This window comes from Adiantum capillus-veneris, chromosome 20, assembly GCF_014529385.1.
Source record: "Adiantum capillus-veneris isolate H3 chromosome 20, ASM1452938v2, whole genome shotgun sequence".
Classification (NCBI taxonomy): Eukaryota; Viridiplantae; Streptophyta; class Polypodiopsida; order Polypodiales; family Pteridaceae; genus Adiantum; species Adiantum capillus-veneris.
The window spans coordinates 123673375-123745463 of NC_140950.1; positions in this window are offsets into that span (position 1 = coordinate 123673375).

The window sequence follows — 72089 nt, forward strand, 5'->3', positions numbered from 1 at the left end:
CAATTTTCAAGTCATTTGGATAAGTAAAACTCAGTTTCGCAGCTAATATGGAAAAAACGCTAACTTTGGATTACTGAGTGCAACAGGATCTATGGCAGCCTCGAAGTCACCGAAAAAGAAGAAAAGAATGACAATCAAAGATTATCTGGACGAGGTGGAACCCTTTGTCATTCCAGAAGGAACATTAAAGCCCACCAGCACTTGGATACAAGAGGATCTGTTAGAGTCCAATGACCTAAAGATCTACCAGGGAGTGTTCAAAGACAATGAAGGCAATGTAATAGAGCTGTCAATGCTGCCAAGAGAGCTCAATGAATTTGTATGAAGCAAAATGGCTGGCTACTTGGAGAAAATTGACCTCCATAACTACTGCGAGGCAATACCAGCATGGGTGGACATCAAAAGAGTATGGGAGTTTGTAACAAGCATCAAAGAGGATGGAGTGGCCAAGGTGACAGATTTACGAGGCAAACCAGATACAGAGATCATAATCACGGATCGGGTTGTAGCCCATGCACTAGACCTCTCCAATCAAGGAGACAGTGTAACAAAAAGAAGGGACGAAGTCAAGGTGTACAAAGAGAAAAAGGCCAATTACACCTTTGAAGACATTGCCAACCCAAAAGTGGCAATTATGTGCCAGTTGTACAACCAGTACTTCCACATGTGCACTAAGAGGCCACAGAAGTACAGGATGCCACCAAGTGCAATTGCCACGACGTTTACTTGGGCAATGACAAAAGGCACCCCAGAGATAATCAACTATGCGGCATACATACATGACAGCTTGGTAAAGATGGGCAACAAAAAGCCAACCTACATAGTGCTATGAGAACTGATAACCAAGGTGGTTTATGCAGCACTACACGCTAAAGGAAGGTGACCTGACCCACCATCTCAGAATGATTGGCTAAGGGTAAAAGAAGACAAGGAAGATGAGCCACAAAGAGCACCAAGGGTGGCTATGAGATTGAAGAGACAGTTAGAGCCAGTTGAAGAGGAGCAACCCGAGAAGAAGAAAGGAAAGAAGGAGTCTGCTCAAGTGCCGGCCAAAGGAACCAGGTCTCAAAAAGCGGCAAGACTCTAGAGGCTGATGGAGAGTTTCCGAGCAGAAAGAGCCCTCAAGGGTGATTTAAACGAACTCTGGAAGCCATCTCTCGAGTCTATGTCCGGATCATCCAGAAGAGTGCAGAGGGACCGCTTTGAAGATTATATCAAGAATTTCGAGATTCTTGATGCTGCAGCGGAAAACATTCCCCATGTCCCTTTCACCGAGGAGGAAGTGGATCAGATAAGGCAGACATTGCTAGATGAACAAGAAAGCCAAGAATGGGAAAGAAATACGAAAGCAGACAGGGACTTAAAGGGCAAACCGGAAGCTTTACCAGATAGCCCTAAACCCAGTCCACAGCCATCTCCACCGCCCTCACCACCTCCTAGCAGCCCTCCACCAGAAGACAAGGAGGCTGAGGACAAACAAGAAGAAAGGCAAGCTAAGGATAAAGAGCAAAGGCAAGAACCTGAGCCAAAGGAAGAGGCCAAGCCCGAGTCTGAGCAAAAAGGATTAGACGAGGCCTATTATGCATTTTTGGACCTGCTAGTTGCAGGCTATACAAAGGAACAAGCCGCCACAGTCGCATTCGACTTGGCAAGAACAGGGCATAAAGATCAGATGCAAGGCATCCAGCTAGTGGAACTTAAATAAATTGCTACAGACACTGTAGACCTGCACCCGCCCTCCAATGACTGGGATGTAGTGATGACAAAGCTAGCCGGATTGCGAGCACAATCCATGGCTTCAGAGGAAGAAATGACGACTCTCAAAGCCACTAAAGAACAAATCAAAAAAGAAGTGGATTCTCTACAGGCACAAAGCCAAAGGCAAAAAGAGAGAGAAGATGACCTGCAGGACAGGACCCGCTGGCCAGCTTGGCAACGACTCTACAAAACTGCCAAGCAATGGAAGAAGCAAATGAGGCAGCAGCAAAAAGAATACAAGAAGCTGAAGAAGAGTGTCTGCAGCTCAGCAAGTCATTGCGAGATGCTGAAAAAGAACGAGATAATCTGACATTACAACTGGCAGAAGAAACAAAAGAAGTAGATGCCATGAGAAATGCCAAGGAAAAGATAGAGATAGAACAAGAAGCAAGCCTGGATGAAGTCCTTGAGCTCAAGGACCAATTAAAAGTCAAAGATCAAACCATCTAGAGGCTGCAAGCATCACCTCCTAGAGTTAGAGCTACGAGCTCGACTTAAATCATTTCCGAGAGTCAAATATATGAAGAGAAAATGCAGGAACTTCAGAAGGAGCTGACTCTCGAGAAAAATCAAAGGTTAATGATGGCTGAAGGTTCTATCGCAATGCAAACAAGAATGGAGGACAGCCAAAAAGCCCTACAAGAAGAAGTGGAGAGCATAAAGATAAAGCTCGAGGAGGCGGAAAGAATAAACGCTGAACTTAATGACCTCCTCGTAAATATGGGCGGAGAAGCTGAAGCGGAAAAGCAGACACTCCTCAGGAAAATTAAGGAGTTAAAAGGCCAGCAACAAGCAGAGGCAGAAAGCTCAGGGCCAGTCGCCAATGAGGGCATCGACCTGAAAAATGTGGCAGATCTTGTGGACACACCCATGCAAGAGGAAAGCATCCAACCCAAGAAGAGGAGGAAAAATTACGTAAGGCAATAGAGGCAGAGCTAAGAGAAAGCACAAAGGAAGCCTTGGAATGGGAGCAGAGGGTCTTCAAATCTATGACAATTCAGAAGATCGACGCCAGCAATCTCAGGCGCGAGTGGCTTCAACCCTCTCTCCCATATCCATTGAAGGAGTACGAGCGGAAGTGCGACGCGAGAGAGTGTGCGAGAAGAAGAGCACAACGATATGGTGAACTCCCTCTACTGTAATGTGTAGAGCATAGTGATTTCTTATTAGGTTTTTACAAAATAATATGTGTACATATCTGGAGGCCCGCCCACTTACCTAGGCGACCACATTGGTCTTTATACCCCAACAACCTCCCACTTAAAGTCCAATGTGGTACTTTAAGTGTGAGAGAAGCTACTATACAAGCTAATATACAAGAGATATAGAGAAGTGATGTACTACCCTACACCTAACTGCTTGCGAAAATGCGCAAAGATCTCTGAGGGAAGTCCTTTTGTAAGTAGATCAGCAGGATTTTCTGTGGTGTGAACTTTGACAAGCTGAAGTTGCTTATCCTCGAGCATTTCCTTGATGAAATGATACTTCACATCCACATGCTTTGTCTTTGAGTGATAAACTGGATTGCGAGCCAATTGTATAGCACTTTGACTATCACAATATAACACAGGCATCTCTTCTTTGATTCCCAAATCTGTTACTAGTCGATTAAGCCAAATTGATTCTTTGCATGCCTCTGATGCTGCAACATATTCAGCCTCTGTAGTAGACTGAGTAACACAATCTTGTAATCTAGAACGCCATGATACTGCTCCACCAGCCAATGTAAAGACATACCCTGACGTAGACCTTCGGCTGTCTAAGTCACCTACATAATCTGAGTCTGTAAAACCCTTTACACTTAGCTCCTGAATCCCATAGCATATACGCATACTCTTTGTAGCTTTCAGGTATCTCAATATTCCTTTCACTGCCTCCCAATGTTTCTTGCCTGGGTTTGACATGTATTGACTTACTACTCCCACTTCAAATGCAATGTCTAGGTGAGTAGCACTCATTGCATACATCAAACTACCCACTGCAGACGCATATGGAATCTTATCCATTTCAGCCTTTCCTTCCTCAAACATAGGACAATCTTGTTTGCTAAGTTTCACATATGGTGGCAATGGAACACTCAATGCCTTTCCCTTCTCCATATTGAAACGTTGCAAAACCTTGTCAATATACTCTATTTGAGATAACCAAATCAACTTCTTTGATCTGTCTCTCTCAATGCGCATACCAAGTATATGACTTGCCTCACCCATGTCTTTCATGTCAAACGATTTTGCCATCTTTGACTTCAAAGCTGAAATTTCTTCCAAGTGCTTGCCAGCAATCAACATGTCATCCACATACAAACTAAGGATCAGCCAACTGCCATCCTTAGCCTTCTTTGTATATAGACAGTGATCGAACTCACTACGTTTGTAGCCTTGAGAAAGCATAAACTTGTGGAATTTATGGTACCATGCCCTCGGTGATTGTTTTAAGCCATAAAGACTCTTTAACAATTGGCATACCCAAACTTCCTTTCCTTTCTCAACAAACCCTTCTGGCTGCTGCATGTAAATTTCCACATCTAAATCACCATGCAAGAACGCTGTCTTGACATCCATTTGGTGCAACACCAAATCTAATATGGCAACCAATGCAAGAAAGCATCTCAATGTAGTCATCTTGACCACCGGAGAGAAGACTTCATCAAAGTCAATGCCTTGTTCTTGCTTAAAGCCCTTGGCAACAAGCCTTGCTTTGTACTTTGGCTGACTATCATGAGCGGTGATCTTATACCTGTAAACCCATTTACAAGGTAGAGCCTTTTTGCCCTGTGGTAATTTAACTAGTTTCCATGTCTTGTTTTTATACAGAGCTGACATCTCTGACTGCATGGCCAATTGCCAATTCCCGGAGTCCTTCATTTGCACTGCTTCCTTGTAACATGAAGGCTCATTGCAATCAGTCAACATGACATAGTTCATAGATGGAACAAACCTATCAGGAGGTCGCGTGATACGTCCAGATCTACGCACAATAGGTGGCTCAGGCTCAGCCACAACCTATGGTTCCACTCTATCCTGTCCTTGCTCCTCTTGAGCCCTGACATTTTGTCTTGCACGTGCAGGTCCATCTTCTTGGAAGACAACTCTTCTAATCTCCTCAACCCTCTCTGGTTTAGAATGATATTTGGATTCATTAAAGTGAACATCATTGCTGCGGACAACCTTTCTGGATTCGGGATCCCAAAGTCTGTACCCCATCTCACCAGAATTACCATAGCCTAGAAAGATGCACTTTCTACTCTTTGGCTCAAGTTTGTTCCTAAATTCCTTTGGAACGTGAGTATATGCCTCACAGCCAAAGACTCTGAGATGCTTGTATGAGGGCATTTTGCCTGACCATACCATCTCTGGCACTGAATCCTTCTGCAAAACCTTGCTAGGAGATCTATTTACAAGATGAACAGATGTTGATACAGCTTCAGCCCAAAACCCATTTGGTAGCTGTGCATTAGACAACATACTTCTGACCTTCTCTTGTATGGTCCTATTCATCCTCTCAGCAACACCATTTTGAGGAGGATTTTAAGGAGCAGTAAGTTCACGTTTTATACCTTTTGACTCACAAAAGTCCTGAAAGGCCTTTGAAACATACTCTCCACCATTGTCAGTGCGTAAGCATTTAAGCTTCTTGCCACTATGATTCTCCACAAGTGTCACAAACGTTTTGAAAACACTAAACGCTTCATCCTTGTGCTTGAGAAATTAAATTCATACTTTCCTCAAGTAATCATCTATAAATTTCATAAAGTAAGAAGCTCCCCCTAGAGATAGGTTAGGCATAGGTCCACACAAATCACTATGAACAAGTGCCAACTGTGTATCTCTTCTACTGCTTCTATGCTTATGTGGCTGCTGTGTTTGCTTACCATACAGACAATGTTCACAGAATTCAAAATCATTAAATGAAAATCCAGGAAAATAACTAGAACGAGACAAGATTTCCATTCCCTTCTTGGACATATGTCCTAGCCGGCTATGCCACAAACAAACGTTCCGCTGCTCGGTTACATTGATTACATTTTTAGATACATTTGATACATAAATCATGTAAAGTCCTCCAGACTTTACTCCATGTGCTACTGTCATAGAACCCTTGGATATCTTCCACATGTTCTGTCCAAAAGTGGTGACGTAGCCAGCATCATCAAGTAAACCTGTGCTGATCAAGCTCTTTGTAATTGCGGGAACATGTCTCACATTCTTCAGCCTGAAAGAAGAGCCATTCTGAAACTTCAATTGAACATCTCCAACACCTAAGATCTCACATGTCTGCCCATTGCCTAGCCGAACATGATCTTTAGTGGTCACATAAGAAATAAACCATTCCTTGTTTGGAGACACATAAAGTGATGCTCTTGAGTTTATAATCCAGTCACTCAGTGCATTTCCATCATATGCTGTAAGAAGAACTGAGTCCATTGTATTCTTCAAGAAGTAGATGTCTCCTGACACTAGGCTGTCATCCTCTGCAACAGTGTTTGTCACATTTATTTCTTGAATCTTCACTGAGGACTTGTTCTTCTCACCATGGTCTTCAGCTTTCTCTTTGCCTTTTCCTGCTTTCCATTCTCTGCAGTCTCTTTTCATGTGACCCTTCTTGCCACAATGGTAGCATTCTATGTCACTCTTGCCTTTAGCACTATGGGACTTGCTACGAGACTGATTCCTCTTTCCACCTTTGTACTTTTCTTTGGTCCTTCCCCTAACAACTAAGGCTGTTCCTTTGCCTTTGTCCATTGTCTTTCTATTGGTTTCTTCAGTAAGCAGACTTCCTTCTACACCTGCTATGTTCAAACCATCTGGAGGTGCAGAATTACTCAAAGCTGTGCGAAAAGTGTCCCAACTTTCCGGCAATGTGATCAACAAGAACATAGCTTTAACAGGTTCATCAAACTTGACACCTTGAGCTGACAACTGACTGTAGATTGTGTTGAGTTCATTCAGATGATTGGACATAGGTGTCCCTTCTTTCATCTTCAAGTCAACAAGCTTCTTAAGCCAGTATACCTGTGAAGCTGCACTCTGCTTCTCATAAAGATCACTCAGCTTTAACCATGCTTGATAAGCCGACATCTCGTCTGCTACATTGAAGTAAACTCTTTCTGCCAAAGTCAGCATAATGGTAGAAAGTGCCAATTCATCCATTTCGCTCCATTCATCTTCGTCCATATCTTCTGGTTTTATCCCCTTGAGCTTTATAGGTTTTATTTGCTTCTTTTGTACCAACACGTGCCAAATCTGCTTCTTCCACAATGGTAAATTGGTTCCATCCAGCTTCTTGATATTGTAAAGAGCAGTGTCCTGTGATCCAGCCATAGCTACGCTTCACAGTGGTTTACTTTCCTGGGAAAAATTCGGCAGAGTTTCCCCTGTAAACTGACCTCTGAACCAATATCAACCTGTCCAATGAACCAAGAAAGCTTCAGATTCTCCATAAATTTTGGCAGAGTCTCCTTTGTAAAATGACTCTGGTGTACTCAAAAACAGACCAAAAAACAGCTCAAAGAACACTGTCTCTCTGACACTGTAAGCTGCGGGTAAACCTGTCCTGCACCTGTACTGTCTTTCACTGTCCTGTCACTGTCCTATAAGCATAGACTGCGACGATGCCTCAACGGCAGTAAAGCAAAGATGCAATCCCAACTGTCTAACTCACAGTCAATACATCCTAGCTGCCTATCTAAGGGTGCTCGAGGGATCGCTCCAAGACCTGTATCACCGAAAGGATCTCAACATTCGAGAATCCCCCAGCTCAATAAAACCTCACTCGACCCTCAACAAAGGCTGCAGTAAATCTGACAGTACATAGACTTCCCACAAAGTCATACATCCACAAATTTCCCACTGTATGCTGTAACCGCTGCGGCGGTTGTTTGCTGCGTGACTCACAGCCAGCAAACCCTCAACAGACATACATCATCTCTGACAATACATCCCATGTGGAAGTACCTACAATGTCAGGATGAAATGTGGAATATCAAGCAGCAAACACAAGCTACCTGATGAACTAGTGGATGTCGCCTACAGTCTGTGTGTAGATGCGCCCGTGTCGTATGTGACACGCCTCCAAGAACTGTGAGCCATCCTTCGATGTGTAGACAACCACAAATCAACACTCTGGGAGTGTCGATATCCTCAGCACCTGCAGTCGTAGGCCGAAAACCCCAAATTTGCAGAGTCGGATCTACACCTGTCGAGACCACGTAGTCGAAAATTGCCTGCGTAGACCTTTGTCGAAGCCGAACGGTGGCCCAGATGACCTCAGAATGAAATTCTAACAACACCGACCCCTTCGAGCTCACCCACGAGATTTGGGGCCGTGTCTTCGCCTGTCAAATTTCACTCCAATCTGAGATGGTGACTCTAGCCTCCTGCAGTCCTGCCCCGAGCCTTGATCTGAGCTCTGATACCAGTTGAAGGAGTACGAGCGGAAGTGCGACGAGAGAGAGAGAGTGCGAGAAGAAGAGCACAACGATATGGTGAACTCGCTCTATTGTAATGTGTAGAGCATAGTGAGTTCTTATTAAGTTTTTACAAAAGAATATGTGTACATACCTGGCGGCCCGCCCACTTACCTGGGCGACCACATTGGGCTTTATACCCCAACATCCATTGCTGAAATATGAGGCAGCAACAATCAACAAGCGGATCAGAGAAGAGCCAACGGTACCTCTCTACAATGCAGACACCTCGAGGCTAGAAGGAGTTAAGCTCATAGTGGATTCTCAGCCAAAGTGGAGGAAGGCTTGGCTTACCAAGTACCCACAATACCTAATCCACCTGGTAGAGGCACCTAAACATATCAGGGACAACCTCAGCTTCTGTCCTCTACCAAGGGTTCGGACATGGAAGACACAAGAAATTTTGCAAAGAAGCCAACCCACTTGGATGAATTACCCAAAGCTGTCGGGCATGAAGGCAGGTGAGAGAATAAGTGTCCAATACATGGTGAAAACCCTAACGGGCGCCATAAAATTGTTCACTGGATCACCTGACCTTACATGCATTATGATGAGAAAAATCTGCAGAACCATCCTAGCAGTGTTCGAGACCTTCAAGCCAGGCCAGGTGACCGACAACATATTCTTCTTCCAGGATACATACAGATGTGCTTATGATCTGTCAGGTCAACCTTCCAAGGAGGTGATACATGCGTTGTACCAAAGAATCATGTTTCTACCATCCTATCACCTCCAGTATTTTGAAGAAGCATTCTATACGGGGTTCTTCACCATGAATACAGATATCTTTGACCCGACAATGCTGAACCTACATGCAAGGTACGAATCACTGCTAAAGATGCGAGAAACGATAAGATGAAGCAGCTGAGCAAGGCCATGTCGGGGACAACATGAACAAGGAGGGGGGGGATGTTAGAAGTTGTACACACCCCACGACATCTAACTACTCGGCGGACTATTATTTTTGTAACTATTCATTCATTGAGGAAAACCCGATTTTTCACCTTGTAAATATTGGGACTTACAGAAGTTTCCAGATTGTATCCCAGTTTTGATAGTTAGATTGAGTAGATGGTTGATTTTGGAACTTTTAGGGTTTGAGAAGTTGTAAGGTATATATACCACTTTTTGACCTTAATGAAAGAAACCCTTTGTCATTTTAAAATAAGTTTGAAGTCTGTGAGTGAGCATACTGTGCACGAGAGAGAGAGTGTGAGCTTCATCTTGACGCTACGTGTGCTACGGTGGTCGGAATCGAGTGCGGAGAAGTGCAGCGTGTTGCCCCGGACTAGAGCTACACGATGATACCAACATTGCGCGCGTACGGTCTGGCTTTGTGAGCTCATTCTACGAGCTTCATCGGTTGTTTGGGTGAGCATACATTGTCCGATTTTGCATTGCAGCATATCCACGCGTTCACATTGAGTAGAACTACACATTAGGCACTTTAGATTTTGGAAACGAAGACCTACAAATTTCGGCCAAACATCCTACGTGTTTCTGCACTGGGTGTTTCGAGTCGTGATTTTGGTTCATAGACCTTAGAGAGAGCGGCCTATTGGTATCAGTAGGGTCTCCTTCAAGTTCTATGGTGTTTCGAGATTGTTTGATGGGTGTTCGGCTCTAGAAAGCATTGTAGGAAGTTTCCTCTTTTGCACTCGTGAAGGCTGTGACTTAGACAATTGGTAGAGACCTCTGTAGGAATTAGTTGGGAGTCGGTCGAGTGTAGATTGACACCTTATTCTTGCTTCCACGCGCCTACGGGTTGAGCTTCGTCCTTAGCTGACATTACATGTTAGGTGAGTTCTCGCTGTGCTGACGTCCGTCGCGGCGTATTCGTCCAACACTTTCTTATGCTTGTTTCGAGTGACATAGAAATATATCCAGTGTGGCTTGAAATGGCTTTATCTGACATTGATAATGAGCCTACATCACCAAACTACAAAAAATACTCTTGAGTCAATATTGGGCACCTTGTGCGAGAAAAAGTGGGATGATAGATACTCAAGCTTACAGTAATTGTTGGAAGGGTTATTGGGCTGTCAACTATAAGGACCCACATGTGTGGGAAACTGTAGATGCAATTGTTTGGTCTTGGAGACCCAACAAAGAAGGACCATTTTCTAGAATAAAGATTCCAGATAGGCATGCTCTAAAAGCCAAAGAAGGCCTCACTCGTGCACATCAACCACACTTGAATCAAAGTTTAGATATGGTATCAAATGTGCAGTAGAATTATGTGGAGCTTCTATTGTGACTATACTAGTCAATTTTGTAAACAAAATCTTTTTTGTATCTTCCTTTGTTTTATGTAATTCGTATTTTTTATTCAAATCCATGTGTTGTACATCCTCTTGACTTTTGGTGTTTATCAGCACCACCATCCTATGAGATTTTCACTTTATTTACTAACCAGACACCTCAATTTTTCCCACTTTAAGTGGAAAATTCCCAAATTACATGAATTTAGTTGATTTGGAGATTCCCATAATGTGAGATTTTTACCAAAATACCTAATATGGTTTTTTCTTATTTCTCCCAGCACAAAGCACCAATCAACCATCCAGGACCCGGGTGCTTAATTTGTCTCTCTGGCTTAGGACCCTAAACCTACCTAGTTTGAACTAAACTAAGAAGCTTGCACCTATAAAAGAGCATCGAGAGGTCACTATCGAGAGGAGTCAGCACTTGAAGGAGAAGTCATGTACATACACTGACTCCAAGGTCACTATGCACAAGAGTAGGATCTTTGTACACATGAAATTTCCCTAGAGAGTGCACTATACTCTCTCTCTCTCTCTCTCTCTCTCTCTCTCTCTCTCTCTCTCTCTCTCTCTCTCTCTCTCTCAAACCACGGTCTCCATCTCGCAGAAACGAGGGGTTTTGTAAATACCATCTAGAAACAAGTTTGCCAGCACATTCCGAAGGGTCTTCATTTCCATCGTCTACATCTCCATCTCTGTGTGTGTGTGTGTGTGTGTGTGTGGTGCACTGTGTTGTTTTCATTCAAATCGCTAATGTCCGCGTCCTAGCTGTTCAAAGCTAGGTGGTGCCCCCCCTGTTCACTCCCCGCATGACAAGTTCTACATGCATGGGCCTGGCGTAGAGGTCGCCGGGGTTCATTTTGGGCTTGTGCTTGTCAACGCGTTTTGCTAGATTATTCCCAACTGGATGGAAATACTTCCTAATTTGTACAACATATACTTAACAAGTATCTTTTTTATAGAGCTTTCAAATGTTGAGTTCATACATGTTTTTGTTTGAAGAACAAGTCTCTAACGTGTCATGGTACATGGTGACCTCTTACTATGCTAGTTGAGTGGTGGTGTTTGAAACAACTGTTAAGTATGGAGCCTGATTTGCCCTTGTAATTTTCTGTGGTAAAAGTGCACATTTGTAAGGCCCCCATTATGAGGAGAAGCCATCGTGCGTGAAGGAAAATCACTCACCGGAAACCAAATTTTCACGGACAAGAATCAGGGGCAACTTTAAAGGCCTCGAGGGCGGAGGCCCGCGAGACTTTTTTTTCGTCCGAATATTCTTTTTCGCCGGAGTATGATGGCTAGACGGCGGCCGAAAATAGGTCGGAAAACAACCGGTCGGTCGACCGGTGGCCGGTAGTCAATGGCCGATGGCCGGTGGTCGGAAGTCAATGGCCGGTGGCCGGTGGTCGGAAGTCAATGGCTGGTGGCCGGTGGCCGAATTCAAAAGCGGACTTGTCTTCTCAAGGGCGGCCACACATGGGCGGATTGGAGGGTCCGATTTGGACTTATTCGCACAAGGGCGGCTACACATGGCTGTCTCTCATAAGAGAGGGCAGCCCTTTTGGCCTATAAAAGGAGGCCATTTCTACACACATTTCATAGTGTGAAGTTGATGCAACAAGGTGAGTGTGAGGTGGTGAGAGTGAAGCAAGGCGGGAGCTCCATTAAGGGTATAATCCCTTTGTAAACTACTTCTTGTTTTGAAGTACTAAAGCCATTGAGTGGCTGCTTTCCCGTGGACGTTGCCCACATTGGGTGAACCACATATATCGTGTGTACTCTCTCTCTCTCTACTCTATAATCTCGTGTATATAAATCTGTCTCTCTCCATTAAGTAATCTACTCAATTATCTATTTAGCTACGTCTTATTTCATAACAACTTGTATCAGAGTAAGGTTTGCTCGTAGCTAAATTATCTCAAGGAAAGGATTCCTTGAATTGAGTGGGAGTTATGGCGGAGGAAGGGAAGCTCAAGATTGAGAAGTTCAACGGAAAAAACTACCAACATTGGAAGATGCAAATTGAAGACTATCTCTACCAGAAGGACCTCTATTTGCCACTAGGCGGTCTTGCGAAGAAGCCCGCAACAATGGCAGATGAAGCATGGATTGTCCTTGATCGAAAGGCACTGGGAACAATCCGGTTAAGCTTGGCGTCAACGGTGGCCTTCAATGTTTCGGAGATGAAGACCACGGAGGACTTGATGAAGTCACTTGACGACTTCTACGAGAAACCATCGGCATCCAATAAGGTATTTCTTATGAAGCGCATGTTCAATCTAAAGATGGCAGAGAATGGTTCAGTTGTAGAACACCTAAATGAATTTAACACAAACATAAGTCAACTTCGATCAGTGAAAATCAATTTCGATGACGAAGTGCGAGCTCTCCTTATACTATCATCTCTAACGGATAGTTGGGACAGCCTTGTGATGGCTGTAAATAATTCTATCGCTGGCACAAATACTCTTAAGTTTGATGATGTTGTGTGTGTTCTCCTAAGCGAGGAAATGCGAAGGAGAAGCACAGGAGAATCATCAAGTGCTGCACTATCAGTGGAAACAAGAGGAAGGCTTAAGGAGAGGTTCAAAAACCAAAAGGGTCGTGATCGCTCAAGGCGGAGAAAGTCACGCACAAAGTCAGTTCTTGAATGTTGGAACTGCGGCAAGAAGGGCCACGCCAAGAAGGATTGCTGGTCCAAGAAGAAGAAGGAGACAGAGTCTCAAGACAACAAGCCAACATCGGACGCCAATGTGGTAGGTAAAGTAAAGCAAGATGCTCTAATTCTCTCATTAGACAATGTGTCTAATTCCTGGATAGTAGATTCTGGGGCTTCATTCCATGCGACACCACACAAGCAACATTTCCAAGACTACACCAACGGTAATTTTGGGTATGTATACTTGGGAGATGATGAAGCTTGTGAGATTGTCGACAAAGGTACAGTTTCTGTCAAAACTGCTAACGGAAATGAATGGAAGCTTAAAGATGTTAGGCATGTTCCCTCTCTTCGCAAAAATTTGATCTCTACAGGACAATTGGACGATGAAGGTCACAACATTGCATTCGGAAATAAACGATGGAAGATCTCAAAGGGATCTTTGGTGGTTTCCAAGGGTGAAAAAGTTGGTACACTTTACTTGTGTACTGTTAGCACGCAACCTTCAGCTTGTGCAACAACTACAGAAGTTGACAGTGCGGTGTGGCACTACCAACTTGGGCATATGAGTGCCAAAGGAATGCAAATCCTTCAAACAAAGAAGCTTCTACCAGGTTTGAAAGAAGTGGACTTAGAGTTCTGTGAAGATTGTGTTTATGGTAAACAAAAGAGGGTAAAATTTCAAAAATCAAGAAATAAAAGAAAAAATAAAAAACTTGAGTTGGTTCATTCTGATGTTTGGGGTCCTGCAAGTACACCATCACTTGGTGGCTCATTGTACTTTGTAACATTCATAGACGATGGGACTAGAAAAACATGGGTTTATGTCATGAAGAATAAATCCGATGTATTTTCCATATTTCAAAGGTGGAAAGCCTTTGTGGAGAATGAAACAGGTACCAAGGTTAAATGCATTAGATCCGACAATGGAGGCGAATATTGCAGCCAAGCTTTTGAAAGCTTTTGTGCTAGCAATGGCGTTCGGAGGCAAAGGACAACCCCAAGGACACCTCAACAAAATGGGATTTCGGAAAGGATGAACAGGACAATCATGGAACGAGCACGAAGCATGCGGCTACATGCAGGCCTACCGCTTGAGCTTTGGGCGGAAGCTGTAAGTACGTATGTGTACTTAATCAATCGGTCACCCTCAACGGCATTGGATGGGGGAGTTCCAGAAGAGGCATGGACAGGTAAACCGGTGAATTATGCATTTCTCAAAGTGTTTGGGTGTGAGGCTTTCATGCACATAGATAGAAGCCTAAGATCAAAGTTAGATGCAAAGTCCAAAAAGTGTTTCTTCATTGGCTATGGAGAAGGATACTTTGGGTATCACCTATGGAATCCTGAAGATGGTAAAATCTTAAGGAGTAGGGATGTAATTTTTAACGAACAAAATATGTACAAAGATTACTTGGAAAGAAAACAAACAAAAGAAACAGGTGATGAGTACATGGAGCTTGAGGACGGTGAAGACTCAAGGACTGCAAACGGTGACAATGTGCAACAACGTCAACCAAATGAGGAGCCTCAACCTATTCCCCAAATATCTACAAGAGCAAGTATACCTCCAGAAAGGTTTGTTCCTTCCTTCAACCATCTCTTGATCTCAGATTCTGGAGAGCCGGAATCATATGAAGAAGCTATGCAACATGAATCCAAAGAAGAATGGACGAAGAGCATGCAAGTGGAGATGGACTCACTACATCGCAACCAAACATGGGAGTTGGTTGAGTTGCCTAAAGGTAAGCGGGCACTTCAAAACAAATGGGTGTACAAGCTAAAGGAAGAAGAAGGTGGGAAGAAAAGGTACAAGTCTAGGCTTGTGGTAAAAGGTTTTTCTCAAAAGAAAGGTATTGACTTCAATGAAATATTTTCTCATGTTGTAAAAATGAACTCAATTAGGCTTGTCTTAAGCCTTGTGGCTGCTCATGATCTAAATCTCGAGCAAATGGATGTAAATACGGCATTCCCTCACGGTGACTTAGAGGAGGAAATCTACATGCTTCAACCAAAGGGGTATGAAGTAAAAGGTAAGGAGAAAATGGTTTGCAGATTAAAGAAGAGCTTGTATGGTTTAAAGCAAGCATCAAGACAATGGTACTTGAAGTTTGATCAATGGATTTTGGATCATGGATTCACAAGATGCAACTCGGATCACTGCGTCTACACGGAGAATTTAGGAGATGGGAAATTCATCATCCTAATGTTGTATGTTGATGACATGTTGATTGCAAGTGCTAACATGCAGGACATCAAAGACCTAAAAGAGGAGCTGTCCAAATCTTTTTCAATGAAAGATTTAGGTGCTGCAAAGAGGATACTTGGTATGAAAATATCAAGGGACAGGACGAAGAAGACAATAAAGCTATCTCAAGAAGATTACATCAAGAAGGTACTAGAAAGGTTTGCAATGCAAAATGCAAAACTAGTTTCTACACCTTTGGCTGGTCATTTTAAACTAACGAAGGATATGTGTCCAAAGACACAAGAGGAGATAGCCTATATGTCTAAAGTTCCATATGCTGCAGCGGTAGGTTCTCTAATGTATGCTGTGGTCTGGACAAGGCCAGATATTGCACATGCAGCGGGAGTTGTGAGTAGGTTCATGGACAACCTAGGTAAAGAGCATTGGCAAGCTGTGAAGTGGATACTTAGGTATCTAAAAGGGACAGCAACAAATGCTTTGTATTTTGAAGGAACTGATATTTTTCTAGAAGGGTATGCTGATGCAGATATGGCAGGTGACAAAGATACTCGAAGGAGCACTACTGGCTATGTGTTCACGATTGGAGGCACAGCAGTAAGCTGGGCTTCAAAGCTGCAGAAAGTGGTTTCGCTTTCTACCGCAGAAGCAGAGTATGTAGCAATGACGGAGGCAAGCAAAGAAATTCTGTGGCTTCACAGATTCTTAGAAGAGTTTGGATTCAAACAAGACAATTGTGTCTTGTACAGTGATAGCCAAAGCGCTATCCATCTTGCGAAGAACTCAGCCTTTCATTCAAGGACAAAGCACATTGAGGTGAGATATCACTTCATACGCACTCTTTTGGAAGAGGGACAGCTAAAGCTAGGAAAGGTGCATACAAGTGAAAATCCTGCAGACATGTTTACAAAGGTGTTCAACAAAGAGAAGTTGAGCTTTTGCTCATCTTCAATCGGCATTCAAGGATAAGAAGCCAGAATGGAAAGCAGTCACAGGTTTGGTTTGGAGATCAGTCTCCAAGTGGGAGATTGTTAAGTATGTAGCCTGATTTACCCTTGTAATTTTCTGTGGTAAAAGCGCACATTTGTAAGGCCCCCATTATGAGGAGAAGCCATCGTGCGTGAAGGAAAATCACTCACCGGAAACCAAAATTTTCACGGACAAGAATCACGGGCAACTTTAAAGGCCTCGGGGGCACAGGGGGGCGGAGGCCCCAGAGACTTTTTTTTTTGCCGGAATATTCTTTTTCGCCGGAATATTATGGCCGGACGGTGGCCGAAAAGTGGTCGGAAAACAACCGGTCGGTTGGCCGGTGGTCGGTAGTCAATGGCCGATGGCCGGTGGTCGGAAGTCAATGGCCGGTAACCGGTGGTCGGAAGTCAATGGCCGGTGGCCGAATTCAAAAGCGGACTTGTCTTCTCAAGGGCGGCCACACATGGGTGGATTGGAGGGTCCGATTTGGACTTATTCGCACAAGGGCGGCTACACATGGCTGTCTCTCATAAGAGAGGGCAGCCCTTTTGGCCTATAAAAGGAGGCCATTTCTACACACATTTCATAGTGTGAAGTTGATGCAACAAGGTGAGTGTGAGGTGGTGAGAGTGAAGCAAGGCGGGAGCTCCATTAAGGGTATAATCCCTTTGTAAACTACTTCTTGTTTTGAAGTACTAAAGCCATTGAGTGGCTGCTTTCCCGTGGACGTAGCCCACATTGGGTGAACCACGTATATCGTGTGTACTCTCTCTCTCTCTACTCTATAATCTTGTGTATATAAATCTGTCTCTCTCCATTAAGTAATCTACTCAATTATCTATTTAGCTACGTCTTATTTCCTAACAACAACGGCTGAAGGAACTAGCATAATATGAATCTTTTTCTGTGGCACAAAGCTCTCCTAAAGCAATGTGGATCCCACTACACCAAGAACCATTATGCTAACATGGAGATATCCCTAGTAGGATAATACAATAGCATTCCATAAGTAACACACCCTTTTCTAGCATGAGGCCAACCCAACCCCACCAAACATATTCGTATGTGATACGTCACCCCATGTTAGCGGCTGGACACACCCAACGGAGGATGATTGTCTGGCGGGATATTAATTTCCTTTGTAATTATTCCTCAATTGAGAAGAAACTGTTATTTTCCCTTTGTAAATAGTGGGGCTTGCAGAAGCTTCCAGATTGTATCGCATTTTTGACATTTAGACTGAGTAAATGGTTAAATTGGAACATTAGGGTTTGAGATTGTAAGGTATTTATACCACTTTTGACCTTAATGCAAAGGACTTTTGTCATTTTTATAAGCTTTTGTTTGTGTGAGTTGAGCGTACTCTGTGTACAAGAGAGAGTGAGAGTTTTATCTTGACGCTACGCACGCACTGGTGGTCGGAATCGAGTGCGGAGAAGTGGAGCGTGTTGCCCCCGAAGAGAGCTACACACCAACACCTACATTGCAGGTGTACGGCCCGGCTTCGCGAGATCTACCCACGAGCTATATCTGGTGATTCATGAGCATACGTTGTCTGTTTTCACATTTCAGCGTATCCATGCATTCGCATTGAGTAGAGCTACACATTAGGCACTTTAGTTTTCGGAAATGACAACGTGCAAATTTCAACCAAACATCCTACGTGATTTTGCACCAAGTGTTTAGGGTTGGGATTTTGGTTCATGGACCTTAGGGAGAGCGATCTATTAATGTTAATAGGGTTTCCTTCAAGTTCCATAGCATTTCGAGAATGTTTGATGGGTATTTGTCTTTTGAAAGCATTGTAGGAAATCTCCTCTTGTGTACTTTCAAAGGTTGTAGCTTAGACATTGGGTAGAGACCTCTGTAGGAAGTAGTTAATAGTCGGTCGAGTGTAGGTTGACACCCGATGCTTGCTTCCACGCGCCCGCGGGTCGAGCTTCGTCCTTAGCTGACAAATCTTGTTAGGTGAGTTCTCGCTGTGCTGACGTCCGTCGCGGTGTCGGGGGATAAATATGCGAATGGTGAGCCGGGAAGGCACCGAGCCCCTGGCTGTGAGAGGTGCGAAAAACAAGGTGTAGGAGATACAATTTACCGACAACAATATTTAAAACAAGCAGTCCTTTTAATTCCCAGTTAATTGACAGAATCCATGATTAATCAATCACTAATGGAGCTTAGATGATCTTTACAAGATGAACCCTGGCTTAAACCAGGTGCTAATCAAGAAAAGTGATAATGACCTGCTTAATCTGCTTCTTCCCGTTATGGCTTAGGAACTTCCTCTTCCAATGGCCATCTGATTTGTCTTCCAGAATTGAATGGGTTTAGGCTCCGCTAATGGTTTAGTATTAGGTTAATGAATCTTAAGAGGCTTTTTCTTCTTCTCTCGGATAGAGATAGAGAGAGCTTACTTGTGATGTTAAGCTGGCGATGATAAGAGCTTCGGAGTTTTGCCTCCAATTAGCTTTCTCCTGAATGATGATGAGGTCCGGGATTAAGATTATCCACGGCTTGACTTCGAAGGCACGGCTAATGAATTCCGAGAGTTTTGGCTTCATCTCCCTCTTCATAGCTTAAGAGCTTTTTCCTTGAAAGCGCTTCCTTATGAATGATGATGACCAGAAGGTCACGAGCTTCAAGAGCTTTAGAGCTTATGGGGAGGATTAGATTAAGGGCTTTGAGGTACGAGGAGGATTAGCATAGCTTATGAAGATGTTAGTATCGAATAAGGAGATCATGAGGAGGATTAGCATCGAATAAGGCGATCATGAGGAGGATTAGCATTGGCTTGAAGGTATGAGGAGGATTAGCATCGGCTTGAAGGTATTAGGAGGATTAGCATCGGTTTGAAGGTATGAGGAGGATTAACATCGGCTTGAAGGTATCAGGAGGATTAGCATCGGCTTGAAGGTATGAGGAGGAGGAGAAGCATGGGCTTGAAGGTATCAGGAGGATTAGCATCGGCTTGAAGGTATGAGGAGGAGGAGAAGAGCTTCAGACTTTTTTTTAAAATTAAACAAGCTTAAGATATGGAGCTTAAGAGCCTTCCGGGATTATGAGAAGGAGACTAGAGCTCAAGATGTTTCCCTTTTCCCTTAGGTTGCATGCTGCCCCCTCTAAAATTAGCCTACCCATTAGCGACATCGCTAATGGGTGGCTGACGTGGTAGGAACCGTCCCCATGACGTGGCGGGGCCGGATCTGGGCCAGCACCAAATCCGGAAGGAGTAGCAGCAAGCTGGAGCGCCCTGGCATGCTGGGCATTTTTGTCTTCTTCGCCGACGTCATCCGACAACGTCCCTGGCCTGCGCGTGCGTTTTTTGCTTGCGCTGTTTTCCTCCTCGTTGCCACCACGCCCTGGCTCGCCATCTTTTTCTTTGTTTCACATTAGGTTTCAAAGGAAACCCTTCTTTTTTTATAAACGGGCGGCCCTTGCTTAGCGGGCGGCCATAGGCTTATGGCCTTGGATGGCCGGGGTGGAGGGTTTTATGCCCTTGTAGGGCACCACATTTTGCATACATGTTGGAAAAGGCATTGTCAAGCACAACATTTCTTCCCCGGCCAAAGATTCCTTCATTGGCGGCATTCGGACACACTTACCGGCTATGCAGTGTTGTATACATTCGGCCAAGGTAATGCCAAGCACGATAAAATTATTGATAATTTTAAGGCGAAAGTGCTTCCCTATGAATGATGATGACCAGAAGGTCCCAAGCTTTAGGAGCTTTAGAGCTTATGGGGAGCATTAGATTAAGGGCTTCGAGGTACGAGGAGGATTAGCATAGCTTATGAGGAGGTTAGCATCGGATAAGGGGATCATGAGGAGGATTAGCATCGGCTTGAAGGTATGAGGAGGATTAGCATCGGCTTGAAGGCATGAAGAGGATTAGCATCTGCTTGAAGGTATGAGGAGGATTAGCATCGGCTTGAAGGTATCAGCAAGATTAGCATCGGCTTGAAGGTATGAGGAGGAGGAGGAGAAGAGCTTAAGATTTTTTTATATAAAATTTAACAAGCTTAAAATATGGAGCTTCCCCATATGGAGCTTAACACTAGGTTGGTAATGGGACACTTTTATGTCCTGTGAAGTGACCATTTTCCTTGAATTATGTCAAGAGTTTCAAAATGGATTTTGAGGTGCTATCTATCTAGAAAGTTGTCTCATGAGCTGAAAAAAACTCGACATTTTTTTGGAATATCAATTCCATCTTTAACATTGTCCTTGCACAACATTTCACAACCTAAACTGTGTGAAAAAACGGGTCCCGTTTTTGGCTTTTTTCAACTTTTTGCAACTATACCACTCTAGAATTCATGTTTGTGAGGTCTATAATGCTAGAGAACTATCTTTAGTAGTCCTCAACATGTCCTGATGCTTCTAGGGAGAAATAAATGTTAAAGTTGTAAGTTATGACCAAATTACAAAAATTGTCAAATCCTGTTTTTTAGCCAATTTTAGCTCTTCTATGATTTTTTTGGTGGATTTCATGATATCCAAATTCATTTTTGATTTTCTATGTCGCATATTGTAACATAAAGCTAACATTCCTTGAGTTTTGGGGCGCCTAATACCCTATTTTGCATAGTACACAACGATGGTTGATTTTTTCATTATGGAAGAAAACGAAACATTCTAGTATATCAAGTATAGCTTTTTCAATATTGTTAGTTTCTTGTGACAACTACATGCATTTTGTAGGTAGTAACCATATCTAGTCATAAGGATCAAATTTGGCTAGATATTGAATAGTTTCTATGGGATTCTACAACTCATAATGTTCAACCCAGTTTTTTTCATGTTTACTGTATTTAACACTTCATCTTTGTCCCCAAGATTCCCCTTGGTAAGAGATGTATTATTCTTTTGACATGCTCCATGGCTCCTTATGAACATAAAGGACAATAGGGAACTAAGAAAACATGCATATATTATTTGTATTGAGCGTGGCTATAGAAACTTTGATGATAGGTTTGCAGAATGGTAAAAATTCAACTTTTTTGTACCTATTTATTTTGGCAAAACAAAAAATAGCGAGTGAGAACCAATCATATGTTCTGATCACCAACCCATTGAAGTTAACTAGGGAATTTATCTCAAGTCCTACAAAAATCCCTAATCTTATTTTTATGCAAAAAAACGTAAGAAATGACTGTTTTGATAAAAATTCACTGGTCCATCAACTTTGGAGGCTTGGTGTGACCAAAAGATGAGAAATTTTACAAGTTTCTTATTTTTTCCATGCTTAGTAGGCCTTGAAATATAACCTCATGAAAGGATTTTACAAAATGAGTGGATCTACTATGGTTTTGGAGGTTTTTTTCAAAACCCTGAAAGGACACTTTTATGTCCTGTTAGGTTACCAACCTAGTGTTAAGAGCCTTCGGGGATTATGACAAGGATACTAGAGCTCAAGATGTTCCCCTTTTCCCTAAGGTTGCATGCTGCCCCCTCTAAAATTAGCCTACCCATTAGCGATGTCGCTAATGGGTGGCTGACGTGGCAGGATCGTCCCCATGACATGACTGGGCCGGATCTGGGCCATCACCAAATCCGGCATGAGTAGCACTAAACTGGAGCGCCCTCGCGTGCTGGGCATTTTTGTCTTCTTCGTTGGCGTCATTGAACAATGTCCCTAGCCTGCGCGTGCGTTTTTTGGTTGCACTGTTTTCCTCCTTGTTGCCACCACGACCTGGCTTGCCATCTTTTTCTTTGCTTCACATTAGGTTTCAAAAGAAACCCTTCTTTTTTTATAAACAGGCAGCACTTGCTTAGCTGGCGGCCATAGGCTTATGGCCTTGTATGGCTGGGGTGGAGGGTTTTATGCCCTTGTAGGGCACCACATTTTGCATACATGTCGGCAAAGGCATTGTCAAGCACAACATTTCTTCCCTGGCCAAAGCTTCCTTCATTGGTGGCATTTAGACACACTTACCGGCCATGCAGTGTTGTATACATTCGGCCAAGGCAATGCCAAGCACGATAACATTATTGATAATTTTAATTCCCGCATTATTTTTGTACACACACCGACCAAGGCATCGCCTGCAATGATTGCATTCCAAAAGACGACATTCCAGACACGAAGCTCTGCAAAATTTACGGCACCATATTTGGCATACATAGCTAGCAAAGCACTGCCAAACACGGCATTATCTTCTTGAACTTCGATGCCCGTATCAACATTCTGAATGTGATACTCCTCAAACCAATTACTGCTCCATGCATTCTAAAATCCGAGCTGCAACTCGGTGGCCAAGCAGACCGGAGTGGTACGGAACCGGGCCCCCGGTGAATATTTACTGGCCAATATCTTGGTAACCGAAACTCCGATCACCGATCAGAAAAGACCGATGCGCTCCACAAAGTGAGCACTTCAGCCTGACGCATTCATTTCATTTTTTCCCCCTCAGCTGTAGTTGCCCAATCCAGTACAGATCTGCTACTGAATCAACTTAAAACTGTCATAACTTCTTACCCGTAGCTCCGATTGATGAGCCGTAAAAATAGGCATGTAGAGCTTTTGGAGTTCTTCAGCTTGGATTAATAAAACCCCAGCTATGAACACTTCAAGAATACTCACTGTTTAGCATTACCCAGACATCTTCTGACCCTTAGAGCCGCATCTGGCACACTTTCAGTTTAAAAATTGGCTTGTTAGCAAGCCCTTATAATTGTTGATTAATCCTATAAGCTTCAATAAACATGATTGGTTTTCCTTTGCGCATTTTCTTGTCATAGGAGCGGAGCGGCACGACAGCGGCATATCCGCCAACATTGGTGCCACTGTCGGGGACGAAAACCCTAGGTAGGTGATCGAGACTAGTCCTTGAGGATAGGGATTCTCTGGCTTGCTAGAGTCTTGTTTTACATTTAGATAGGATCAGAGGGTGGGGGACTCTCTAGGTCTTAGGAGGAGTCTAGGGAGCGAGTGTCTGGTCTAGATCCTTCGACTTAGGTAGACTTAGGTAGTTTTAGGTATTAGTTAAAGTTGTGGTGTAGAGAGTAGGAGTTGGAGTGGTAGAGGTGGTGAAAGGATAGCTTGAGAGTTCGGAGAGGCTAGGAAGCAACCGAGACACCAAAATCACCATCTCACATGATGAGTAGAAGTAGGGTAAGTAGGACATCATGATTTATGATCTGGAGCACTTCATGCATGCTATATTTGCTGTTAGTCTCATCAAAGAGTTGTAAAAGACGTAAAAGAGTGTTTAGAAGCTGAATTGAAGTTTAAAAGTTTCTGTGAGTATTTCTGAGAGAGCTGCAGAGCATAGAGAGTAATTTTGTAAGAAAAAAAATTAAATTTTAAGCCAGTAGACATCCTATGCGTAGCCAAACTCCTGAGGTTACGACCAAACACGTGGACCATCATAGGCCCTACCTCGAAGCTTCAAGAAGGGATTAGAGAATTGGACAAGCCTCAACTAAACACTAGGCCAGTACCTTTAAACAAGGTTGGAGAATATTGCGAGGGAGAAGAAGGAAATACCACATTACCTGTAGAATTCCAAGGAGTAGTTTCCAAATCTATTCTTGACAGTGGAGCGGGAATCGCTATCACCACCAAAGAAATTTGGAGAAAATGGGGATAATCGGCTTTGAGAGCTACCAGAATGAAATTGCAGCTGGCAGATGGGTTCATGGAAAATCCACTAGGACTTTTAGAAAAAGTAATTGTCACCTCTTGTGGAATCGAGTATGAGCATACATTTGCAATAGTTGATTTCGACAAAAAGAACAATTACGAGATCATCTTGGGAAGAGCATTCGTGAGACAATTAAAGATGGTCCAGGATTGGGGTTACGACCACATATACCTCAGATATGGGGAGACTATGACCAAAATATACCTAAAAGACCATAGTTAAAAGGATGTGAACCAGACACCAGTGGAAGAGTTTGATTCAGCTACATTGGCAGGGTCTGAACTCCCAGCATGGTTAGGGTAGAAAAAAGAGCTATGGATGTGCGGAGCTTCACATTGTGGGAGCTTAAAAAGAGAGGAATGCATCTTAGAAAGAGCTATTGAGGACAAGGATTACATTCCGGAACCTTTTCCCGAAGATGCCTTAGAACCTCTGGAATGGGAACACATACTAGCATTGGATGTTTGTACCCTTACAGATAGCCCAACGACAAAATTTTGCGATAAGGATGGCTATGATGTGCTACCCTATTACATGGTAAGCCTTATACCAACAGGAGATGAGAATGTAGACTCACTAGAACAAGAAGATTTTTATGACTCCTCTGAGCATCTGGAGTTAAATAACGATGCAGATAACGAGTGTTCAGACAGCTCAAGCGAGCATGGGGAGATAACATCGAATATCAAGTTTTATGATTTTGCAAATCAACACCTTAGACACCAAGAGTGCTATAGAGAAAAAAGAGAAGAAAACAAAATTAGAGAGAACTTGATGCCCATGATAAAAGATAAAACTCACTATCTAATGCTTGTCAAGGCAGAGGATTGTCTAAAAGACCAAATATCAGGAATATTCTCAAGAGTTGGAAGGGAAAGGACACATGAGAAAATAAAACAAGCACGAAAGACTAGAACAGAAACAAAAACAAGAAAATCTCAACAATCAAAATAGGAAAAAACAAAAGACCCGGAGTGGACCAAAATGGAGCATAAAAAGAAATACCAAGAGCTAAAATGGTCGTTAAGAGAGGTATGGACTACTGAGGGAGAAAGTGATGGTAAGGAGGATTCAAAAAAAAGAAACATGAATGTACCATCTCACTATCGAAAATTCACCATCCAAGACAGAAAAATCATAATGACACCACCAGTAAGGGAAAGAATAAACCAGGAATCTTACGATGGGCCGGAAAATGCAAAACGGATAGACCTCGCTGCGCCAGGCGAAGAGCCTCAACCTGCCTATATAGCAACTGATTTAGATCCTGAAGAAGAAGAACCACTAACACAACTTCTCAAGAAGTATAAAGATGTGTTTGCATGGTCCTACAAAGACCTCAAAGGAGTTGATCCATCGATATGCCAACATACAATTCCTTTCTAGATGCCAAACCTAGCAAGCAGCGTCCTTACACATATAATGATACATTCACTAAACGAATCAAAGAGGAGATTGATAAGCTGATGGATGTTGAATTCATCTATGAAATCGAGCATACAGATTGGGTGTCACCCATTGTGGTTGTCCCCAAAAAGAATGAAAAGCTGCGTGTGTGTGTGAACCTCAAAAAAGTGAACGGAGCCACAATAAGGGATAATTATCCCTTGCTGATCACAGAACATGTGCTTGAGAAGGTGACTGGAAAACGGGCTTATTCCTTTTCCAGATGGGTTTTCAGGGTATAACCAATTGGCAATTGCAATAGAGGATCAACACAAAACAGCATTTGCCACAGAGTGGGAAATATATGCGTATACAGTTATGCCATTTGGTCTAACCAATGCCCCAGCTACCTTCCAAAGGTTAATGACTCATGCGTTAAAAGAATACCTGAGAATATTCTTAGAAATATATATGGATGATCTCTGTGTCCACTCTCTTATACAAGAAGAACATATTGACCATTTACAAAAGGTATTTGAGAAGTGCAGAACATATCGAATCTATCTCAACCCGGAAAAGTGCATTTTTATGGTTAGGCAAGGCCACATCTTAGGACATATTGTCTCGAGAAATGGCATAACCACTGACCTAGATAAAATTAGAGTCATAGTAGACTTTCCCAGTCATATATATGTATGCAATCATTGCACAACCTCTGTATAGCTTATTAGTCAGTTTTGACTGGACTGAGGAATGTGAAACTTCATTCCCAAAGCTTAAGGAAAACCATGTATCAGCACCTGTACTTAAAGCAACAGATTGGGAAAAGATATTCCATGTTCACATTGATGCATCTACATATGCAATTGGGAGTATTCTGGCTCAACCTGGAGACGGAACAATGGATTTCCCGGTTTTTTATGCGAGCCGACAGCTAAATAGTGCAGAAAAGAACTACACCACCACTAAAAGAGAGGGATTATGAATGATTTATGCTGTAAAGAAATTTCGGCATTACTTGCTTGCAAAAAAATTTGTGTCTTCATAGATCATCAAGCTCTTTTGTATCTAGTAAATAAACCATGAAATACTGGGATAATTGTACGTTGGTTTATTATATAGCTAGAGTTTGACTTCACAGTGGTAGGAAAAAAGGGTAAAACTCATCTATGGGTGGATCATCTTTCAAGGCTACAAAACGGGGAAGCTCCTGAAGGAGTAGACGATGACATACCTGATGCTTATCTTTTCAATATTGAAATGATACCCAAATGGTCTCAGGAAATTGTTAGCATTCTTTCCTTTGGAGGTAGATTTAATAACAAGGAAGACAGATCCAAACAACAAACATTTCGACAAAAAAAAAACTTTCAGTTGATTGCAGGACTACTGTACCATCTAGGCTCGGACCAAATTCTACGATTATGTATAAATCCAGAGGAATTCGAGTGTTATCTTAGAAAAACACACATCCAGGATTGTGCATTTTATTGTTCAACAATGAAAACACACCAAAGATTGAAACACTTAGGAGTTTATTGGCCAACTATGTATGCTGACACACATGCTTATGTTAACAATTGTACTATATGTAGTGCCAAACAACCGGTGGATAACGCGACATTGTTTCAGGTAAGCATTGCACCTGCATGGAGTCAATATATCATTGATATCTTAACAACAAGGACATTTCTTGAAAACATAGCAAAAGCGCAAAAAAGGGCTATAAAGTTGGAGGCTCGAGACTTTAATTTAATTGGAAATCAACTCTACGAGCGAGGAAAGGACAATCAACTTAGAATCTATGCAAGTGAAAGTGAATACTGATGATTCTAGAACACGCACATGGAGGAATAAGTGGAGGCCATTTTTTAGGCGATAAGACGGAAAAATTTATCTTAACCGCAGGAATATGGTAGCCTACATTGCACATGGATGCCGAGGAGTTTGTAAAGCATTGTGACGCATGTCAGCGCACTAAGGTGCCGATAAAGAGAGATGAGATTCCACTATGGCCAATGATGGGAGCAAGTGCATTTGCAAAATGGGGCATTGATTTTGTGGGGCCTATTTCACCCCCTGCATATCGCACCCATACCCTACTTATCATTGTGGCTATAGACTATCTCACAAAATGGACTGAAGCCAAAGCAACACAAAAAGCAGACGCAAGAACCACTGCACAATTTTTGTATGAGAATGTCTTTGTACGATACAGATTCCCAATAGAGATTATTAATGATCGAGGAACACATTTTCTTAATGAAGTCATTGAATATCTGCTAGCGGAATTCATGGTCATACATAGAAAATATGCTCCATATCATCCACAGGCAAATGGACAAGCGGAGGCCACAAATAAAACACTATGCACTGTTTTTACTAAAATTGTATCAGAGTCAAGGACACACTGGGATCGGCAACTACACTCAACACTATGGGCATACAGGGTAGCTTACAAAACATCAATTGGAACAACACCGTACAACATGGTGTTTGGTCTAAACGCTATAGAGTTTTTAGTTCCAACTTTACGAGTATCAAAACGCTTAGAATGGACAGGTCATGATCTCTCTTCAAGAATAGATGATCTTGAAAAGCTAGATGAACTTTGACTGAGAGCTATAGCTTTGATCTATGCTAAAAAGAGAAGACAAAAAGAGTTTTTTGACAAGAATGTGCATACAAAAGAGTTCAAATTAGGTGATTATGTACTTGTTTATACTTTGAAGCAACATGCCAAGAAACTTAAAAAGCGAGGGATGGGACCCTTTGTGATTAGTGACTTATCACAAAGTGGAGCTGTAAAACTTGCTACATTAGTAGGAGAAGAAATGCCAAATTGGATTAGTGGGTGTCAGTTAAAAAAGTATCATTTACCACTAACACAGGATATGCTTCAACAAATCCACAAAGAAAAACAACGGATAAAGGAGAATTAGAGGGTACAAGAAGAAGCACAAGCAGAAGTAAACGAACGCATTGCAAAAAGAAGGCTTCTACTACAACAACAACAAAGTGGATCACCGTTGCGAATAAATGCTATTCGATTATCGAATTTTGGTGAAGACACAGTGGAAGCAATAATTGCAGTCAAAGTGGGTAGCAATCAATTTGAATCGATGGCATTGCTTGATTTTGGATCTCAAGAAAATCTGAACTCTTACAGATTATATAAACAGCTCAAGCCTAAAGATCAACTACATCCTACTCCACAAATGCTGGTAAGTAGTACATCACATTCGCTAGGAACATTGGGCTGGACAATATTGCATGTAAAAATACATCAATATGTTTACCCCCACAAGTTTTATGTGGTTGAGGATGCGAGCACACTACACCCCATGTTGTTGGGACAACCTTGGCAGAAAGAGTATACTGTGCAGATAGATTGGAATTTGTATACAGTTAAAATTCAGCATGCACAAGACCAAAAAGTGGTAGCCTTTGCTCAGCAAACCCGAAAGAACCAGATGACAGCAACACAATCACTGGATAAAGAACAAAAAAGGATGGGTGCCAATAAAGCACAACACGATACCCATGGAGAACAACTAGGGAACTGCCAACCATGTTCACTACAAAAATAAGACAACACAGACAACAGTGAAATATCGAGGTTAGAAACACACGAAAAACAAGTATGGGTAAGGAAGGATAGAGGCGACATGGCATACAAACCACAATACACCAGCAGAAGTCAACAAAAGAACATAATTAAACCAACAACCACGGGAATAAAAAAGATATGGATCCCAAAGAGAATGCTCAGTAACCACTTAAATGCGACTTGCACTTGGATCCCAAAATCTAAGCAATAGGAACTCACTTCAGTACAAGCAACACGAGCAGGTAGACACTCACTACATATGAAACTGGCAAACCGATCTATGTGGGTGCCGATCAGCAGAACAACAATGATGACCAAGGACGAGGCAATAAACCTACAAAAACCTCTAAAACAAAGCTACAAATGGCAAGCAAAAGAGAAAAAGACTATGGCCAATTCAGCCACGACAATTCTCTCCACGGAGACAACCTCGGCCATATCGACAGTCGCGGCAAACCAAGCAACTTTTGCAAGAAAGACGATCAAACAAAGAGCTGTAGAGTTACAACTTTTACTTGCAAAGAAAATCAGCCAATAAACATCTTGCTTATTCCCTCCTCTCGCACAACATTGATTTTTCCATGCATTGATTGAGTATGCATCAAATAGGGCCACATTACAAGGCCGCGCATTAGCACAATTTTTAACCGATGCACTGCACATACCCCGAGGCGATACCTTGTCGTCCGAGAGGACTCCGACTAGGAGGGGGGGAGGCATTCTCAATGCAGACCCAATGAAGGTGAAAAGAGCAAAAAAAAAGGCATGTTTTTCGACTATTTAGAAGGGTTTTCATTTGATTGCAAAATTTTCTGGACTAACCTAAGTACATATGCCCTTATACAGCACGAATCTACAATTATACGGGGCTAAACGCCAAATTAGGCCCCTAGGTGTGTGTGTGTGTATATGTAAAAATAGCCATTTTTTGGGTAAAGTATTGGTAAAACGGAAAAATCCGGCCATAAAAATTACATGTGAATGTACATAGTGTTTTGCGGTGATGTTTTTGAGTTATTGTGATTTTTGAGGATTTTTTGGGTTTAATATGCTATTTTCTTTTTAATTTTACTAATTATCGGCAGAAAAACTTCAAAAATATAAAAAATATGGGGATAATCAATGACTATAGGACAACCTATGGTACAATGGGGGTGCAATTATGTGAATGGAGGGGAAGGCGTGTTTTGGCCAGATTTTGACCGAAACGTCAAATTTCTCGGAAACTTGGCAAACGGAGTCCAAATCAAAAACTTTTTGAGCCTAAACCGCATCTCGCAAGAAGTTGGGAGCACATGTCAAATTTCATAGAAAGTGGTTCGAGGACCCCCATTAAAAGATTTTTTCACGTCACTTAGAGCTCATTTCTACTATTTCCTTCTTGAGAGAGAGGGAACCGGACTTCCAACTGCTTCTACGACGTGCATGACCACCCGATAGGCTCCAGATATGAGAGGTAGGCTCACCGCCTTGAGCTTTTCGTGTATGTTTGATGTTTTGTCGCAAAAACTAGTGTAGGGTTCACACGGGAAACGGACAGTAGAGACCTCCAGGTAGAGGTGGCCACCTAACGGCTAACCCAAAAGCAATGAGGATTCATAGGTGGTTTACCCTAGCATAAGAGACCACTCTTGAATGCACAAAGGCGGCAAAAAACAATTGGAAAAAACCCTAACTTCTAGAGCCCTGCAAGAGGCCACCAAGTGGTAAATCGCTGGAAAGTCGCCCAAATGCTACCAAAACTCATGGGTAGGAGCATCTCGACATGCTCTACAAGGCTATATGGCTCACATGGCCATAAGGTGACCCAAAGTGGGATTAAGCTTCAGAAATGCCATCAGACACACAAAGCATCAACTGGCTCTCACGGACAAACTGGATGTCCGTTTGCCACCAAACTTCACGAGTGGCTTTCCTAGACCATCAACAACCAAGTCCTATGGTGGTAGACCACCACAAGTCATCGACAACACGTAAACGTAACCACGGGCACTTCCAAAGTGACAAATTGCCAAACGAAGCTCCGGTGAAGCCAAATCCAACAAAAACCATATGACAAGGATCCCCAAGGAACCATGAAGCTATGGAGACTAACATCAAGAAATTTCATCGCCGAAAATCACTCCAAGAGTCAGAAAACGACTCAGAGGCTCTGAAAGCCAAACAGGGAGTTTCCATCTATCTTTTTGACTTTTTTATTGAAATAGGGCTTAAAGGGGACTCAAGGGGGCTCAGGCATATACTAGTAGCATTTCTCATAAAAAATTCATCAGGAGACATCCTACGCGTAGGATGTCTCAAGGCCATGTTTGGGCACCAAACTCAATACCTCACCTCATACACAACTTCTACATAGCTTATACATGCTAGCCATCAAGTTTCATCACATTTGGACAGGAGTTGACCTCATATGTATCACAAAACGGAAAGTCAGAGCATAGAGGAAATAGTGGGTCATTGACCTACCAAAACTAGTCCAAATCACATGAAACTTGCACAATATACTCATTAGCACATTGCCAAGCTAACTTTGGGGTCAGATATGAAAATTAATGAAATAGACATCCTACGTATAGGATGTCTAAATGACCTATTTGACCTCCAGCTGGTGTTTTTGAGTTCCAAATATCTTTATTACATCTTCATAAGCACATATATCAAATTTCAAGCCAGACAAATCACATTTGGCCCCCAAAACCTCAAAGATGCACTTTTTTGAGCTAAAAACACTACACATGCTCCTAAACAACACCAATGCTTATCCAAATCAAAATATGAGAGCAGGGCCATGTTCTACATGCTAGGGGCTACCCACAAAACCAAAATCAAGTCATTCGGAGAAAGTAGACATCCTACGCGTAGCATGTCTCCAGAGTAATATTGACCTTCTGTGCAGGAATTGACTTCATGGGAGTCTTTTACAATATGGTATAAGAAGCTTATATATCAAATTTCAACCCAATTGAATATCATTTGCCATCCATATAGGACATCCTACCCAATTTGTGAGCCAAAAGCCTAAATCTGCTCAAAATTTCACTTTTTGATGTCCAAACCAAATTCCAAGTACATAGCCATGTTGCACAGGTCAAGGGCCACAAGCCTATCAAGTTTCATCAAAATTAGAGAATATAAACATCCTACGCGTAGGATGCCTGCATGCTTATTTTTCAGCCAAAAATCTATTGTGGGCACATGCATGGTTTCCCTAGTCCCTTTTGAGTTCTTATTGCAATTTTCAAGTCATTTGGGTAGTCAGAACTCAGTTTATTAGCTAATCTGTAAAAACCTCTAACTTTGGACTCCTGAGTGCAACAGGAGCCATGGCAGCCACAAAGTCACCTGCAAAGAAGAAGAGGATGACTATCAAGGACTACTTAGAAGAAGTGGAGCCTTTTGTTATCCCAAAGGGAACCCTGAAGCCCACAAGCACTTGGTTTCAAGATGACCTACTAGAAACCAATGATCTGAGAATCTACCAAGGAGTGTTTAAAGATCCGGAGGGAAATGCAGTGGAGCTACCCATGATACCTCAAGTGCTCAATGAATTTGTCAGGAGCAAGATGGGGGACTACCTGGAGAAACTGGATCTCCACAATTACTTTGAAGCCTTGCCATCAGGGATTGATGTTAAAAGAGTGTGGAAATTTGTCACCACAATCAAAGACGACGGCATAGCTAGAGTTACAGATCTGCAAGGCAAGCCTAATACAATGATTGTCATCACAGAAAAAGTGGTGGCAGCAGCACTTGACCTCTCTAACAAAGGAGACAGTGTGACTAAGAGGCGAGATGACATTAAGGTCTACTTTGAAAAGAAGAATAACTATACATTTGAAGATATTGCAAACCCAAAGGTGGCTATCATGAGCCAACTATACAATCAGTACTTCTACATGTGTACCAAGCAGCCACAAAAATACAGGATGCCACCTGGAGCTATTGCCACCACTTTCACCTGGGCAATGTAGAAGAGCAAACCAAAGGAGATAAACTATGCCGCGTACATTCACGACGAGCTTGTGAAGATGGGGAACAAAAATCCCACCTATATTGTGCCTGGTGATTTGATAACCAAATTCATCTATGGAGCATTGCATGCCAAGGGAAATTGGCCTCTACCTCCCTCCCAAAATGATTGACTCAAGCTGAAGAAAGACAAAGAAGAAGAGCATCCTAAGGCTCCAAGGGTAGCCACAAGGTTGAAGCACCATTTAGAGACAGTGCTAGAAGAGCGCCAGAGCCCAAGAAGGGAAAGAAAGAAACTCTACAGGTGCCAGTAAAGGAAACAAAGTCACAGAAAGCAACAAGGCTAGAAAGACTAATGGAAAGTTTCAGAGTTGAGAGAGCGCTAAAAGGGGATCTGAGCGAGTTATGGAAGCCATCACTTGAGGCTATATCTGGATCATCTCGAAGGACTCAAAGGGATCGGTTTGAAGATTATATTAAGAATTTTGAGATCTTAGATGCTACAACAGAGAATATACCAAATATACCTTTTACAGAAGAAGAGGTTGATGATGTGAGACGGTAGTTGCTAGAAGAGCAGGAAGGCCAAGAAAGAGAGAGGAAAACAAAGGTGGATTGGGATTTCAAGAAGAAGCAACCAACTCCACCATCAAGCCAAGAATCCAGCCCTCGATCATCACCACCTCCTTTTAGTCCTCTCCAAACCCGACAAACAGAGGAGTTGAACAAACCTGATGGGCAACAAGACTCCAAGGAAGAGAAGAATAAAGAGGAAGAGCAGAAGGCAGAAGTTGAGCCAAAAGATGAGAAGCCAGATCCAGCAGAAAAAAACTATAGAATATTTATTTATCTATTAGCTACTGGATACTCTCGAGAAGAGGCAGCTAATGCAACTTTTGAGTTGTCGAGCACTAGACCCAAAGAATATATGTTGAGCCCTCGGTTAGTGGAGTTGAAGGAAATGGCCACATATATAGTTGATTTACAGCCACAAACCAATGATTGGGATGAAGTGATGCAAAAACTCACTGGGCTCAGAGCAAGGTCTATGGCCACTGAGAGTGAAATTGATATTCTCAAAGAAAATGAAGTTCAAATCAAAGCCGAGGTGGACTCGCTACAAAAGCGGGACCAAGAGAACACACAAAAGCAAGCCAAGCTGCAAGCCGATATGGACGCCGCACTAAAAAGATGCTAGGAGATGGAAAGATAGAGTCAGGCAGCAGACCAAAAGATTCAAAGAGAAGAGGAGGAGTACAAGAAAATCAGAAAATCACTGAAGGGTGCGGAGAAAGAAAGGGACAATTTTGACACTCCAGCTTGCTGATGAGTCCAAAGAAGTAGAAACTTTGAGGAATGCTAAGGAGAAAGATGAGCTAGAACATGAGGCAAGTCAGGATGAAGTAATAGAGATAAAATATCAAATGAAAGTGAAAGATCAGACCATCTAGAGGCTAAGGGCATCTCCGGCCAGAGTCAAAGCTTCTACCTCAACTAGCACTGCTTCAGAGAAGAATATATATGAAGAACAGATGAAGGAACTCCAAAAGGAGTTGACACTAGAGAAGAGACAAAGATTGATGCTGGCCGAGGGCTCCCTAGTGATGCAAAGCCATCTGGAAGATGAGAACAAGGCCATGAAAGATGAACTAGAAGCCTTGAAAAAGAAAATGGACGAGGATCTAAAGAGGATGCAAACAAAAAATGAAGACACCAAGAGGAAGCTAGAAGAGGCTGCAAAAGCCAATGCTAAATTGAACGACCTCTTAGTGAACATGGGGAATCAAGCTGAAGGAAAAGAAAGTGTATCAAAAGCAGATTGATGAGATGAAAGGCCAACAGAAGACTGAAGAGTCACTTTGAGCACATGGACAACAACAATGGAAGGAATTGACATAGATAATGTGTCACATCCAATGGACACAACAATGCAAGAGGACATCCTTGTGGAACCATCCCAATAGCCCAGGGATTTGACACAAGAAGAAGAAGAAAATCTACAAAAGGCAATAGAAGCGGCAATAAAAGACACGGCCAAAGAAGCAATGGAGTGGGAGCAGAGAGTATTGAAGTCTATGACCATTCAGAAGTTAGATGCCAATGTCGTTCGACATGAATGGCTACAACCTTCTCTCCCATATCCTCTTCACAAGTATGAAGCTACTACAATAAACAAGCAGATTAAAGAGGAGTCGATAGTGCCACTATACGAAGAAGATATCTCCAAACCAGAAGGAGTTAAGATTATTGTGGACTCTCAGCCAAAATGGAGAAAGGCATGGCTAACTAAATACCCATAGTATTTAGTTCATCTAGTAGAGGCACCTAAAAGAATTAGAGACAACCTTAGCTTTTTCCCTCTACCAAGGATGCGGACCTGGAGAGAACAAGAGCTGCTGAAGAAAAGCCACCCCACGTGGCTCAACTACCCAAAGCTACCAGGCTTGAAGGTAGGCGAGAGAATGAGTGAGCAATACATGGTGAAAACCCTAGCGGGCGCCATTAAATTGTTCACTGGCTCGCCTAACCTATCTTGCATCATGCTCAGGAAAATCTGTAAAACCCTTCTGGCAGTTTTTGAAATATTTAAACCTGGACAGCAACGGACATCATATTCTTCTTCCAAGACACATATAGATAAGCATATGAACTGTCTGCTCAGCCTTCCCATGAGGTGATACATGCTCTCTATCAGCGAATAATGTTTTTGCCCTCGTATCATCTCCAGGATTTTGAAGAAGCCTTCTACACCGTTTTCTTCACCATCGATACAGAAATATTCGGCCCTACATTACTAGCCCATCATGCACGGTATGAGTCTCTTCTCAAGATGCGCAATAGCCTCCACTGAAGAAGCAACTCTACTGTCATCTCGGGGACGACATGAACTAGGAGGGGGGGAGTGTTAGAGGTTGGACACACCCAACGGAGGATGATTGCCCGGTGGGATATTAATTTCCTTTGTAATTATTCCTTAATTGAGAAGAAACTGTTATTTCACCTTTGTAAATAGTGGGGCTTGCAGAAGCTTCCAAATTGTATCCCATTTTTGACATTTAGACTGAGTAAATGGTTAAATTGGAACATTAGGGTTTGAGATTGTAAGGTATTTATACCACTTTTGACCTTAATACAAAGGACTTTTGTCATTTTTATAAGCTTTTGTCCGTGTGAGTTGAGCGTACTCTGTGTACGAGAGAGAGTGAGAGTTTTATCTTGACGCTACGCACACACTGGTGGTCGGAATCGAGTGCGGATAAGTGCAGCGTGTTGCCCTTGAAGAGAGCTACACGCCAACACCTACATTGCAGGTGTACGGCCCGGCTTCGTGAGACCTACCCACGAGCTATATCTGTTGATTTGGTGAGCATACGTTGTCTGTTTTTGCATTTCAGCATATCCACACGTTTGCATTGAGTAGAGCTACGCATTAGACACTTTTGTTTTTGGAAATGATGACCTGCAAATTTTGACCAAACATCCTATGTGATTTTGCACCGGGTGTCTAGGGTTGGGTTTTTGGTTCATGGACCTTAGGGAGAGCGACCTGTTGGTGTTAATAGGGTTTTCTTCAAGTTTCGTAGTGTTTCGAGAACGTTGATGGGTATTTGGCTCTTGAAAGCATTGTAGGAAATTTCCTCTTGTGTACTCTCGAAGGCTGTAGCTTAGACATTGGGTAGAGACCTCTATAGGAAGTAGTCAATAGTCGGCGGCCGAGTGTAGGTTGACACCCGATGCTTACTTCCACGCGCCTGCGGGTCGAGCTTTGTCCTTAGCTGATAAATCTTGTTAGGTGAGTTCTCGCTGTGCCGACGTCCGTCGCGGCGTATCCGCCAACACCCCATGAGCATGCCATGTCATGGAATGGATGCAATAAATAACTATGACCGCACTACCCTTGTAAGTTGTTCTTCAATGTATGTTTATCAAAGTCAATGAGAAGAAATTTGGGCTTTTTATTTTGTTGATGTGTAAGGGCACTCTAGGTCTACCATATTCTGAAATTGTTTTAATAAGTTAAAGAAGATTTGTAGTCATTTAAAGTGTAAATTTGATTTTGTTTGGTAAGATTGTACATGAGGAGACATGATAAAGTAAAAGAGATCTGTAAGGAATAACCCTTGGTGGATTCCTACCAGCACTTATGATTTCTATCGTTGTCGGGAGTTCAAGGGGGTCTTTTGTTTTTTTAGGAATAAATAATCTTTAAATTGAATTTGGGTAGTTTTAAAGTCTGTACATAGTCTAGGAGTTCTTTTTGATTGTTTTCCTTCAGTTTCAAATTTTGATTGAGGGCACACTTTGGAAGCCACTTTTGAAGGTGTTAGGGTGAGATTTTGGGAAAGTTGTGTATGTAGTGACGGACGCAAAGCGGACTCCGAACCCCAACGGCCTCTAAACACCGGGGGCTGAATGGCGCGCCTCGAGCCTGCCATGGTAAAGTGAACAGGGGGCACCACTTAGATTTGAGCGGCTAGGACGCAAGACCGCGATGATATGAACACCACAAACCTACACTCTGAGAGAGAAAGAGAGAGAGAGAGAGAGAGAGAGAGAGAGAGAGAGAGAGAGAGAGAGATTTGGAAATGATGAAAACCCTCGGGGGTGTGAGGGTGAATTATTTCTGCAATATTTACAAAGTGGCATGCCGTGGTGGTAGAGAGGTAGGGAGAGGAGGTGGTGCAACCTACTTGGTGTGTTCTCTAAGACGACTCAATGATTGTGAATACTCACTACCAAGAGCGTGCATACGTGTGTGCATCGACCATTGGAGTCGAGAGATGGATGTGGTTCCGTTCGCATGGTGCAATTCCCAAGGCAAACCCAACATACACGCCCCCCTCTCCGTGATGGTGATAATGTCAATCCCTCCCACTACACTCTACCAAATGCTTGGCTCCTCATGAATTGCCCCCCCGATAGTGACTTCTCAGCGCCAATTTATAGGTGTTGGCTGCTTGGGTTATGGTAATCCCAGTGTGGTTAGGGTAAGCCTAATCAGGGAGACAAAGCAAGTGGTGGGCCCGGTGTGGTTGACCCTTGCTTTGTTTTGGGAGGTTATTAAAAGATGGGAATCTCTAGGTGGGCCTTTGTGACCATCACCTAGAGAGAGGATATTTACAAAAAATTGAAAATTTACAATTGCTCGGGTGAAAACTGAAGATAATGATGAAAATAACCTGTAAATTACTGGGATGGCATCGTGGTTGCGTGTTTCTGGCAAATGGTGAGCTGTTGGTGCGTCGGTGTCGAGCGTACTTCTTTTCGGAGTCGGCCGGGGCATGCCTTCGGCGCATTTTCTCTTTTTGTTGTTGGCGGCGCATGCTTTGGATCCTTCTTCTTTATTCGTTGATGTCGTAGTCGTTTCTCCTCCTTTGTATTTGTGGTGCCGTGCATATAGGCGTGTGTGTGCATGTATTCGTGCATGAGGGCGCGTGTGTGTGTATTGTATATGTATGTGTGTGCAAAAACGTGCGTGGGAAGGGGGGCTTAATATATATATATAATATATATATATAGTTTTTTTTGTTTTTTTTTCTTGTTGATGGCGGATGGCCGGCGACTGCCTTCTGCTGCGCGAGGAGAATGGGGGGGGAATGAGGGTGGGGGTAGAGAGAGAGTGTGTGTGTGTGTGTGTGTGCTACGGTATGGTGTGTGTGTGTATGGTGCGTGAGCGGTGTGTGAGCGCCCGAGTGGGTGTGTGGGTGGTCCTGCGGACTTGAGCGCACAACGTTGAAGGGGAGAGAGGGGAGGGGGGGGGGGGGGTGATTGTGTGTGTGTGTGTGTGCATGGTGAGAGAGAGATAGAGGGTAGTCCTATTGACGATGTCCGTGAGAAGGAGAGAGAGAGAGGATTTTCGTTTGCATGGCCTAAGTGCCCGGGTGAGAGAGAGAGAGAGCGGGTCCGAGAGAGAGAGAGAGATTGTGAGGGAGAGGGAGGGGTGAGGCTTTGGATAAGAGAGAGAGAGAGAGAGAGAGAGAGAGAGAGAGAGAGAGAGAGAGAGAGAGTGAGGGAGAGGGAGGGGTGAGGTGTGGAGTGGGGTAGGGGAGATGTGTGGGTGAGAGAGAGAGAGGGGGGGGGGTTCATTGTCTTGCATGGGAGCTTGAGGAAGAGCGGGGGGAAACAAGTCAATGGGTGGGAGTGAGGGAATATATCCGTGGGCCAAGAGGGGGGGGGGGGGGGGGGGGGGAATGAGGCCGAGGGAGGGTGAGGCGAGCGGGTGGGGAAGAGGGAGGAGGGGTTGGGGAGGGAATATTAGCGGGCCAAGGGAGGGGGGGGGGGGAGAAATGTGAGGGGGAATGTAAAGGGTGAGTGTAAGAATACAGAGAGCGGACGGGGGGGGGGGGGGTTTCCATGCGGCTCACACCGAGGGAGCACGAGAGAGGGGTCGGGGGGGTTTTCTTTTCAAAGGTTGCGCCTGGCCGGGGGGGTTTGAGAGTGGGGGGGGGGGGTATGTAGGGAAAATGAGAGAGAGAGAGAGAGAGAGAGAGAGAGAGAGAGAGAGAGAGAGAGAGAGAGAGAGAGAGAGAGAGAGAGAGAGAGAGAGAGAGAGGGTGGTACCTAACCAATGCCCGTCGGGCGGTGGGGAAAAATAAGCTACGGGGGGTAATGAGAGTGGGGGGGAGAATAAGTTTTTTTTTTCATTTTTCCTCTTTGATTTTCGAAAGTCGGCTATCATTAGTCCTCTCCCTTAAGCTAGAGGCATTCATGCTTCTAGCCCTTCTTCTGCTTCTTCAGCTGTAGAGTTAGAGGGTTGTCCCTCTTTTGGAATGTCTAGCACGAATTCTGGGTCAAACCTAAGAAAATACCTTTTCAGTCTCCATCCATTGACCCTGGTCTTGTGAATTCTCCCATCTTCTTCCATCAGCTTATAGCTGCCGTTGTCATAGCGTTTCTTGATGATGAATGGCCCTTCCCATCTGGGTTGAAAGTTCTTATCCTTCCTAGTGTCCAATCTGTTGTCGTATCGCAGAACTAACATGCCTTTTTCCAGTCCTTTTTCTTTAAGCCCTTGATTGAAAGTGAGCCGACGTCGCTCTACCTGTGCTGTGATTGATTGCTTCTTCCCTGTCCACTTGGAGTCTCTCTAGATCCAAGATGTGGTTTCGGAGGTTTACAATTGGACGGTGTGTCTGGCTAGCCAAGACTCGTAAGTGGGCTATTTGTACCTCAATGGGTAGAATTGCCTCCTTCCCATAAACTAGATGGAAAGGAGTGAAACCTAGTGATATTCGGAACGTTGTTCTGTTGGCCCAAAGAGCTACCATGAGATGTTTATCCCAGTCCCCCGTGTGGTTGTTCACTTGTTTTGTGATGATTTTGCAAATCATTCCATTTACCTTCTCTACTAGAACATTGCATTGTGGGTAGTATGGTGTGGAATGCCTACGTGTGATGCCTAACTTCTTCATCAGTTATCCCACCAAATCACCTTTGAATCCTGGTCCTCTATCTGATATTATCTCAAGAGGAGTGCCAAAATGGCAAACGATATGCTCAAGAATGAACTTTGCCACCTCTTGGGTTGTAATGCGGGTAGTGGCCGTTGCTTCTGCCCATCGATTCATGTAGTCTACACCCACTATGATGTACAGTTTACCTGATTGGGCCCTTGGTAAAGGACCGATTGCATCTATTCCCCATTTCTCAAAAGGACCATACAAAATGATAAGGTTTGTGGCTCGTAGGTTAACATGCGATCACTGGCCACTTGACAAGCCTTACATGTTTTACACCAATGGTGTACATCCCTGTTCAAACTAGGCCAAAAGTATCCTGCCTATAGAATCTTCCTACTGGTGATATCTAGAGAAAAATGATGGCCGTAGATGACGTCATGGGAACTTGAAATTACCTCTCTGGTTTCACTCGAGGTTGGCACCCGCCTGAGAATTTGATCTTTGCCCTTACAATACAAGTGGTCGTCTATAAGGCGGTACCTAGTAGCCTTCCTTACCAGCCATTGTTTTTTGCCTTTGGTGTGTCCGACTGGACATTCTCCTGTATCTAGAAAACTGATGATATCAGGCATAACATCACTACCTTGGAAGAGGGGTAGTTTTGATTTGATTGCTCCTACGGGAACATCTTGTAAACTTTCTTTTGCTAGTGCATCTGCCTCTTGATTTTCTGCTCTGGGGCATGGAAGAGTTTCACTGCTTCAAACTTCTTTAGAAGGTCCTTAACTTGGCAAAGTTGACCGAGTAAAACCTGTTTTTTGCACTCCCCGGTGCCATTTATTTGCCTTATCAAAAGCATAGCATCGCCGAACACATTTAGGCACTGAATTCTTTGTGAAAGACATTGTTCCAACCCAAGGATTAGGGCTGCATATTCTGCCTCATTGTTGGAGTGGGAATGTAATAACTACCCCATGGATAATACTCTTTCTTGTTGTTCATTGAAAATGACCATGCTTGCTGCTGCAGACTGATCCATTTTCTCTTGTATGCTCCGTCAAAGAAAAGAGAGTGAGCTCTCTCTAGCTTAGGACTTTCTATCGCTAGTGTTCCTTCCTTTGCTTCCGTGTCAACCTTCAGCTTCTTCTCATCATGGCGATGAGTGAGAATTCCCGCTCAACTAGCCCTGGTGGAGTTTTCTACTTGCATGGTGTAGTCAAATTCTTGCAGTCTAATTAACCACTTTGAGATCCTAGATGAGACATCCATGTGTCGCATTACATATGGGAAAACCTCTTCCATTGTCAGGCTAACAAAGGGTCTAGGTAGGAGATAGGAGCGGAACTTTGTGGTAGCAAACATTAGTGCTAGAACCATTTGTTCTACTTCGGTAAATCCTTTTTCTGATGGGGTCATGACCCGACTAGAGAAGTAAAAGGGCGCATGAAAGAAGTTGTGGGATCCTTTTGCATTAGCAATGCTCCTAGTGTATCATTTCCCACACTAGGGTTCACATAAAATGTCTCGTCCCACTTAGGAGGTGAAATAGTGGGAAGCTTAGCTAGGATTTGCTTTACCTCAGTAAACTGCTGCTCGTTCTCTTCACTCCATGAGAAGACATCCCTCTGGGTGAGTTGTTGTAGGGGAAGGACCACTTGAGATAGAAGTTGAATGAACCCGCTTAAGTATCTTACCTTCTGAAGGAAAGAGATCGATTGCTTGGCGGTGGTGGGTGATGATAAAGACACCAGAGCCTGAATCTTGCTAGGGTCAACCGCGATTCCTTTTGATGAAATTACATGACCAAGGAGAGTGACTTTGCTCTCACCAATGTGACACTTGTCCACGTTGAGTTGGCCACCCAAGGTTTGCAGCCTAGTGAAGCCATCATAGAACTTGCTTAAATGAAGGGCTCGTGAGCTATAAATGCAAAAATCATCTATGAAAACACTCCAAGTCTTCTGAGCTTTTGTACTACAGGTTTATTGCCTTCCTTAAGCTTTATGTGGTGTTGTACTACTGTAATTTCTGTGATCTTATCATAGCCATCAATGAACAAAGTAGTGAAGTTACCTAACATGGAGACGTACTCCTTCCTTTCTTCATTGGTTAACTCATTTGAGAGCATTTTTTGTAGCTTACCTGCATCCTCCAAGGACTGCATACCTGATGATCCCTCTTGGTTTGCCGAGGTTGCTTCAGATTGTGTTAATCTGTTTGGGTCTTTAAGAATGACTCCCATTACTTCGATGCTACTGTCACTTCCGTCGGTGGTGGTCGTCTCTTCTCCGGAGGTAGACGAGTAGTCGCTGGTGGACTCCTCTTCTGAAGCCTCCAAGATCATGTTGCGCTGCTTTCCAGTCCTCATGTCGTAGAATATGGACTTCCCTTTAACATCCTTCATCTGGATCATCCCGGTGCTCCAGTCTTGTTTAGCTTCCTCTTTGTGTGGCATGACGAAGATGTCTACCTCCACTTCTGTACTGAATGATTTTACCTTGACTGCATTTACAATGCCTACGCATTTCACTCTTACATTGTTTGCCATCTTGGCTCGACAGGGTGCCGGCCTACTTACCTCTAGACCTAGATGGTGCATCATCTTTCCACTCATGACGCATAATTGCGCGCCACCATCTATGTAGACGTTTGAAATCCGTTGCCCCTTGATGTGACCGTCCATGGTTGGTAGGATGTCGTCGAGATCCCTTCCAGAGATAGCCCCAACTATCCTAGGTCTTGATTTCTTGGTACTTACCATTTTTGTCCATTGCCTCCTCATTCTGGGTGCAAGGTGGAGTAATTGAGGCCAAGTTATCTTCAGGCCCTGCATTAACACATCCTGAACTAGGCCATAGGGTTGTGCATACTCACCTAGTGAGAAGTCTACAATGTCTATCTTCCGCCGCGGTTTAGCTGCTTGCTTGCTAGACTCGGCCTTCCCTTTCATCTTCTCTTCTCTTTGAGATGCCTCCTCGTGCCTCGCACGCTTCACCCCCATAGCATCCACTTCTTCTACCTTCGCTTTTCCTTTGTGCTTCTCTCAAGCTGACTCTTCTACCTTCGCCTTCCCTTTAGCCTCTATTAGAAGCTGGACACACCCCACGGCATCTAACTACTCAGCGGACTATTATTTTTGTAATTATTCATTCATTGAGGAAAACCCGATTTTTCACCTTGTAAATATTGGGACTTACAGAAGTTTCCAGATTGTATCCCATTTTTGATAGCTAGATTGAGTAGATGGTTGATTTTAGAACTTTAGGGTTTGAGAACTTGTAAGGTATATATACCACTTTTTGACCTTAATGAGAAAACCTTTTGTCATTTTAAAAACAAGTTTGAAGTCTGTGAGTGAGCGTACTGTGTATGAGAGAGAGAGAGTGTGAGCTTGTCTTGACGCTACATGTGCTACGGTGGTTGGAATTGAGTGCGAAGAAGTGCAGCGTGTTGCCCCCGACTAGAGCTACGCGCCAATACCAACATTGTGCGCGTACAATCCGGCTGTGGGAGCTCCTTCTACGAGCTTCATCGGTTGTTTGGGTGAGCATACGTTATCCGATTTTGCATTGCAGCATATCCACGCATTCACATTGAGAAGAACTACACATTAGGCACCTCAGATTTTGGAAACGAAGACCTGCAGATTTCGGCCAGACATCCTACGTGTTTCTGCACCGGGTGTTTTGGGTCGTGATTTTGGTTCATAGACCATAGGGAGAGCGGCCTATAGGTATTAATAGGGTCTCCTTCAAGTTCTATGGTGTTTCGAAAGTGTTTGATGGGTGTTCGGCTCTAGCAAGCGTTGTAGGAAGTTTCCTCTTTTGTACTCTTGAAGGCTGTGACTTAGACAATTGGTAGGAACCTCTGTAGGAATTAGTTAGGAGTCGGTTGAGTGTAGGTTGACACCTTATTCTTGATTCTATGCGCCTAGGGGTCGAGCTTTGTCCTTAGCTTGTCCTTAGCTGACACTACATGTTAGGTGAGTTCTCGCTGTGCTGACGTCCGTCACGGCGTATCCGTCCAACATTGGCGCCACTGCCGGGGACGAAAACCTTAGGTAGGTGACCGAGACTAATCCTTGAGGATTGGGATTTTTGGCTTGCCAAGAGTCTCGCTTTACATTTAGATAGGATCAGAGGATGGAGGACTCTCTAGGTCTTGGAGGGAGTGTAGGAAGCGTGTGTCTGGCCTAGATCCTTTGACTTAGGTAGAGGAGGTAGACTTAGGTAGTTTTAGGTAGTAGTCGAGTTCTAGAGTAGGAGTTGGAGTGGTAGAAGCGGTGAGAGGAGAGCTTGAGAGTCCGGAGAGGCCAAAAAGCAACCAAAAACACCATTATCACCATTTCTTCATGATAGGTAGGAGTAGAGTAAGTAGGACATCATGATTCAGATCTTGAGCCTTTCATGCATGTACACTTGCTTGGTAGAATCATAACAAGTTTATAAAAGATGCAAAAGTGTGGTTGAAAGCCTAATTGAAGTCCAAAAGTTACTGTGAGTGTTTCTGATAGATCTACAGAGCATCAGGAGCATTCCTTTCAGAAAAGACTTTAATTTTAAGCCAATAGACATCCTACGTGTAGGATGTCTACAGGCCAATCTGGGAGAAATTTTGGGATTTTGAATTAACCAGTGTGTTCAGAAGGTAGGGTTTACCCTAATTTCAACTGGAAAGTGGAAATTTGGCCATATCTTGACAGGATAAGGCCAGATAGACTGAAATTGCTAGACATCCTACCCAAATAGTGCCAAAACATTAACTTGAGACCAAAACCATAAGATGGCTGCATGAGTATGTCTTGCATGATATATTGAGTGACTGAAAGGGGTTCCACCTCATTTGGGTAAGAAAATTGGGTTCAAAGTGGACTTTGGCACTTTTGACTGAAAAAGCAAAAATAGCTGAAGTTTGGGACTTTTGACATCTAAATCAAAATCTAAGCATACCACTGGGATATTGACATCAAGGGGAAGCTGTGGGACAAATCTGGGGTCAAACAGGCCAAAAAGACATCCTACACGTAGGATGTCTTCTGAGTGATTTGGGACTCCAAACTGAATTCTGAGTATACCAAAGTGATCAGTAACTCAAGGGGAGCTTGAACCTTGAGTTTAAAGCCATTTTGAAGAAAAATACATCCTACGCGTAGGATGTCTAATGCAAGAAAATGAAGCCAGAATTTGACTTTGAGCATTGTAAGGTGTTATATAGCCTAAGGCAAGCCTCCTAGTCAATTTTGGTCCAATTTGGAGTTGATTAGACTGATCAATACCATCAACAGGCCGTCAAAACAGATTTCCAACTCATTGACTAGCTAATAGGTGTCGAAATCAAAAAGTAAAAGCAGCTGTAAGCTCAGCACAACAAGGGGAAACAACAGTGCAAAAATCTAGGCAAAACACATCAAGAGACATCCTACACGTAGGATGTCTATTGGGGCATACTGCAGAGAAAATTTGACATGGCCTAGACAGTGAGGTTCCATTTGGCTTAAGGGTTCCAGAACCTCTTTCAAAAGTGAATTTGGACCTTGTTTGCCCATTTAACGAAGCAAGGACCGAATTCAGACTTTTTCCCGTAAATTGGCCAACATCAGAGGGAAGTACTGTTTCACATTAGCAAACCTAATCCAAAACATCAGCAGTGTATAAAATACAGTAGTGGTTGAGATTAACTCTCCAGTTATACCAATCATTACTAAGATAACCTCTAGCAGATAAATGCTTTGATTCGATTTCCGAAATTTAAACGCTTGTGTACAGGTATATTCAACAACAAAGCAAGAAGTTGTGCACAGACTGACCCATTGCCAGGTGAGTGGTTGAAATTGTGATAAATTGCGTTGATAAGTTTGATGAATTTAAGATCAGGAAGATACATTGTTAGAGACCAGAAAGTGGCAGGTGACAAAGGTAGCTTAGTGTCCACCGAGGAGAGTGTAACTCAGGCAAGCCTAGATCCGCTAGCACCGATTATAGAGGAAGGTAGTGATACTGACACTTCGTCAGACAAATCTTTCTTCATGATGGGTAGTCAACAGCCAGAAGATTTCACCTATGATGGACCTATGCGAGGAGGAAGCACCTCCCAAAATCCTTTGAATGATTCCAGGCTCACGGTGATCTTCTTAGAGGGAACAAACCAAAGAGGAGCCCTAGTCTATTCTGACTATCGAGGCCGCAAGTGCATTTGTATCGAAGAGAGGATAGCTCAAAGATTGGAGATAATCCGAGTGTATGATGATGGAGATAGATTCCGAGACGAAAAGAGGAACCACTATTTAATAGTTAGCAACCCTGAAGATTACAACAGATATGGAGATAACGTGGCAAAAGGGAAAATGGTTTTAGAAACTCAAGAACCGCCACCAAACATTGATCGGCCCGGAGCTATTTTTATGTATGATAAGAAAACAACCAGGATTCCAACTTATAAGGAGAATGTGGGAATCTACAAACATGAGAGTGAGGTAATTGTCTCTTACTTTCGCAGCAAAGAACCATACGTAAACGAGCGAAGCAAAGACAAGGTTCTTTACTTATTCTCTTATGAAACTGCTACAAGGAAGGGCGTAGTTTTTGTTGATAGATACGGGCGAGAATACAAACGTATTGTCCCTGAGGAAGTAGAAAGAGCAACAGGTCCAAGAGCATCAACATATGCCCCTGAGGAAATGCCAAGAGCCGCCTACACCCCAAGCAAGTCAACAAATCCATTTTCAGATGAGTATGACACTACCTCACATTCCACCAGACCACAAGCATTCAACAACCAAGACCAGCAAACCAGCCATCATTGCAGGCATGGCTTCGACAGAGTGCAACAATGGAACCAGACCAAAACCGAGATGATTATCAAGCCGCACGAGGGCTCAGGGATTTGCAAGAACCACCACACTATTCAAGGTATCAAGCAGAGAGTAAGCCAAAGACACAAGGGTCGACCGAGCCTGGAGGACCACCCATGGAACGAGTTCGAAGAGAAGAACCACCTCCAGCGAGAACCATTAGAAATTATGAGTTAGAAGCACCGTTGGGAGAGGAACCAGCCTATTACAGAAGACCTGAGGAGGTGTATCAACTTGGACGGGGTGATCCAATGATGAGGTTTGTAGACGATCGCAGAATTAGACCTTCTCAAGTGAAAAAATGGGTCAACAAGAAATACACAGGAAACAGAGACCCAAGAGATCATGTAGCAACCTTTCTGCGTGTAATTAGAGCCGAAGAGGTGTTAGATTTTCCTACCCAATTTGCAGGGTTTGGACTAACCCTAGAGGATGATGCTACAACTTGGTTTGACTGTGTGGAGCATAGAGACTTTGAGTCGATGGAGGAAGTGTTTGACGAGTTTATTGAGGAATTATCTCAAAGGGGAATAGCTCATAATACCGTCTCACAAATCCATAAATTCAAACAAAAAGATGGAGAATCTGTATACAAGGCAGCCCTAAGACTAAAAAGATATGTTAAGTTCTATCCTGTTGAAGAACTTCCAACTCAGTCCAGACTTATGTTGACATTCATCCAAGGACTAAGGAATGCAGATCTCCAGAAAGAATTACATATGAAGAGGAGCACGACGTTGAATGAGTTGACCAAGGAGGCTCTGTACTTTGTGGACAATTGTGCGGTCTACAAAGAAGGGGAGTTCAAGGACCTTGATGACGATTCATCTTCACAGCAAAGTGGGAGCAAGTCTTCCAAGACAGCACTGAAAGGCAAAATAGCGGTAAACCAGGAGCAGCTCCTAGATGAAGTGTTAAAAAAGATCAACTTGTACGCCAAACCCCAGGCTAAACAGCCCAAGTGGTGTGCTATTGAACAAAAATGGACAAACCATGGGACCGAGGAATGTTAGTATAACAAGGGATATGTGAGGGAGAGACCTTACGCTCCCCAAGCTCCAGTAGCTTCCCCTCAAGTTCCACTGATGCCCAGATATCAAGCAGGCAACTTACCAGGACCCGTAGGTGTAGAAAGACCACAACCGGTGTTGGGGCAACAACCACCCCTACCAGGTTTATGACCAGTTGGTATAAGATACACACCAACGGTAACTGAATCAGAAGAAAAGGCTTTGGTGCCTATGCATGCATATTATGAAGATCCCAATGGATATGCGGCAAACCCTGTCTATTATCCACCGGAAGAACCCTCGATACTAGAACCATGGAGAATGATAGGGAATCAAGGACCACTAACTGCTGCACAGGCTGCAGGAGAAGGAAGATATACCTTAGATGAACGAACACTGATGTTCATAGCCAATGGAGGCATGGGTGGACAGAGACATGCTTACCAACAAAGAGGGGCCCAAGGAGCAGCTCAACAACCCAAGGGACCCTGTTACAAGTGTGGCGGAGACCATTGGCTGAGATACTATCCTCATGATGAAATCATTAGATTCAATGCGTATTGCCCAGAATGTGGAATTACTCATTTGATTCCCGATTTCCCTAAAAACCCGAGGAAAGGAGCAAAAACCACCTTGAACATGTTAGAAACAGTACCTTCCAGTGGAGGATCGGAAAATGAAACAATCATACCTATTCAGGCGGTAACACTAGCCCAAGCCCAAAGAAGGACGAACGAACCCATAGTAGAAGAACCAAAAACCGATGCCCAAAGTTCAGAAACGAAAAATCAGAGAAGCACTTGGAAAGCTAGAAAGGCGCTTAGGAAAGACAGGAAAGAACGAGAGAAAACAGCCCTATCTAATGAGTTGAAACATACAAAGAATAGATTGGAGCGGTTAGAGGATCTAGCTAGATTAAGCTCACACATCACAGCAGCCATGGCACCCAAGGAAATAGCAAAGCCCAAAAGTGTAGGATCAGGAGGATCTATACTGGCAGACAAGGTAAACGAGCAGCTGGATGCGCTTCTAAAAGCTTATGAAGCTCGACTTAAAAAGAACCAAACCCAGGAGCAAAGGTGGATGACTTATCCATATGTAGAAATAGAAAAACAGAGGTTGGATATGTGTAAAAAGATGATCGAGACGGCTCAATCATTTGATGGAAAACCCGTTGGGTAAACCGGAAAATTTTCATGACGCACCAGCTCCAATCCCTATCCAACCAACATTAGAGAAACATGAAAGGAAATACTCACTATTGATTATGAGTCCATAGGAGAGCCTATCATATGGCCAAATACCACGGATGGGGCAAGTGATGGGGTCTATCCTAAAATATTGGCAGAAATGGGAAAGGACGATAATGGTCTAGATGATCTATGGAAGCAAATCCGAGAGGCCAACAAGGCTAATAGGATGAGTAACCACATGAATAGCACGAGAAAAAAAAAGAACGTGATCTTACCTCCTATTGAAGAATTTGAGGCAAGATCACAAATGAACTTTGAGATACATTCACAAGGAGGAGACCAAGGATCTATTAGTTTGGGGCACAGCCAACCAGACTCTTTGAGAACTTTACCCTCTTACCTGCGAGAATATGAAGCTAAGTCGGAAGTGAGAGCAATCCCATCTCAAAGAATTTCTTCTAACAAAGTGATGGATTCACAAGGATTGATTGAGCTGTTATCCACCCCGGTGGCATGCACAATCACGTTAGCTGAACTCCTAAGGTTAAGGCCAAACATGTGGACCACAGTAGGAAAATGCCTAGAAAAATTTGGAGTGAAAGACCCCACCTTGAAGCTCCAAGAAGGAATCAAGGAGTTGGACAGACCTAACCTAAACACTAGACCAGTACCATTGAATAAGGTTGGAGAATATTGCGAGGGAGAAGACGGAAATACGACGCTGCCGGTAGAATTCCAAGGAGTAGTTTCCAAATCTATTCTTGATAGTGGAGCGGGAGTTGCTATCGCCACCAAGGAAGTCTGGAAAAAATGGGGAAAACGAGCTCTGAGAACTACCATAATGAAACTGCAGTTGGCAGATGGGTTCATAGAGAAGCCTCTAGGACTCTTAGAAAAAGTAATTGTCACTTCGTGTGGAATCGAGTATGAGCATACATTTGCAATAGTCGATTTTGACAAAAAGAACAATTATGAGATAATCTTGGGACGACCATTCATGCGACAACTGAAGATGGTCCAAGATTGGGGTTATGACCACATATACCTCAGACATGGAGAGACAACAACTAAAATACACCTGAAAGACCATAGTTACAAAGATGTAAACCAAACACCAGTGGAAGAGTTTGATTTGGCTACGGTAGCAGGATCGGAACTACCAACATGGTTAGGGAAACCAAAAGAGCTATGGATGTGCGGAGCTTCACATTGTGGAAGCTTAAGAAAAGAGGAATGCGTCTTAGAAAGAGCAATTGACGACAAGGAGTATATTCCGGAACCTTTCCCTGAAGATGCCTTGGAACCTCTAGAATGGGAACACATACTGGCAACATTGGATGTCTGTACCACTACCAACAGTCCAACAACAAAATTTTGCGATGAGAATGGCTACGATGTGCTACCCTATTACATGGTAAGCGTTGTACCAGAAAAAGAGACGGTAGAACCTCCAGAACAAGAAGAGTTCTACAACTCTTCTGAACAATTGGAAGTAAATAAGGATGCAGATAATGAGTGTTCATACGCCTCAAGTGAGCGTGGAAATGAAGCCGAGAATATCAAGTTTTATGATTTTGCTAATCAACACCCTAGACGCCAAGAACGCTATAGGAGGAAAAGAGCACGAAAGAAAGCGAGAGAGAACCTGATGCCCAGGATAAAAGGTAAAACTCACTATTTTATGCTTGTAAAAGCAGAGGATTGTGTAAAAGATCAAATATCAGGAAAATTTTCAAAAAATCGAAAAGAAAGAGCGCGAGAAGAAATAAAATAGGTAAGAAAAGCTAAAACCGAAACAAAATCACAAAAATCAAAAAAATCAAAAAAAGAAACAACAAAAGACCAAGAGTGGACCAAACTGGAGCGTAAACAGAAATACCAGGAACTGAAACCGTCTTTGAGAGAGATATGGACTACTGAAGAAGATAGTGATGGTAAAGGGGAGTCAGAAAGGGCAACATGAACGTACCAGCACACTATCGGAAATTTACTATCCAAGATAGAAAAATCATCATGACACCACCAATCACGGAGAGAACCAACCAAGAATCTTACGATGGGCCTAAAAATGCAAAAAGAATAGACCTTGCAGAACCAGGTGAAAAGCCTTAGACGATCTATATAGCTAACAATTTAGAGCCTAAGGAGGAAGCACAGCTAACACAACTTCTCACGAAGTATAAAGATGTGTTCGCTTGGTCCTATAAAGACCTCAAAGGTGTTGATCCATTGATATGCCAACATACAATTCCTTTGAAATCGGATGCAAAACCTAGCAAACATACATATAATGACACATTTGCTAAACGAATCAAGGAAGAGATTGATAAACTGATGGAAGCGGAATTCATCTATGAGATTGAACATACAGATTGGGTGTCACCCATTGTGGTAGTTTCCAAAAAGAATGGAAAACTGCGGGTGTGTGTAAACCTCAAGAAGGTGAATGCAGCAATCATAAGGGATAATTATCCCTTGCCAATCACAGAACATGTACTGGAGCAAGTGGCCGGGAAACGGGCTTATTCCTTTCTGGATGGGTTTTCAGGATAAAACCAACTGGCAATAGCAAGGGAGGATCAACACAAAACAGCATTTGCCATAGAATGGGGGATTTATGCATATCGAGTTATGCCATTTGGCTTAACAAATTCACCAGCCACTTTCCAGAGGTTAATGACTCACGCATTCGAGGAATACCTAAGAATATTCTTAGAAATTTACATGGATGACCTGTGTGTACACTCTCTTGAACGAGAGGAACATATAGACCATTTGCAAAAGGTCTTTGAAAAGTGCACAACATATCGAATCTGTCTAAACCCGGAGAAATGTGTATTTATGGTTAAGCAAGGACGAATCTTAGGACACATTGTCTCAAGAAATGGCATAACCACAGACCTAGACAAAGTCAAAGTCATTGTAGACCTGCCCAGGCCTACTAATGCAAAACAAGTGCAATCCTTCATGGGACACTGCGGATATTATCGAAGATTTATATACATGTATGCAGTTATCGCACAACCTCTGTATCGGTTGCTAGTCAATTTCGAATGGACCAAGGACTGTGAGACCTCATTCCAAAAGCTGAAGGAAAACCTTATATCAGTACCTGTACTAAAGGCACCAGATTGGGAAAATATATTCCATGTGCACATTGATGCTTCAGCATATGCAATTGAAAGTATTCTAGCTCAACTTGGAGATGGAACAATGGATTTTCCGGTTTGCTATGCGAGCCGACAGTTAAACAATGCAGAAAAGAACTACACAACCGCCGAGAGAGAAGGGTTAGGAATGATTTATGCTGTAACATTAGGCAAAATTTGGACTCACAAAGGGTCCTTTTAAGGAGTTTGACTTTACCTCTCTCTACCAAAATGGACGCATGGATAAATGTTTGCAAATAAACTCCAAAGTTGGCGGAGGTTTAACAGTTAGAATGTCCTCTTCAAGCTCTATCTACTGATATATAGCACGCCATGAGATTCCTCATATTTTAGAAGATTCTTTTTTTGATTCACCTATGATGTGACAACTCTGTCAGAATCTAAGTGAATCAAAAAAAGAATCTTCTAAAATATGAGGAATCTCATGGCGTGCTATATATCAGTAGATAGAGCTTGAAGAGGACATTCTAACTGTCAAACCTCCGCCAACTTTGGAGTTTGTTTGCAAAAATTTATCCATGCGCCCGTTTTGGTAGAGAGAGGTAAAGTCAAACTCCTTAAAGGGCCCCTTTGTGAGTCCAAATTTTGCCTAATGAGAAATTTCGGCATTATTTGCTTGCAAACAAATTTGTGTTCTTCGCGGATCATCAAGCTCTTTTGTACCTAGTAAATAAACCTTGCAATACAGGGAGAATCGTACACTGGTTTATTATATTGCTAGAATTTGACTTCACAGTGGTGGTCAAAAATGGTAAAACCCATCTGCGAGCAGATCATCTTTCAAGAATACACAACGGGGAAGCTCCTGAAGGAGTAGATGATAACATACCAGATGCTTATCTTTTCAACATTGAAATGGTACCCAAATGGTCTCAGGAAATAAATAGCATTCTCTCCTTTGGAAGTGAGTTTGATAATACGGAATGCAGATCCAAACAGCAAACAATTCGACAAACAAAAAACTTCCAGTTGATAGCAGGACGGCTATATCATCTTGAATCTGACCTAATCCTACGATTATGTATAAATCCGGAAGAATTCGAGTGCTAACTTGAAGAGGCACATGTCCAGGGTTGTGCATTTCATTGTTCAACAGTGAAAACACACCAGAGACTGAAACAGTTAGGGGTTTATTGGCCAACTATGTATGCGGATACACATTCTTATGTTACCAATTGTACAGTATGTAGTGCCAAAGGACCAGTGGATCACGCAACTTTGTTTCAGGTGAACATAGCACCTGCATGGAGTCAATATATCATTGAATTCTTAACCACTAGGACGTTCCTTGAGAACATTACAAGAGCACGGGAAAAATCTTCAGAGTTGGAAGCTCGTAACTTTCAATTAATTGGGAATCAACTCTATAAGCGGGGAAAGGACAATCAACTTAGAATCTGTGCAAGTGAAAGCGAATACCTACTAATTCTAGAACATGTACATAGAGGAATAAGTGAAGGCCATTTTTCAGGCGATAAGACGACAAAAATTGTCTTAACCGCAGGAATTTGGTGGCCTACATTGCACATGGATGCTGACGAGTTTGTAAAGCGTTGTGATGAGTGTCAACGCACCAAGATACCAGTAAAAAGAGATGAGATGCCATTAAGGCCAATGATGGGAGCAAGGGCATTTGAAAAATGGGGCATTGATTTTGTGGGACCTATATCACCACCAGCATATCGCACCCATACCCAATATATCATTGTGGCTACGGACTATCTCACAAAATGGGTTGAAGCCAAAGCAACACAAAAAGCTGATGCACGCACCACGGCACAATTTTTGTATGAGAATGTTTTTGTGCGTTATGGTTTACCAATAGAAATTGTCAGTGACCGTGGAACGCACTTTATCAATGAATTCATTGAATATCTGCTAGAGGAATTCATGGTCATACATAGGAAATCAGCACCATACCATCCACAGGCCAATGGGCAAGCTGAGGCCACAAATAAAACACTATGCCCGGTTCTCACTAAAACAGTGTCAGAATCAAGAACAGATTGGGATCAGCAACTACACTCAACACTATGGGCATACAGGGTAGCTTACAAAACATCAATAGGAACAACACCATACAACATGGTGTTTGGCCTAAATGCTATACTACCCATTGAGTTTTTAATCCCAACTCTACGAGTAGCAACAAGATTGGAATGAACAGGACAACAACAAAAAAGTGGACCACCATTGGGAACCAATGCCATTCGACTGACGAAGTTGGAGGAGGAAACAGTGGAGCCAATAATTACAGTCAAAGTGGACAACAATCAAGTTGAATCAATAGCTTTGCTTGATTCGGGTGCTCAAGCAAATTTAATCTCTTACGGATTATACCAACAGCTCAAAGTCACAGATAAACTTCATCCTACTCCCCAAGTGCTGGAAAGTAGCACATCACACCCATTGAAAACATTAGGATGGACTAAATTGCATGTACAGCTACATCAATATATTATCCACACAAATTCTATGTGGTGACAGATGAAAGCACACAACACCCCATGATGCTAGGGCAACCTTGGCAAAAAGCTTACAATGTCCAGATAGATTGGAAAGCAAAGGCGGTCAAAATTCAACATGTAAATGAACAACAGGTAATAGCTTTTACTCATCAATACCATCATGATCAACTGCAAGCCATGCAATCACTTGCAACAGAGCCAAAAACAGGAATGCCATCAAAGAACAACATTAAACCTGAGCCCAACAACCAGGTAAAAGCCAACCATGCTAATTACAGACAGCTGAAGTCACCAGCCACAATGCAAAAATCTAGGCTACCAAAACAAGGTAAACAAGAATGGATGCGGAAGGATAGAAATGCAATAGCAGAGAAAAAACAATGTAACAACAAGATTCCAACAATGCAGACGGTTCAACCCAAAACCAAGGTCATCAAACAGATATGGATCCGAAAGAAAATGCTTAACCATAACCCAAATGTCACTCACATTTGGATACCAAAGCAAAAGCCAAAGGAACTTCCTACGATACAAGCAACAATGGAAAGCAGACATCTGCATGTCAACAAGGAGAACCGACATATGTGGATGCCGATGAAAGACAAAACAGTGGCAAAAAAGAAAGTTCCAAACCATCTACAAAAGTCGGCAGCAACAAAATACCAATGGAAAGCCAAGGCCATAAGGCCCATAGCTATTACATCCCAGCCAACTCTATCCTCAGAAACAGCTACGACTCCATCAACAGTGTCAGCAACGCAATTGCCTCTTGCCAAAAAGACAATTAAAGAGAGAGTAGTAGAGTTACAGCTGCGACTTGCAAAGAAATCAGGAAGCCTCGACGGCGAATTCCAATAAGCATCTTGCTTATTCCCTTCTCTTGCACAACATTAATTTTTCCATGCATTGACCGAGTATGCATAAAATAGGGCCACATTAATCGGCCAAGCATTAGCACAAAATTTTCAACCTATGCACGGCACATACTCCGATGCGAAACCTTGTCGTCCGGGAGGACTCCGACTAGGAGGGGGGGAGGCATTCTCAAATGCGGAACCAATAATAGAAACAACAAAAAAAGGGCATGATTTTTGACTATTTTAAGGGTTGACGTTTGATTGCGAAATTTTCTAGAGTAGCCCAAGTATATATGCCCTTATACAACATGAAGCTACAAGTATAGGGAGCCAAACGCCAAATCAAGCCCCTAGGTGTGTGTATATAAGTAGAAATAGCCATTTTTTAGGCAAAATATTGGTAAAAAGGAGAAATCCGGCCATAAAAATTGCATGTGAGTGTATATAATGTGTGGCGGTGATGTTTGTGATCTATTATGATTTTTGGGGATTTTTTGGATTTGATTTGTTATTTTCCTTTTAATTTTGCTAATTTTCGGCAAAAAAACTTCAAAAATACAAAAAGCAGGTGAAAAACAGCCGTAATGAAAAACAAAAAATATGGGGATGACCAGTGACTAAAGGACAACCTATGGTACAGTGGGGGTGCAATTATGAGACTGGAGCAAAGAGCGTGTTTTGGCCAGGTTTTCACCGAAATGCCAAATTTTTGATAATAGAGCAAACGGAGTCCAAATCAAGAAATTTTTGAGCCTAAACTGCATCTCGCAAGAAGATAGGAGCACATGTCAAATTTCATGAAAAGTGGTTTGGGGACCTCCATTATAAGAAATTTTCACCCCATTTTTAGCTCATTCTCACTATTGACTTTGTGGAGAGAGCTTCCGCCACCTAGAGCGGATCGACCTTCCAGCAGCTTCTACGATGCACACGTATACCTGAACAGCTCCAGACATGAGAGGTAGGCTCACCACCTTGACCTTTTCGTGCATGTTTGTCATTATGTCGCGAAAACTAGCGTAGAGGTCAAACACAAAGCGAGCAGTAGAGACATGCAAGTAGAGACGGTGGCCTAACGGCTAACCCGAAAGCAGCAAGACTTCATCGGCAGCTTACCCTAGTCTAGGAGACCAGTCCTGGATAGCCAAAGGCAGTGGGAAATCATCGAGAAAAACCCTAATTCCTAGAAACCCGCAAGAGGCCACCAAATGGGAAATCAACGAAAATGGCGACCTAATGCTACCAAAATTCATGGATAGGAGCATCTCGACATGCTCGACAAGTCCATTTGACCCACATGACCAAAAAGTGACTCGACGCGGCACTAAACCTCAGAGACGGCATCAGACACACAAAGCGTCAAAATGCACTTGCGGCCAAACCGCAAGTCCGTTTGCCACCAAACTTCACGAGCGGCTTTCCTAGACCATCAACAACCAAATCCTATGGTGGAAGACCACCACAAATCATTAAAGGTATGTAAACACAACCACGGGTTCTTCTAGAGCAACAAATTGCCAAATGGAGCTCCAGTGAAGCCAAAGTCAACAAAAACCATATGGCAAGGATCCCCAAGGGATTGGGAAGCTATGGAGAACAACATTGAGAAATTTCATCGCCAAAAAGCACTCCAAAAGTCAGAATACGGCTCGAAGGCTCTGAAGTCCACACAGGGAGTTATACTCTATCCATTTGACGTTTTTGTTGAAATTAGGCTCAAAAGGGACTGAGGGGGGACAAAGGGCAAGCACTGGGAGCACTAGCACTAAAAAAATCACCAGGAGACATCCTACGTGTAGTATGTCTCAAGGGCACTTTTTGGCACAAACCTCATCAACTTTTGTCATGCATATGTTCTGAATGACATTTACAAGCCATACACCAAGTTTCATCACATTTGGACCAGATTTGACCTCCTATGCATGGAAAAACGCAAAGTTAGGGCATAGAGGCAATAATGGGCCATTGACCTACCAAATCTTATCCAAATCTCATGAAACTTGCACAACACATTCACATACACATCAACAAACAATCTGTGTGGTCAGGGAGTCAAAATGATGAAAAAGACATCTACGCGTAGGATGTTTAATGGACCTTTTTGGCATGGAAGGGATGTTTTGTCATTCCAGATCTAATTACCTCATCATCAAGAGCCCATATGTCAAGTTTGATGCCATTCTAATCACTCTTGACCCCCAACACCTTCAAGATACACTTTTTGAGCCCAAAAACACCTCACAGATCCCTACAAGCATCAAATCTTATCCAAATTCAAATCCAAGAACATGGCCATGTTCCATAGGCCAAGGACAACTCACAAAACAAGTTTCATGCAATTCTGATGAAAAAGACATCCCACGCGTAGGATGTCTTCAGCATAAATTTAGCTTTCTGTGCAAGAAATGACATCATAGGAGCCAATACCATGGTGCAATGAGCCCATATACCAATTTTCAACCCATTTGGACATCAATTGCTACCTATGATGGACATTCTACCCAAATTGTGACCTAAATCCTAAATCAGCCCAAAAATCCACTTTTTGATATCCAAATTCAAATCCAAGCCTATAGCCATGCTCCATGAGCCTTACACTACATGCATGTCAAGTATGAACCAATTCTGAAGAAAAAGACATCCTACGTGTAGGATGTCTAGATGAAATTTTTTGGCCAGATTTTCACTGTGAGCACATGCACAGCTTCACAAGTTCCTTTTAAGCTATAATTTCAATTTTCAAGTCATTTGGATAAGTAAAACTCAGTTTCGCAGCTAATATGAAAAAAACGCTAACTTTGGATTACTGAGTGCAACAGGATCTATGGCAGCCTCGAAGTCACCGGCAAAGAGGAAAAGAATGACAATGAAAGATTATCTGGACGAGGTGGAACCTTTTGTCATTCCAGAGGGAACACTAAAGCCAACCAACACCTGGATACAAGAAGATTTGTTAGAGTCAAACAACCTAAAGATCTACCAAGGAGTGTTCAAAGACAATGAAGGCAATATAATAGAGCTACCAATGCTGCCAAGAGAGCTCAATGAATTTGTACAAAGAAAAATGGCCAGCTACTTGGAGAAAATTGACCTCTATAACTATTTCGAAGCAATACCAGCAGGGGTGGACATCAAAAGAGTATGGGAGTTTGTAACAAGCATCAAAGAGGATGGAGTGGCCAAAGTGACAGATTTGCAAGGCAGACCCGATACAGAGATCATAATCACGGAGCGAGTTGTAGCCCATGCACTAGATCTCTCCAATCAGGGAAACAGTGTGACAAAAAGAAGGGATGAAGTCAATGTGTACAAAGAGAAAAAGGCAAATTACACCTTTGTAGACATTGTCAACCCAAAGGTGGCAATCATGAGCCAATTGTACAACCAATACTTCCACATGTAAACGAAGAGGCCACAGAAGTACAGGATGCCACCAGGTGCAATTGCCACAACGTTTACTTGGGCAATGACAAAGGGCACCCCAAAGATAATCAACTATGCGGCATACATACATGACAGCTTGGTAAAAATGGGCTACAAAAAGCCAACCTACATAGTGCCAAGAGAAATGATAACCAAGGTGGTTTATGCAGCACTACACACTAAAGGAAGGTGGCCTGATCCCCCATCTCAGAATGATTGGCTAAGGGTAAAAGAAGACAAGGAAGATGAGCCACAAAGAGAACCAAGGGTGGCTACGAGGTTGAAAAGACGGCTAGAGCCAGTTGAAGAGGAGAAACCCGAGCAGAAGAAAGAAAAGAAGGAGTCTGCTCAAGTGCCGACCAAAGAACCCAGATCTCAGAAAGCGGCAAGACTCGAGAGGCTGATGGAGAGTTTCCGAGCAGAAAGAGCCCTCAAGGGTGATTTAAACAAACTCTGGAAGCCATCTCTTGCGTCTATGTTCAGATCATCCAGAAGAGTGCAAAGGGACCGCTTTGAAGATTATATCAAGAATTTCGAGATTCTTGATGCAGCAGTGGAAAACATTCCCCATGTCCCTTTCACCGAGGAGGAAGTGGAGCAGATAAGGCAGACATTGCTAGATGAGCAAGTGAGGCAAGCTTTTCCATGCATGGGAACCCCCCCATATATATTTGCCCTTTCACCAAAATATTTCCTATTATATAAGTTACTTTTGATTTTTCTTCCCTTTTTCACAAAAGTTTTAGCCTTTATTAAATAAATAAGACTTATGCTAATCAATCACGATGTAGCATAAATAAGTAAGCTTTCTTTGTTGATATCTCTTTTGACCTTAAATATTAAATATATATATTCTAAATTACATTATATAGTTTAGTATTTTCTAATATATTTTTCGTGTACATATATTATTCCACCCTACCAAATATTTTATTCACTTGTTTTCATTTTCAAACCTCAACCCCACTTTCAAATTTCAATAATACCTCCATCTAGATGATTGCCAATCTTTTCAAAACTCTAGGTCATGTTTTCATACACATGAAGGAGCTTACACTTGAAGGCAAGAGAGAAGTCCATTCAAAGGGGACCACCAAAAGACCTTTGCAGCCACAAATAATACATTATTTGGCTGAATTTTTTAAGTAGAGAAGAACCCCGAATCTGAAGGAGCGTTCAACATGAAAGATGTAGCTCGTGATCTCAACTTTTAGCTCAATGTTTTTTCAGAATTTTTGGAGTTATGAACACGGAGATATGATTTCTGTAGTGGACCCCAGTTTTCTCGTGTAATGGTGACATAGGCCATCCCCAATTTTCTTCCCTCTAGAATGGCTATGGTTCTACAAGTCTTCAAACATGATTACAAGAGACAAAGCTCTTTTAATGAGGTATTGGCAAGTCTAGAGTGATTCTATCACGATTTTTGAAGGATCCATCCTCATCAACAACTATCCACCTTTGACAATCTCTCTTGTAAATTTCTTACCTCTCTCTTCTCTCCCTAATAAGCTTATGTCTAGCCAAAGCTAGACTATTGTAAATATCTCCTATCCTCTACATCCTACCCACATTCTCTCATCTTCTCTCTCTATTGACTCTCGTATTTTAAATAATGAGGAGACAAGATGGGAGCCACAGTCACATGTACCCCATTCTCCTAGTCACCAAAGTGGGACACTCACCTCAAATAGAAATATGCTAAATCCTCCCCTCCTTCCCTATATAAGGAGGCCATGAGAGCTCACTTAAAAACACACACACACACCTATCCATACACACTCTTGTGCTACATGCTTGTAGCATGAACCCTAATCACATAATCACAACACCATCATCATCACCATCACCATGCACAAAAGATGAGCACCACACCTCCACACCACTTGTAATTAAGGGTTGAAGGCACAATTTCAAGAAGAAGAAGGGTGGACACACTCATGATATTCCTCGCCATCAACTCCCATCTCTCCATTATGCCTCCTACGATCTTGTCCCCTTCTCATTTTCCTGCCATACGCTACCTATTGTATTCATCTTTTGCAAGCAATCAACACACTCCATCTTGGTGCCATACTTTGTGTCACTTTGGATACATCTCATTGTGAGTATGGTATATGCTTGTTCCTTGCCTTTCTTTTTTTTGCTTATCTAAAGGTGTGTGGATTCGCCACCATGCACACACACTCTCTCTCTCCCTCTCATATTTCTATCATCTCGCTACTTCCATCTTGAGGTGTGCGGATTCACCACCTCTTGTATGATAAGTGAGCATACTCGCAAGTTTCCCCTACCTCATTATCTTCCTTACTAACATGCACGAGTAGCAAGCCCATTCTCACTCATTCACCACTTCTCTCACCGTATTCTCCGACCACCCCATTCGACATTTGGGCGTGGATCTTGAGATTGTTTTCCATGGCATGCTCCATTGTGTATATGTATGCGTCCTAGCCGCATATCTTGCTAGGTGGTGCCCCTATTGTGTATCCCCCATGACGAGTCCATTGTGCATAGTCTTGGTGTAGAGGCCACCGGGTCTATTTTTCACTTCCGCCTCTCATTTGGTGCCCCCATGGAGGATCGAACTCCAGACCTTCAGTTTACAAGGCTGACATGTTTACTTCTCTTCATGGACGAGTGGCTTCTTGAATTCTTTGATTGGACCACTGAAGAGGAGGAGCTTCAAGCAGGTTTGACACATGTCATCAAGACACTCTTGCCAGGGTGTTGTATTGCTGGCATAGAAGAAGTGGTAAGACCCTCTTTCCCTACTCAGATTGTTTACATTTCTCATCATCCCCGCAAGCGTAAAAGCAAGGCACAAGCTCCATCATGCTCACATTGTAGCCAAAAACCACACCTTCAACATGAGTGCAACCCAAAGTGAAGAAAAGGCCATCATTTTCTCCCTCGACATCCGCACAGGCGTTCTCACAACGGTAGGCTTTCAAGTAGCACTAGGCTTCTCTACATCTACGTCCCCATCTTTGCCACCTATTCCACCTACATCCACAACAAGACTTCACAACTTGAGGAAGCTACTACGAACGCGTGGTCCCTCCCTCTCCGTTGCACCAAAAGATTCAAGGGTTTTCCAGCGCCGACAATCACCCCGTCTCCAAAACAAAAGGGTAAATCCTCCAAAGTCTTTCTATACCTCACTCTCATCTCATGAGCCAGGAACTAGAAACAGCAGCATGGATTCTACGTCGTCTATCGAGTGAAGTGGAGGAGCTTGTCGTCGACAAGGTCTTTGACATAGGTTTTGCTTGGCGGAAAGACAAGACCCTCCACCTTCAAGAGGTGTTGCTTGTGAATCAAGGCTATGATGAAGACTTTACAACTTGCTATGTATCCATCCAACTTGGATTGATACAAGTGGTAAGACTCACCACCTACCTCATCACACCTGTGTATACACTAGATGGCACTCTATCTTGCAGGAAAGTGAAGTTGCTCAAAGAGAGAGAGTTCAAGCTTTTCCAAGAGCTTGCTAGAGGGGCAGTCCTAGAGCTAGAAGACGAAGACAACCTTGTCCTATGGTACTATAAATTTGACCTCGACTACCAAGATCTCTACACCTCCGACTATAACCTTCCACCACGAAGGAGAGAGCCTTTTAGAATTATCATGTGATGGACCCAGCGCATCAGCCTTTTGCAAGGAACCAAACTTATGCACCACAACGAATTCAATCAATCAAAGTAATCTTGGACTGCAAGATGTTTTATCAGCAGATCATTACAACCATGTTTGGTAGAGAACGACTGCAAGAGATAAACACCTCTTTTCTACCCTTTATCCTCCCTATGATTAATCATGAAGTGTCTTTTGATGTAGTTATTTTCATCTTTGTATAGTATGTTTTCCATCTACCGAGCACCCATGTATTGAATCTATATTTATTATAAAAAAATTTAAAAAAAGATTTCTAAGTCGAGTTAATTTTCTCACTCTCACAATGGCAAGTGTAGCATTTCCAACCTTTACTGGTAAGGTGGGTGAGGATGCTGCAGACTTTCTAGACAACTTGGAAATAGCATGTGTCATCTCTGCGAGAGATGATGATGCTTCGCGCTTGCGCATCTTCCCACTTATAATGAAGGTGGAGGCAAGATCATGGTACAATGCCTTGGGACAAGCAACCAAGGAACGGTGGGACTTATTAAGAGCAGCCTTTGTCAAGCGTTTTGGAGAGGGCACAACATCAGAGAAGCTATGGCAATTGTTGACAGAGTTGAAGCAGGGCAGTATGCTGGAATACGCATCATATGAGTCAAAGTTTGTAGATTTATGGGGGCGATGGGTTGCATCGCTAAGAGAGGATGAGGGGGCACCTGATTTCCTAAAGAAGGATCGGTTTGTGGCTGGGTTATGGACAACTCTTAAAGAGAAGGTGAAGAATCGGTTTGTGGCTGGGTTATGGCCAGCTCTTAAAGAGAAGGTGAAGGACCCGACCACCTCTAGCACCACCTACAACAGCCGCCCAGAGGATTCAACCACAAGAACCAATTGAAGATCAACAAGACCTGCTCAATCAAATCACCAATCAACTTGAGAATCTCTCAGTCCATTTGATACAACAAGGGCATGCACACAATCGCAACCAAGATCAAGGAAGAGGACAACGAAGGCAAACCAAGAATACCATTGCTACAATTGTGGGGAGTATGGTCATGGCATGTACTACTGTCCACACCCAAGGAGGAAGAATTTCAACAGAGGAGCCAGGCAAAACCAGGTTTCACCACCGAGAGCAAGACCACCACCACCGAGGGCACCACAACAAGCACCACCCATGCAAATCCTACAACCACCCATTCAACCACAACCACCACCACCACCACAACCTCTCATTCCACCCTTACCCCCACCACTAGTTGGAAATCAAACAGTAAGCGTCATCAGTCTTGAAGGTAAAGGAAAGGAGAAAGTGGAGGAGGATATCAAGGGAGTAGCAAAAGGTAAGACCAAGTTTAAAGGAGTAGATGCCATAGGGGTAAAACGCTCTAGGCATGGTGAATCTTCCCAAAAGGAAGAAAAGATGAAGACTAAAGGGGAATCTAGCAAAAAGCCGTCCAAGTCACGACGTAAAATTGACATTGTAGATTTCTCTTTGGGTGAATGTTGCAAACCATATGATTTGGTTCAAGATGTTTCTGTGCAGGGCCCAAAAATCACCTGGCCCCAATTACTCCACCTAGCACCTAGGGTGAGGAGACAATGGAAAAAGATGGTTAGCATGAGACGACCAAAGCCAAAGATAGCTGGGGCCATCTCTGGGAGGAATCTAGATGACATACTACCAATGATGGATGCTTACATCAAAGGGCAACACATCTCCAATATCTACATCGATGGTGGCACACAAATATGTGTCATGAGTGAAAAAATGATGCACCGTTTGGATTTAAAGGTGAGTCGGCCGGCACCATGCCGAGACAAAATGGCAAATAATTTAAAAGTTCAATGTGTTGGTGTCATAAATGTAGTTAGGATAAAGGAATTCAACACCAAGGTAGATGTGGACATCTTTGTCATGCCACACAAAGGGGAGGGCTATCCTATCATTCTAGGGAGGCCTTGGCTTATGGCTATGAGAGCTAAGTAGGACTGAGACACCGGCATAATCCAGATGAAGGATGCAAAAGGGAGGCCAATACTTTATGACATGAAGAAAGGTCGACAATGCGACATGGATCTAGAAACCTCTATGGATGAGTTTTCTAGTGGTGACTCTTCAACCACTTCAGAGGAGGAGTCAACAGTGAATGAAGAAAGTGACAGTAGCATTGAGGTGATGGGGATCATTCTCAAGGACCCTAAGAAGATGGAGCAACCTGATTTCTCATCATCAAACCAAGGGGAGACACCAAGTATACAACCTCTGGTAGAAGCACGTAAGCTACTTCAAATGCTCTCTAGTGAGTTGTGTGGGAAGGAGCGTGAAGATTATATTTTGATGCTAAGTAATTTTACCACATTGTTCATTGATGAATATGATAAAATCACTGGCATCACAGTAGTTCAACATCACATTAAGCTCAAGGAGGGAAGTAAACCTGTAGTGCAGAAGCTCAGGCGGCTAGGAGTAATTCAACAAGACGCCCTACTCAAAGAGGTGAGGAAATTGCTAGAAGCTGGTTTTATCTATCCTGTTGAAGACTCAGAGTGGGTTTCTCCAGTGGTAGTCACACCAAAGAAGAATGGTAAGTGGAGGGTTTGTGTTGATTACAAGCCTCTTAATGCAGCCACAAAGAGGGACCATTTTCCTCTTCCTTTTCAAGACGAAATTCTCAATGAGGTAGCAGGACATGAGCGCTACATGGTATGTGATGGCTACTCAGGCTACTTCCAAATTAGCATCGCTAAAGAAGATCAAAAGAAGACAACCTTCATCACACCATGGGGATGTTTTGCTTACAGAGTTATGCCTTTTGGTCTCACTAATGCTCCAGCCACTTTTCAGCGATATGTAACATTTGTTTTTCAGCCATTCTTTGGAAAATCAATCCGTGTTTTTATTGATGAATTTTGTATCTATAGCTCTCTCTCTCTTCATTTGGAGAAAGTTTATGAAGGTCTAGCTAGGCTACAAGCTTTGGGGGGGCAACTCAATGTGGAGAAATGCCACATTTGTGAAAGCAAGGTTACTCTTCTTGGCCATGTGATCTCGGCCAATGGAATTGAAGCTGACCCAAGCAAGGTTCAAGCCTTGCTGGCTTTGACCTCTCCCACCACAACAAAGCAGTTGGTCTCTTTTCTTCAAAAGGTGAGGTATTTGAGTAGGTTCATTCACTTGCTCTCCCAAGTGGTTCTCCCTTTACAACAAGTTACCCATCAAGAGATCTTCACTTGGAGTGAAGAAAACGAAGAACAATTCAATGAGGTAAAACAAATTCTAGCTTCACTTCCCACCATAGCACCTCCAAAGTGGGAAGAGCCATTTTAAGTAAACCCTAGTGTGGGCAATGACACACTTGGGGCTGTATTGATGCAAAAGGATCCTCAAACTTCGTTCATGCGTCCTATCTACTTCTCTAGTCGAATGATGACTCCATCAGAAAAGGGATACACGGCAATGGAGCACATGGTGCTTGCATTAATGTTTGCTACCACCAAATTTTGCTCTTATTTATTGTCTAGACCATTCATAATCTTAACAATGGAGGAAGTATTTCCTTATGTAATGCAACACATGGATGTTTCTTCTAGGATTTCCAAATGGCTCACAAGGCTACAAGCGTTTGCTTCCAATGCAGCCATCTCTTCATTCATTGCATCATCCCAATGCACATTTCCAACTGTATCCTCAAAACATGTGGGCTCCACATCTTGTATCACCTTAGCCATGTAGGCTTGGTGATGCGCTAGATCTTGCCACTTGGCAATGGCACCAACTCCTATGTGTCGTTTGCTTCCAATGCAGCCATCTCTTCATTCATTGCATCATCCCAATGCACATTTCCAACTGCATCCTCAAAACATGTGGGCTCCACATCCTGTATCACCTTAGCCATGTAGGCTTGTTGATGCGCTAGATACCCATCATAAGTCAATTTTTGAACTGTATTTCTGACTCTATTAGATCTGCGCGGTCTTGGGTCACTCCTTTGCCCTCTAGCATCTTCTTGTACTTTCCTTACACCAGGTGTCCTGACAGCCGGAATTCCAAATTTCTCATCAAGACTTTGTTCAAAACCATCTGAATCCATGTCTACATGTGAAAAACCTGATGATGCATCAGCCATAAAGGGAGGTTCATCAACCTTTTCCTTTCCTTTTCGTGATACATTCCCTGTACCTGTTGGTGGAGTAACCTGCGTACGTAGTCTACCTTTCCATGGTTTCTCAACAGAGCCACGAGAAGAGGACTCTTGTGGTCCACTCAAAACCTGTGACTGTGGCCTCACATTTTGTACAACCACATCATCTTTTACATCAGCCCCAATAGTGCCATGTGCATTACTGTATCAGCTGCTCATCTCATCAAAGACTACATCTCTGCTCACTCGTAATTCTCGTGTAGTAGGATTGCAGCACCTGTACCCCTTTTGTTCAAGGGAATATCCCACTGTTGGGGTATAGGCGTCTGTGCCTTGCCCGGCCGCCCAGAGTCTGGGCGTCCACTGACTTGTATACCTTATACATAGCATAAGTGTATAGGGGGCTGCTCACTCTTGGAGTCTCCCCACCCACATCGTGTCTGTCTCCTTCTCTCTCTCTCTCACTCTCTGCCTGTGGTGCTCCCCGATCCCCTTCAATTGGTATCAGAGCTATGGTGACCGCGGAGAGCACGACGGCTTTGAGAGCTTCGAGGCGATAGCTCGCTCGCTCTCGACGGTGGAGTTCGATCGCGGAGTTTCACGGAGAGCGATTTTAGCTTGAGGAGCATTGTCTTTGGAGCTTAGGAGCTTGGTGTGGTCAAGCTTGGTCGAGGAGGCGGTTGCGGCTTCCTTGGTGAGAGGAGCTTTTGAGCTCAGTGGAGCTCGTTAGAGAAGTGCTCGGCGGAGGAGAGCTTGACATTCGAGTGCTTGGATGCTGTTGTGGCAGAGCTCTTGTGTTGGAGCTTGCATTGAGAGGACATTGCATCACGCAGAGTGGAGTAGGAGCAGGTTCAAGACTGTGTGCAGCTCGTTTTTGCCATTTTCGGGCTCTAAAACGCAGTTTTTTGCGTAGCTCCGTCATACAGAGTCAGATCTACATGATCCAGGAGTCTAGGTCAGGGTTTTGGCACGCTCCGGACGCGATGGTGATGTCTATTTGCTGAAATTATGCTTTGAATTACAGCAGGTACAGCAGCAAGTTTATTTGTGCACTCTCGGGTCCCAAAAACACTGTTTTTGGCATAGCTTTCACACCCGGACTTGGATACATATGATCCAGGAGTCTACCTTGGGGTTTTGGCACGCTCCGGACGCGTTCGTCATATCAGAATTTTAAAATTCTGAACGCTGAATTTTCTGCAGCAGCAGCAGTTGTTTATTGTGTGTCGAGGATTCCACACATGGTTTGCTCTCAGATGTGAGAGTGATATTTGCTGCAAGTTTCCTCACAGGTGGGAGGATACGATGTATGCCTTATGTGGTTTGATGCTCAGGGAGACTAATGTGATTGCATTTTGAGCTCGGCAATGTATGCCTCGAGCATGTTTTTTGGCAGTCACAGGTAGAGCAGATATTTGTGTACTAGATTTGCAGGTGTTTGCAATGATGTATGCAAAGTGTGGAGATTGGTGCATGCATTTGGAGTGCGGTTTGATGCGCTTTGGTTGCTCATGGTTTTGAGCGTGCAGTCAATTTGGTTACTAGTTTTGTGGCCGTTTTACTGACGAAACTCTGGTGAAATTTTCCCAGGAGTTTTATGCGCATCATTTATGCAATCTAGGTAGAGATTGCGGGTTGCACTCAACAGGTGGGAGATTTGTGCGTGTGTATGCATCGATACCGCACAGTGTGGGCTTGGTGATTAGCTCACAGATTGCAGTGTGATACTAGAGCAGGCGAGGCTTGTATTGACATTGCGGGAGCTCTATTTTGGAGTGTGTCTCACAGGTTTTACATTGTGTTTCTGGCCATATTGGTAGACAGTTTCCAGGTGTTGTTGGTGAGGTGGTTTTGCTTTCTAGTTTGCTACATTGTGCTCATGGCAGAGACAGGTGATCGATCAGATTGTGACCTCTCACAGATGCGCGTGTTTGATGGGTCAGACTTTGCGGCATGGAGAGAGTGTATGCTTGATGCATTGACACAGCGAGGGTTGCATCGATCATTGAGTGGTGATGTAGGTAGACCTTCAAACATGTCTGACGATCAGTGGCAGGAGCTAGAGGAGATGGCACTATCTACGCTCTCTTTGCACCTTGCGGAATCTGTATATGCTCTTGTTATGTATGAGACTACTTCGAGAGCACTTTGGCGCAGATTACATGATATGTATGATAGATCTGAGTCATCACGGACTCGTGTGAGACATGTACATTCACGAGCACGCCGACAGATGACATGTTGGTATTGTGGTCATTCTGGACACGTTAGACGGCGCTGTTTTCGTCGTATGCGACATCGTAGGAGACATGGCAGTCTCAGAGATGTATGTAGTGATGCCATGGACTCAGTTGCTTTGACAGTTGAGGCACATGTAGTGTCGGAGTATACTAGTGATGGGGATGTCACTTTTACCTCGAGCTATGCACGAGATGCTATACATGTGGATAGTGCACTCCCTTCGCAGTGGTTGCTAGATGCAGATGCTATGTTTCATGTCACGCCGCATCGTGGATGGTTTTGTAGCTATTCTAGCGGGATGCTTGGCAGTGTACGTTTGACCGATGGATCGGTGCATGCGATAGCAGGTGCAGGAGATGTGAGACTGTCATTACCGAGTGGTGCATCTTACTTGTTACGACATGTGCGCTATGTACCAGATTTGACAGTGAGTTTGATCTCGATTGGTCAGCTTAGAGATTGTGGATGTCAGATTTCGCTACGAGAGCGAGATTTTGTGATGCATTTGGGTTCTCTAGTGATTGCGAGAGGTGCCAGGAGTGGTACAGGTTACCCATTGCATGTGGATCACGCGAGAGACGGTGTTGTCTCTGTGATCATGCAGCCAGGTAGAGAGCGAGAGAGCAGGCGAGTCTCTTTTGCTTGTGGGTTGCAGGATGCTTTGCATGGAGTGCAGAGCAGTGACCTTGTTGTGCAGGTTGCGTCTACGGATGCACAGTTAGAGCGGGACAGCTCTAGTGAGTCACAGCAGGATGAGTCATCAGAGGTGATGACAGAGATGACTCACATGGATGTTGAGATGTCGACTATTGTGGAGTCATTTCTTCATATGCTTATGCCAGAGCTTGATGCAGATTCAGGACATATGGATACACTTGGTACACATGTGATATGTGGTGGGCACGAGGAGTCACTCCAAAGCTCGGAGTCAGAGTGCCATGGTCTCTATGATAGGGGACAGGATTGCCATGTGTTGAGTTCTGAGTTGGAGGTGGCAGAGGTTGCCAGGGTTGCATCAACGTTCGGTGTCCTTATGTACGAGATGCTGATCTCGAGGCCCGACATAGCAGCTGCAGTGGGAGCATTTGCAGCAGGGTTGATCAGTCGTTCGATGACTGATCTCGGCATAGAGCATAGGGGAGGTTTGCAGGTATTGCGTACATACTTGCAGTACGTGTGCGGTACGTCTGGTGGTGTATGGACTTACACGGGAGCAGGACAGCCGGATGCACACGATCACAGCCAGCCAGTGGGCATTGGTTGAGAGCGGTTTTCTCTCACCTTTTGTAGTCTTTAGACTAGGTTCCCTTGCTTAAAGGCACAGTCGCCTTTAAGTGGGAGGTTGTTGGGGTATAGGCGTCTGTGCCTTGCCCGGCCGCCCAGAGTCTGGGTGCCCACTGACTTGTATACCTTATACATAGCATAAGTGTATAGGGGGCTGCTCACTCTTGGAGTCTCCCCACCCACATCGTGTCTGTCTCCTTCTCTCTCTCTCTCACTCTCTGCCTGTGGTGCTCCCCGATCCCCTTCACCCACAAGAATACATTTCTCTGCTTTAGGATCCAATTTCCTACGCAACTCATCTGGTACATGCACGTAAGCTATGCAGCCAAACGCTTTCAAGTGTGCCAAATCAGGCTTTGTACCTGTAAACTTTTCCTCAGGTGTTACATCATGCACCGCAGCTGTAGGTGTCTTGTTCATAATGTACACAGCTGTATTTACGGCTTCAACCCAGAAATGATGAGGCATGTTCTTCTCATTCATCAATGCACGTGCAACCTCTGCAATGTGCTTGTTTTTCCTTTCTGCGACCCCATTCTGTTGTGGAGTATATCTGCATGTAAACTGCCTGCGTATACCATGCATTCGCAAAAAATCTGAAAAATCATTGGAGAAGTACTCTCCCCCTCCATCTGAACTCAATGTCTTGATTTGCATATCTGTCTCCTTCTCAATCATGACTTTGAAGTCTTGAAAGTGACCAAACACTTCACTTTTGTTACGCATGAAGTAGACCCATACTTTTCTTGTATGGTCATCAATGAAAGAGACATAATACCTGCAACCATGTATACTTGCAGTATCGGTTGGATCCCAAACATCTGTGTGCACCACCTCAAGTGGCTTTTTACATACATTGCGCTCATGTGGAAATGAGCCCTTTGACTATTTTCCAAACTAGCATGCTGCACACACTTTATGCATACCATCCACCTTGAATTTGGGCAAACCTTTTACAATCTGTTTTGATTGCATGCTGCGCAATCTCTGCTCATTGACATGGCCAATGTGTTTGTGCCAAATGTCAACATCAGCCACAACACCTGTGCCCTGTGCAAATAATGCAGCTTTTACCTCAGGCATGTCTACATTCAGCGTAAACATTCTGCCCACACATTTGCCCTCTGTGATCAGCTTACAGCCATTCTGGAAATCTTCTACATAACAGCCATTCGGATTGAAGCGAAACTACAAACCCTGCTCAATCATTTGTCCAACAGAAACAAGATTCTTTGTAATGTTTGGGACATGAAGTACATATGCTAAGTACTTTGATTTCCCACTCTTCGTATTTAGAGGTATGTCCCCTACATGAGCAATGGGGTGAGCTGTGTCATCTCTTGTCTGCACATAGCCTGACACATCTGGTTTACGCATATCTCTAAACCACTCTCCATGAGATGTCATGTGATTAGAGGCACCTAAATCCACATACCAAACATCATCTTGGGTGGAATTCTCTGTAGTCATTGTATTCATTACATGCTG